Source organism: Argopecten irradians, unplaced genomic scaffold (genome assembly GCF_041381155.1).
Source record: "Argopecten irradians isolate NY unplaced genomic scaffold, Ai_NY scaffold_0382, whole genome shotgun sequence".
Lineage (NCBI taxonomy): Eukaryota > Metazoa > Mollusca > Bivalvia > Pectinida > Pectinidae > Argopecten > Argopecten irradians.
In genome coordinates this window covers 1-60011 of record NW_027187849.1, presented here as the reverse complement: position 1 = coordinate 60011, position 60011 = coordinate 1, and the positions used below count along the sequence as shown (strand labels likewise).

The window sequence follows — 60011 nt, the reverse complement described above, 5'->3', positions numbered from 1 at the left end:
GATCAATTTTAAGAATAGTTTAGCATTTTTAGCTCACCTGGCCCAAAGGGCCGGTGAGCTTATGTCATGGCGCGGCGTCCGTCGTCCGTCCGTCCGTCCGTCCGTCCGTCCGTCGTCCGTCTGTCCGTCAACAATTTCTTTAAATGGCTACTAGTCATAGAGTTCTGCATGGATTGTAACCAAATTTGGCCACAAACATCCTTGGGGGAGGGGGAACAGAACTTGTATAAATTTTGGCTCTGACCCCCCTGGGGCAGGAGGGGCGGGGCCCAATAGGGGAAATAGAGGTAAATCCTTTAAATCGCTACTAGTCATTGAGTTCTGCATGGATTGTAACCAAATTTGGCCACAAACATCCTTGGGGAAGGGGGAACAGAACTTGTATAAATTTTGGCTCTGACCCCCCGGGGGCAGGAGGGGCGGGGCCCAATAGGGGAAATAGAGGTAAATCCTTTAAATCGCTACTAGTCATAGAGTTCTGCATGGATTGTAACCAAATTTGGCCACAAATATCCTTGGGGGAGGGGGAACAGAACTTGTATAAATTTTGGCTCTGACCCCCCCGGGGGCAGGAGGGGCGGGGCCCAATAGGGGAAATAGAGGTAAATCCTATAAATCGCTACTTGTCCTAGAGTTCTGCATGGATTGTAACCAAATTTGGCCACAAACATCCTTGGGGGAAGGGGAACAGAGTTTGTATAAATTTTGGCTCTGACCCCCCGGGGGCAGGAGGGGCGGGGCCCAATAGGGGAAATAGAGGTAAATCCTATAAATCGCTACTTGTCCTAGAGTTTTGCATGAATTGTAACCAAATTTGGCCACAAACATCCTTGGGGAAAGGGGAACAGAACTTGTATAAATTTTGGCTCTGACCCCCTGGGGGCAGGAGGGGCAGGGCCCAATAGGGGAAATAGAGGTTAAATCCTATAAATCGCTACTTGTCCTAGAGTTCTGCATGGATTGTAACCAAATTTGGCCACAAACATCCTTTTTGGAAGGGAAACAGAACTTGTATAAATTTTGGCTCTTAACCCCACAGGGGCAGGAGAGGTTGTGGCCCAAGTATGGGAAATCGGAAGGTAAATATTCAAAATTCCTTCAGAAAAGAAAAACAATGAACCCTGTATTCTAGAACTTGACTTGGCAATACAAACCAGGTTGAGCGATAAGAGTGCCCCTCTGGGCCTTCTTGTTAGTGGAAATTATCACACTTACTAAAACCCAGTATTTTCGTGACCTCTTGAACTCTTGATTGTGGTATTAGTACGCCAGAGCCTAACTGCCAATGTTAATTTTGTAAAAAAAAAAAATACATTGGGTAAGTAGCAACATATTAAGTATCTGTAGCAGTGGCAATGTAAACTATTTCAATATATCAATGACATTTGACTTCTAACAGGCCTGGTATAATATCATATAAGACATGCAAAGTTTGTGTAGGAATTCCTCTACCTACCCAAGGAAGGATTCAGATGCTGAAATATTTTGGGTTTGAAAAAGCACTATATACAGGGGACAAGTCTAAATGTTGCTCCAATTGTCGGGACCAAATTTGAGGCAGTATGCAACAGAATCAATAGTCTTAGTACAGCGATTTAAAGAAAATGAGGTGTTCGTGTAATAGTTACAGTCATTAGCTATAGCTTCATAAACTTGAACTGATGTTGTACCTGCTGACCCTAAGTTGATACAATTTTTATGTTGCGAAAATATAAGTGATCTACGTAAATTAGCAAAATTTATATTCGAGGCCATAAAAATACGATCCCGTCTCCAATAATTTCAGTACAGTTATATTAATGTTGTATACTTAACATGTAAGTTATGTAGCCTTTATATAATACACATTTTGATTTCAATGTATAGTTCATTTGTAACTTGTCTATGATATTGTACTAATTACTATGTGATTGTTTATATTTGTATATGTGCGTATTTTGCACAATTCCAATAAGTTGTAAACTTAAGGAAAATAAAGAATTGAATTGAATTGACCCTATTGCATGATCGTAAGAGGCGACTAAATTTAGGATATTATCTTTCTGTTTTCCTAAATAACCTTATGCTTCCTTACGTCTCCCTTGACACCACCTCACTTTTGGCCTTTGGTTGAGCGTTCGCCCCTGTCAGGAAGGCTCTGGGTTCTGTCCCCTAGCCGAGACACACCAACGTCTAAAATGTGGTAATTTCTGCTCCTGATTAGAGCTCGACGACGTACAGGGAGCGGGACGACTGGTTCGCCCGTTGTCAGTATAATGTGACCGGGTGTGTTTCTTGGTGTCTTCGGCGGCATGCTTAAGTGATATAGCACTATACAAAGGACAACAGTTCCACTATACAACTTCCAAAACACGCACCTGCATACATTGGAGGCCGACCTTACATGACCGTGGCTGTTAAAAGGATGTTAAATAATCAGACAATCAAACAAACATGGACTCTTTGATATAAATGTACATTTCATTCATCTGATCTGAAATGTATAATTGCTACGGGAAAACATTCAACATGTTTCTTTAATAAAAGCCTGTAAAGGACAGATATAGTAGTGAGGAAGGCTCTGGGTCCTGTCCCCTGGCCGAGACACACCAAAGTCTATAAAAGTGGTAGTTTCTGCTCCTGCTTGGCGCTCAGCATACAGGGAGTGGGACGACTGGTTCGCCCGTTGTCACTATAATGTGACCGGGTGGGGGTGTATTGCTTGGTGTCTTCGGCGGCATGCTTCAGTGATATAGCACTATAAAAAGGGCAAAAGTTCCACTATACAAGAAGACACAACATGAATATACCGCAGTCTCCCGAAACACGCACCTCCCACAACATACACGCAACACACCGCATACATGGGAGGCCGTCCTTACATGACCATAGCTGTTAATAGGACGTTAATTAATCAAATAAACAAACAAACAAACATCAGTATCAAAAACAGGAGCAGACGATAAATAGTTTTTTTTTTCAGTTACAAAAGTAACTTGCTTTACACTATTACCACCATTGAAAAGTTTGAGCTTCAAATTTTACTTGAAGTTAAAAATATATATATATAAAAAATAATAGTTGCAATAATAATAGTAGACACTATTTCCTATATGTATCGCGCATGCACCAAAGGCAAAATTTTCTTTTAAAGATGCTCCACCGCTGACAAATGGTATTTTTTTCATTATCAAAACAGGAGCAGACGATTTAGTATTTTTATTCAGTAACAAAAGTTACTTACTTTACACCATTATCGCCATTGAAAAGTTTGAGCTTCTAATTTTACTTCAAGTTAAAAATATAAAAATTAATTAATTGCATCCCGAAAAAATTCCGTGGCACTAATCCTATATGGAATGAAGTACTGATTGCTCATGACCCAAAGGCAAAATAAATTATTTTATATTTTTTTGTGTTAATTGGACTTATGTAAACACGATTAAACACTAATTATTGTTCAAATGATGAATGTCATTTATGCTCTGTCGGCGGTGGAGCATCTTAAAAATTTTTTTTATGATAATTAGACATATAATTTATATACACAATTTAACACCAAATATTGTTCAGTCGATGAAAATGAATTTACTCTTTCTGCGATGGAGCAGTTTTGAACAATGCATGTACCAACAAACCATAACCGATGTTATCACACAACTATATATCATGAAAATAAATTGCATTAAAATATGAAACTTGTGTAATTCTATTAACCACACGAAGAAAAATCAGCCTCAACTGCCCCCTTCCATTTCATCCTCTACTTCACTGTCAGTGTTCTCATTATCGTCAACCACTTGACCTCGCATCAAAAGAAGTGCTGTCTTGCACACTGTACTCTTGAATTTCTCCACATTCATTTCACTGACAGGATTGCGGCTACATTTAGCAAATGATAGCATTCGTCCATGCTTCACACGAAAAGGAAGAACTTCTCGGGAGTTTTCTACTCGATAGCTTTGAGATCCACCCCAACAGATTTAGATTTGTGCGTGGTATGTATGATAAATCAAAATGGCAATGCTGATCTCGTTCCTCATTCATACTTCCAAAAAGCACTTGCATTATGTTCTAGAAGATCCAAACGTGGTCTTTTAGACTTTATTAAACAAATATCCAAGTCGTTTAATACTGCAACATCAAATGATGATTAGAACCTTAGGCGTCATATGCAAGTATTAACGACAACGTCGTCAAATTTGCCAAGGCAATGACTCAAGAAGCTCATCAACTTGCATCTTTCATGTCTACAGTGAATGATCGCTTGGACAATGTTGTGAAAGCGGTACAAATCAATCATGATCAGACCATTACTCTGTCAAATCAGTTTACAAATTCTCTTGATAGTATTGGACATGGATTTGTGTTATTAGAGAATAGGATGCTTAGCCGAAGTAATGTCACTACGGTACTAAACAAACATTTAAAACATGTTCTATTAGCTATACATAATCTTGTTAAAGGAAAATTCTCTCCCTTTCTCTTTTCTCCACATGACCTTCAGTAAACCCTAAAACAAGTTCAATGTATTGTGGAAAGGAAACTTACAAGATTAGTATTTATTAGTCCATATTTACCCATGGAAGTCAATTTTTTTTTTTTGAACTCGTGTGTGTTTCCACATTTTTATACTGTTGCACAGTATGGTCAGGATGCAACTTAAATCTGATGGGTAAGCTTCTCAAGGCCCAGAAGCAGGCAGCTAGGCTTATTTTAGGTGTACCTTATGATACACCATCTCATAATATATACTTATACTTATTTTAGATTATGCTATATTAGCATGTAACTATGTCAGTTTGTATTACTTGCTATATTAACATATATGTATACAAGGCATATGCCTTTTAATGACGTATTATAAACTATGCATGAGATTTATGCATCCTGTAATAATTTAAAGTATATTTTCTGTGTTTTGTTTTGTGATTGTTTATAAATTTGCTTAATGTTTGTTTGTTTCTTTGTTTGATTAATTAACGTCCTATTAACAGCTATGGTCATGTAAGGACGGCCTCCCATGTATGTGGTGTGCTGCGTGTGTGTTGTGCGAGGTATGTGTTTTGGGAGACTGCAGTATATTCATGTTGTGTCATCTTGTATAGTGGAACTGTTGCTGGCCCTGCAGGTAGGGCGTTAGAATTATACCTGCTGCCCCTATTGCATGATCGTAAGAGGCTACTAAATTTAGGATTTTATCTTTTCTTTCTTCCTAAATTTCTTTATTCTTCCTAACGTCTCCCTTGACACCACCTCACTTTTGGCCTTAGTTGAGCGCTCGCCCCTGTGAGGAAGGCTCTGGGTTCTGTCCCCTGGTCGAGACACACCCAAGTCTATAAAAGTGGCAATCTGATTGAAATACAGATCCTTATAACCACTCCGTTCAATAGAGGATCTGAGAAAAATCCGATTAAGGGTCATGTTCGGATGACCTTTATACCACGTGTAATTCAGATCAAATGCATTTTCTGCACGTTGCTCTGTCAATTGACAACGCCATTTCGCCCCAACATATAAATACGATTAGCTTTATTATGCTCTGTGGGCGAGATGACTACGTATACGAAAATAATTCTGACAGATTTTCAAACTATTTCGTCCCCTGAAATTCACTGTCAAAATTTTGCCAGCAGCAATTTCATTGGCCATTTACAAAGGTCACCTGGACATGACCCCTAATGGGGTTATCTAACGTAGTGATAATAAGGATCTGTATTTTAATCAGATTGATAAAAGTGGTAGTTTCTGCTCTTGCTTATCGCTCAGCATACATGGAGTGGGACGACTGGTTCGCCCGTTGTCAGTATAAAGTGACCGGGTGGGGTGTGTTGCTTGGTGTCTTCGGCGGCATGCTTCAGTGATATAGCACTATAAAAAGGGCAATAGTTCCACTATACAAGAAGACACAACATGAATATACCGCAGTCTCCCAAAACACGCACCTCGCACAACATACCGCATACATGGGAGGCCGTCCTTACATGACCATAGCTGTTAATAGGACGGTAATAAATCAAACAAACAAACAAACAAATGGAACTGTTGCCCTTTTTATAGTGCTATATCACTGAAGCATGCTGCCGAAGACACCAAGCAACACCATTTCCTATGAAAACTAAGCAAATAATGTTCCTAAATGTGTTTTTCCTATATAAACTATAGTAAATTTGACCCCCTCCCCAGGGGAAAATCAGATCCCAGGGCCATGAAATTCACACATATTTTGTAAAGGGCCTTAAGACCTTCCAATCTAGCAAGAGTATCTAGTTACATCAAATCTGTGAATAAAAAAAAAAAGATTTTTGAAATTACCCTTTTGGCCCCACCCCTCTGGCCCCAGGGGGTCGGCCAGGACCAATATGGATATGATGTTAAAATGCTATTTCAGACTAATAATTCTAACCCAGTTTGACTAATTTTCTATGCAAAATAGGCAAATAATGTTAATAAATGTGTTTTTTCTTTATAAACTAACGTAAACTTGACCCCCTCCCCAGAAACCCCAGGGTTATTCACAATTTTTGTAAAGGACTTTAAAACGTTTCCATCTATGCATAGTATTTGATTCTACCAGTTCCAGAATAAGATTTTTGAAGTTTTAACCTATTTGACCCGTTTTGGCCCCGCCCCTAAGGCCCCTAGGGATCAGTCATGGAAAATTTGGTAATAAGATTCAATGGCCATCACATAGGGATAATTCTGATTACTATTGACTAATTTCCTATTATAATGACTAAATAATGCTCATAAATGTGTTTTCCCTATATAAACTACAGTAAACTTAACCCCTTCCCCAGGGGGAAACGTGAGACCCCAGGGTCATATAATTCACAATTGTCATAAAACGCCTTAAGACCTGTCCATCTATGAAGAGTATTTGATTCTACCATTTCCAATATTTAAGAAGATTTTTAAAGTTTTAGCCTATTTGCCCCTTTTGGCCCCGCCCTTCTGCCCCGAGGGTGTTGACAAGGACCAATATAGATATGATATCAAAATGTTATCTCAGGCTAATAATTCTAAACAAGTTTGACTCATTTCCTCTGATTTTTTTTATATTTGCTGGGTAACGAACACAAATGTGAATTATATAGCGAAGCGTGGGTTATTAATTTTGTGTTCATTGATTTCTAAGACTTAATGTAACTCAAGGTGCTTCCCTTACTCCAGGAGTAAGGGAAGTACCTCGAGTTACCTTAAGTCTTAAACCGTTGAACAATATAGAGTAGCTTCCCCTGAGCAAAACTGCAACCTGATTTAGATTGGTGATAAAAATTATAGGAACTGTGTAACTGCTTAAGTTTTGTGACGTTACGGTAAAAATAATTTTGGAGCGCAACAATAATAATATTTGTTTTGAGTAAAGAATAAATATGATTTGATTGTAGCAGCTTATGTACTGATACGTTGAATGACGTGTTTGTATGTTTTAACATAAGACTTGAGAAAATATAACGCATCTATTCTTTCTTCTCACAAAATAATTTTACAAACAGCAGATAAGAGGAAAATAGAATATGTAAATAGTATTGCATTGTAAATGAAGTAGCTTTGATTATGATTCCAGTGCAAACAGTTTGTTTGTGTTTTACGGCCCATCGACAACTAAGGTAATTTAGGGCCAAACTGCAAGTCGTGCAACAGTTTTAAAGAGCAGACAACACGTAATGCTTGTATTTAAAAGATTAGGATAAGTCATAGGCAAGTCAGAACTAGAACTAAAAAACACAAGATTTTTTATTTAAATTGTATGGGATAACATAACTTTGGCTAAAATACATGAGAAAACTTGTGCTTAATGTTGATGTAATGATAAACATAGAGGAGTCATGCAACGTCAATTCTTTGCATATATGCTCAAGAATTCCTTCGCTGGATATTGATCAAAACGAAGAAGTTTTGGAAGGGGAAAACCACACAAATATTTATTGGGAGAAATTATCTTTTCAAGGGCGCGTTATTAGACATCAACAATGCAACAAACTAAAGAAATGTTCGACAAGTAACCTTTTATGGGAAACTTGTCTTGAGTTCTTGCGAATCATAAGAAAGTTTTCCCGGTTTCCCCCAAAATACATGTCGAAGTTATCGTTCATGGCGTACTATGTGATCAAGGATCGAGCATAAATGGGAAACATAGCGGCGCATCCCTCATCGAGAGAAAAACGGTGGGAAATGTGCACAATGACCAAATTGTGAATTGGTTTAGGTCAGTCGTTGATCAACACCTTATTCTGTAAACACAAATCACACTTCGCCTCAAAATAAGTATTTGTAGAGTCTAGTGTAAAATATGCCCAAAGAATAAGGTAAACATTCTGAACAATTGAAATTTAAATAATTAAATTAATAATAAATATAAATTTATATACGTCCCTGCCACCCCCATGATAAAGCATACAAGTTTCATTCCAACACAGGATTTTTTTATCCTACACATTTAATTAATTAACATAGGCCTACTGTACTGTTGCAGTAAAAGTATTGATAAGAAACCGTAGATCTCCCAATGCTGGACATATTTACATGTATATTTTACAATGGGGTATTATTAGCATTATGGACCTAGTTGATACATGTAATGCGAAGTACATTTAAATTTTAAAATATTGCTTGTAACATGATACGAATATGATGCGTACATGTAGCTATATAGATCAACGTCTGATATTAAAACTATTATAAATACACATAACTTGTCTATCCCTTTGAGACCCCCAGGCTTTTGTTGGCTATACCGATATACCAATGGGCTATTTTTAACTTAAAGCTGACAATGCAAGTTAAAAACATGCAGTTGAAATTAAAAAATATATTAACGAAATATTTTTTTTCAAAAATTGTTTCTGAGACATCCCCTAGTTATGACAGTGTGGTATCTAAGGAAGTGGCAGCCATTTTTCTTTTGCTCTGCTTAGTAACATTCACTGGCCAACCCCCTATATAAAGCACGGGACACTTGACACACGTGTATCATTCTAAACATGTCTTGTCTCAGATACACCCCGATGTCCCGATATTGCAAATAACAATGTCAAATTGAAAATAAACACTGCACTCACCTGACAATATTTCATTGAAGTAATAGATGAATGTGTTGTCAGCTATATCCCAACATATGTCCAATATGAACTAATAAAACACTTCAATATACACTAAGTTTTACACGTACATATACAACGACACGTGTGTGTCCTTGATAGTTGTCGCTCGTTCGGGTCAGGTACGTAGTCACGTGTATATGTTCAGTTGAGTGCATCGGGTACGATGATATACGTGGAGATATGTGGACGGATTATTGTTTGGATTTCTATTCACTTGCGTTGGAATTTTATTTTGAGAAACATCTAAATGACAACTTAGAGGAGTTGACATGTTTTCTTGCTAAAAAAAGTCCCATATAGTTTTACAGGTGAGGTTTTTTTTTACCTATTTGTAGGTGATATAACCTGTGTACTGCTAGGTGTATAGGTACATGAATGAGCGCACGTGTGTCGATTCACGCGATTTATATAGGGGTCGGTGAGTCGTTGGAATGTAAAACAAAAATGGCTGTCCTCAACCGGGGAATGTCTCATAAACGATTCTTGAAAAAACGAGTATACTTATTTAAAAAAAATCATTTTAATAATTTTAACTTGCATTGTCAGCTTTAAGAACTTGTAAAAGTTAGGTGACACATGGTATGAAATTTTGTATCTTATATGTATATCAAAATTATATTCCAGATGGACTCTACGAGAAATTGGACATGTTACATTTACCATAAATGTCTGAGTGATTACAATCTGATTAAAATACAGATCCTTTTTATCACTACGTTAGATAAGAACGCAGTGGTTATAAGGATCTGTATTTGGAGTGATTACAGCATTCCATCACTAAATGCTCAGGAAAATTCAAAGAAAACCTTGATATTTGTTGACGGAGATTACAAGTTTGTTAATTATTATTTTTTATAGGTACCAACCCTATATTTTGTGCCTAGTGTGCATGCCTAGCTTGAAATTTTCCTGCATGGTCATTTAAAAAAAACCTATTGAAGTCAAGATTCTGTGTGTAGTAAAAAGTACTAAAAATTACTTTGAAAAGATAAAAAATACCTACCTACCTTATTTTCTCTGATATTGTTTAATTTGCATAAGTATTATTTTAGGCCAAAATTTACACATGAATCAAAGGAATAGAAGGTTCCATGTTTTATCAATCGTCATATCCATATCCATTCATGTACATCTTTAAGAATAAGCAGTTCTCAAATTTTGTTTTGTCATAATTTACTCTTCACACATCACATAAAAACCAAAATTTTCTAAAATTTCACTTGTTACATGTTCTCTATACTGTGATGAACATTTCTAAGGGGTTTATATACCGAGAAAATTATGGCTTCTATCCAAAATAGACTTGTTTGTTAACCAAGATCCTTGCTGACCTTACAGTGCTTATTTTGAAGGGTTAAGCATAAATCAAAGTACTGAACGTACTGAGACTTAAGCCTCACAAAAGTTAATTTTCTATTTCTTTCTACCCAATACAAAGAACATGCGTTATGCGATACAATAATGTAATTGAAAGACATTGCAATTCCTTAGATAAATAAATTTGATATCAGTGAACAGCATATCATACACATCATGTAAATTCCAAGTTGAACAACTATGAATTCCAGGTAAAAGTGTTGTTTTATAAATGCAAGCACTCTATTATAAGATGACAATTTATTTCAATATTCATTAACACATATATTAGTAGCAAATCACAAAATAGGATCATTACAGAAGATCACTGAACCATGAGTCAATGATACATAAATATCCCTTCTCTCTTTCTTTTGAGAAAATGGCAACAAAATGTCATTTGTCGCTCTAAGATTTTGTTATTATGTGTACCTTGTATTTATCATAACCTTTAAATCCTTTTATGGCAATCTTCAATTTCCTCTGACAACATCAATTAGGTAGTATCTTATATCTAACTTCTTTGCGGATATATATATTATTTCTTTCATTCCGGCATATTTAATCGAAATTGATTGAAAAGCTTTTTTGTATCATTAGCAATAGATCTCCATGAAGCTAGAGCGCATCATGAAATTTGCCTCCCTCCAGTTGGTATTCATATTGACTATGAATGCCAACTGAATGCCAATGCTTAATATTTACAATCGGAACTCACTCGAGGTAATCTGTATTTTACACAAAATCATAAGCCACCTACATATTTCAAGTTATTTTGTAAATTTTCATGTATACTTTTCAAACCATCATTAGGGAATAAGAGCTTTTTTAGGCATTTTATTTCAAATTAAGTATGGTAATTTAACACTGTATGTGTCTGTTTTTATCATAATGATGGAATTCAGTCTGATTTATGAAAAATAGATTGTGGTATTAATCTAAGAAGCATGCATTATGGGGAATAAACACAAAGAGTAAATTCTTTAATCATATTTTGAATAATAATAAGGTATCAAACATGAAGCATTGTCGCATTAAATTCAGTGTATTCAGTGATTTCATTCTTATGTGCTGAAAATTGTTGTTTTATTCGCATATGATTTTTTTATATATATTTGAGGAAAAGGAAAAAAAAGATGATTTCAAGGCCATTACATTAATTAGAAATGATCATGCCGCACATATATATGGTATATGGATTTCATAATTTTAGTGAGACCCCCAAATTTGCATCTTTGTTAGGCTAGTGAGATGCAAACAAAATATTTCACTTTGATCATTAGTTTACATAAATGTGATTATTTTGTATGTTTATTGGAACTAAGCGATGAAAAATAATTATTATACCCAAAAATATATAGCATTTATTCATATCAGTTTATAGGACATGATTTGTTGCATTATAACTGCAAGGACAGTATATCCATATAGCTCTGATACAGTATAGGTCAACTGCATTGCAATTAGCAAGTCGTAGGTCAACATCATTTAAATTAGAGTTGAAATGTTACTGGATGTAATCCCTTCGACTCAAACCATACAAAGTACAGACAATCTGATTGAAATACAGATCCTTATAACCACTCCGTTAAATAGAGGATCTGAGAATATCTCATAGGGGGTCACGTCCAGATGACCTTTATACCACGTGGTCTTCATATCGGATACATTTTCTACACTTGTCACATCAATTAAACACGATATTTCGTCCCAGTATACGTATACAATTAGCTTTGTTGTGCTCTTTGGGCGAGATGACTACGTAAACCAAAATAAGTCTGACAGCTTTTTCAAAATATTTCGTCCCCAGAAATTCACTGTCAAAATTTTGCAAGTAGCAATTTGATTGGCCATTTCCAAAGGTCACCTGGACATGACCCCAAATGGGATTTTCTCAGATCCTCTTATCAAACGTAGTGATAATAAGGATCTGTATTTTAATCAGATTGAAAGTACAGATTAATTAAATCAAACATAAGAAATGAAATTGTAGACCACAATTTGACTTCATGGTCTGACTGTATGTACTTATTTCACTTCACCATAGATGTAAATATAATAATTTTTGCAGTACTGCCACAAATAATAATGCAATTCAAAATGATTTTTAGTTTCAAATTATGCTGATTATATGACATTATGATACACAATTCTGTTTTTACAATTATTGTCATTATAGTGAAAAAAACTAATAATTTCCTAATGATATGACTAATTCATTATAAAAAACATTAACCTGGTAGGCAGAAACAGATACTGTGTGTATAGAAACTTAATTAAAAGCTTTGTGTATCTATCAGCAGTCAAATGTCTTAAATTGTGACCGACTTTGATATAGATTATTTCAAGAATATTCAACTGATCACAGAAAAACCATACTGGGTGTATGTTTTGTTTGACATTCTTTTTAATCAAAATTCTTATAAATAAAAGAAAAGATTTTAAAACTAGATTTGATCGCGATCAAAACACGGGATTTCCACCTATGCAATGATATAAATAACGTTAGCGAACAGACGATTGCTTGAACGAACGAAAAATCTCACTCAATATTAATCAGAAAGCGTTTCTTACGAAAGTAGTCTGGTCCAACCGAAAAACAGATTTAGGGGAATCCCCTTTTGGGCACGAATCCCCTTTTGGGCACAAAATTTCATAGAGAGGTGAATATATCGGAGCCTGCTGATTGGATATATTTAGGGTACATTAGTGAATGGTTAATGTGTGGGTCGGGCAATAGATGTAGATGTAAAATTTGTAAAGAATTTTGATGTGAATTTGTTTGGTTCTGTGGTTGCAAAACTGCCGTGTATTTCCCCAACATAGCACCGGTTTTGCTTAAACAGCCGGTGTCACATGTGACAGCTCTGCCACACACATAAAAGGTTTTAAAACTGTCAGTTATTGGGTTTGTGCATTACCTTTCTTTGATTAAATGTACATCCTATTAATAGTTAGGTTCATAGTTAGGTTCACCGGGTCTCCCATACATGCGGTGTATCTACACATGTACATGTACGTGTATTAACGCAAACATGGCGATTGTGTACATAGTTCATGCAGAACTTAAAACATCTCGAAATTAAAGTATTCAAGTTGGGTATAGGTAATGACCAGCCAAATGAAAAAAAAGACCTCCGAAACGGCCCGTGTGTAACGAAGGTTGAGCCCAGGACAGAATTTTAACCCGGCCGCTGATTGGCTGGCTAATTATGAATTTCAAAATTAAAAATGTTTTCTGACAGGTAATTATTCCTTGATAACCATGATATGAATTTGGAAATTCAGATTGAGATTTAGGTTCAAAATATCAATTTTGATAATGAATAGGTAAAAACATTAGAATTTCAGGTTTTTTAAAAGTGCAAAAATTCTCCTTTTCTTATGAAGATCTTGGACCAATGCGGAATAACACGTACGATTAGAGTTTTAGTATTAGATATGGATTATCTCCCTTTGGCCACAGGCCACATCATGTAATCACAACTCAAAATCGCTGAAAGTTCTATACCTCCGCCATTTTGAATCATATAACATTGAAATTGGTCATTTTATGTGTCTGAAAGCATGATCTTTCACATCCAATTCGAAACATTTCACCTTTAAATTTTCATGAATTACGCTAAAATTTACGTTAAAAAATGAACGAAACGCCATATTCGGAGGGCTATATTTCCGCCATTTTCAAATTCATGTCTTTGAAATTAAAAACCTGTACAGACAATAGGCTAAAGCTAACATTTACAAAATATCAACACTCTACATGAGACGATAAAGGCCCTACGAGCTCACAAATAACGGAAAAAAAATAAGAAAATGAAACAAATTGCCATATTTGGAGAGCTATATTTCCGCCATTTTTCTATATAACCCCTTAAAAATAAATAACTTTTGAAGACAAAAGTTCATACAACACAAGTATGAAAAATCAACACTGTACATACAGGTTTAAAGGCGCTGAAACGTCTCGTGCAAGGACAAATAAAAACTAAAATTTCGATTTTCGATGTCCTATATCTCCGCCATTTTGAATCTTATGACTTGAACTTGGTCATTTTATGTGTCTGAAAGCATGATCTTTCACATCCAATTCAAAACATTTCACCTTTGAATTTCTTGAATTACGCTAAAATTTACGTTAAAAAATGAACGAAACGCCATATTCGGAGGTCTATATTTCCGCCATTTTCAAATTCATGTCTTTGAAATTAAAAACCTGTACAGACAATAGGCTAAAGCTAACATGTACAAAAATTCAACACTCTACATGAGATGATAAAGGCCCTACGAGCTCACAAAATAACGGACAAAAATAAGAAAATGAAACAAATTGCCATATTTGGAGAGCTATATTTCCGCCATTTTTCTATATAACCCCTTAAAAATAAATAACTTTTGAAGACAAGAGTTCATACAACATAGGTATGAAAAATCAACACTGTACATACAGGTTTAAAGGCGCTGAAACGTCTCGTGCAAGGATGAATATAAACTAAAATTTCGATTTTCGATGTCCTATATCTCCGCCATTTTTGATCATATGACCTTGAACTTGGTCATTTTATGTGTCTGAAAGCATGATCTTTCACATCCAATTCAAAACATTTCACCTTGGAATTTTAATGAATTACGCTAAAATTTACGTTAAAAAATGAACGAAACGCCATATTCGGAGGTCTATATTTCCGCCATTTTCAAATTCATGTCTTTGAAATTAAAAACCTGTACAGACAATAGGCTAAAGCTAACATTTACAAAAAATCAACACCCTACATGAGACGATATAGGCCCTACGAGCTCACAAATAACGGACAAAAATAAGAAAATGAAACAAATTGCCATATATGGAGAGCTATATTTTCGCCATTTTTCTATATAACCCCTTAAAAATAAATAACTTTTGAAGACAAAAGTTCATACAACATAGGTATGAAAAATCAACACTGTACATACAGGTTTAAAGGCGCTGAAACGTCTCGGGCAAGGACAAATATAAACTAAAAATTCGATTTTTGATGTCCTATATCTCCGCCATTTTGAATCTTATGACCTTGAACTTGGTCATTCTATGTGTCTGAAAGCACGCTCTTTCACATCCAATTCAAAACGTTTCTCTTTGAATTTTCATGAATGACGCTAAAATTTACGTTAAAAAATGAAACGAAACGCCATATTCGGAGGGCTATATTTCCGCCATTTTCAAATTCATGTCTTTGAAATTAAAACCCTGCACAGACAATAGGTTAAAGTTTACATTTACAAAAAATCATAAAAATATAAACTAAAAATTCGATTTTCGATGTCCTATATCTCCGCCATTTTTGATCATATGACCTTGAAATTAGTAATTTTATGTTCCTGAGAGCATGATCTGTCATATGCGCTATTCAAAACTTTTCTGTGACAAATTTCGTTTTTGACCTTTGTTTGACCCCGTAGCGAACTCTTGACCTTGACATAATCTCTGATAACATGGCATGGGAAAAGCACGCGCAATGTCAAGATCTGTCTGAATAATTCAACGTGAACCATGTACAGCGTACAGTAATATAGTAATGAGCGTTTAAACTTCGTTCCAAAAAATTTGTTTTTTACGTCTGTGACCTTGACCTTGAACCTTATCGTACAAAATCGAACTTGCGTTTCAAGCTCTCATGTACATACATAACGTGTCCAAATTTGAGCGTCGTACCTTGTTCCGTTCGTGAGAAAAAGTGTTAAGATGGTTTCGTGGAAATAATAAGAATAATAATAATAATAAGAAGAAGAAAAAACAGAACAATAACAATAGGGATTTCCATCCTGAATGGAAATCCCTAATAAAGAAATCAAAAGTCTTAAATCCATTAAAAAAACTTTTGTCGTACACTCTTGTATTGCTCACTTAGTTATATATGTAAGTAAAACCATGGACACAATAGGGCAGCCTTTAATCTCAGATCTGTTTTAAAAAAAAAACATTATTTAATGTACACGGAAAGAAACTTTGATTAGTTTACTTTATAACTTTTAGGTCTATAAGACTTAGATATGTAAGTTAGATGGTGGTGTCACCAGTGTGTATAACTTGTGTGGTACACGGCAGGTAGGGCGTTAGAATTGTACCTGCTGCCCCTATTGCATGATCGTAAAAGGCGACTAAATTTAGGATCTTATCTTTTCTATTCTTCCTAACTGACTTTATGTTTCCTAATGCCTCCCTTGGCACCGCCTCACTTTTGGCCTTGAGTTGAGCGTTCGCCCCTGTGAGGAAGGCTCTGGGTTCTGTCCCCTGGCCGAGACAGACCAAAGTCTATAAAAGTGGTAGTTTCTACTCCTGCTTAGCGCTCAGCATACAGGGAGTGGGACGACTGGTTCGCCCGTTGTCAGTATAATGTGACCGGGTGGGGTGTGTTGCTTGGTGTCTTCGGCGGTATGCTTCAGTGATATAGCACTATAAAAAGGGCAACAGTTCCACTATACAAGAAGACACAACATGAATATACCGCAGTCTCCCAAAACACGCACCTCGCACAACATACACGCAACACACCGCATACATGGGAGGCCGTCCTTGCATGACCATAGCTGTTAATAGGACGTTAATTAATCAAACAAAAAACACACGGAAAGAAACTTTGATTAGTTTACTTTATAACTTTTAGGTCTATAAGACTTAGATATGTAAGTTAGATGGTGGTGTCACCAGTGTGTATAACTTGTGTGGTACACGGCAGGTAGGGCGTTAGAATTGTACCTGCTGCCCCTATTGCATGATCGTAAAAGGCGACTAAATTTAGGATCTTATCTTTTCTATTCTTCCTAACTGACTTTATGTTTCCTAATGCCTCCCTTGGCACCGCCTCACTTTTGGCCTTGAGTTGAGCGTTCGCCCCTGTGAGGAAGGCTCTGGGTTCTGTCCCCTGGCCGAGACAGACCAAAGTCTATAAAAGTGGTAGTTTCTACTCCTGCTTAGCGCTCAGCATACAGGGAGTGGGACGACTGGTTCGCCCGTTGTCAGTATAATGTGACCGGGTGGGGTGTGTTGCTTGGTGTCTTCGGCGGCATGCTTCAGTGATATAGCACTATAAAAAGGGCAACAGTTCCACTATACAAGAAGACACAACATGAATATACCGCAGTCTCCCAAAACACGCACCTCGCACAACATACACGCAACACACCGCATACATGGGAGGCCGTCCTTGCATGACCATAGCTGTTAATAGGACGTTAATTAATCAAACAAAAAACACACGGAAAGAAACTTTGATTAGTTTACTTTATAACTTTTAGGTCTATAAGACTTAGATATGTAAGTTAGATGGGGGTGTCACCAGTGTGTATAACTTGTGTGGTACACGGAAAGAAACTTTGATTAGTTTACCTTATACCTTTTAGGTCTGTAACACTTAGATATGTAGATATTTTAGATGGGGGTGTCACCAGTGTGTATAACTTGTGGGTACTAGCTGCTGTGTATTAGGTGCCATTATATACACATGCAGGCACAGGGGGGGGGGGGGGGGGTAGGGGGAGGGGGGGGGGTAGGGGGGGGGAGGGGGTGAGGGGTACAGGGGGAGAGGGGCTGAGATGTAGTACACAGTATATGTCAATCGGCATTTAAATTAGCGTGTCATGAGGTCAACGGACGCATTTAAATTACTGAGTTGAAAGGTTACTGGAAGTAGTGCCTTAGACTCAAACCGTACGGCTTAAGTCAAAAAAACAAATTGTATGTTAAATATTTTCATAATCATCTTGCGCTGCCAAAGCTGTGAGTTGGCATTTCATGCCAGTTTCAGTTTATTTGAAGTGGAACCAGTCCTCACTCAGGAAGATACCACAGTATTCTGTGACCATTGTGCAAACACTCCATAATGGCAGAGAAACAGAGGTATTTTTTATTTATTTTTTTGAGCCTGGGGAAGATTTTTTTTATTTATTTTTTAATAAACTTGTCAACTGGACAGCTGCCCTGGAATGTTGAAAGAGTGATCATGCTGATAATGTACGACAGTGTGTTTGGTGATACAGTTGCGGAAAATGAGCCCTGTCTTACATCGATTTCACGTAACTGCCTCTAAGTACTAGTATGTAATACTGACTGACACTGTTCAGAATATCTTAGGCTAACAAGTTATTCAAAGTGGCAAGATCTTCCAACTGACGGCAGTAAACAGGTACATTCTAAATGTAAGTACATTTACATTTTTATTACATTATCTATAAACGCAATTATCAAATGCAGTATATTAACAATGTGTAAAACACTTATTCTATAGCTAAAATATTGTACATTGCACACGGGTAATATTCCCATCAGCCCCTCCACACATACAGTTCAAGTACATGTACAATGTGCACACATTCATTTATCAGATTTAGGTCGTCTATAATTTATAAATGATAATAGGTTAGGGTATTAAGAAAAGAATGAAAACTTGTTCATCCCTTGTTAATTTATAAAAGTAACAAATCATATTTCTTTGGCCCATGAAAGGCCTTCATGATATACATCTGTACATGTATGTTCTCATATTTTTTTACAGAATGGCTCCAGGCACATCACAGTATTATTCGACTAGGAACCACTCCAGGAGCACATTTGTGTTCAACATGTGTGTACAAGAGGAAATGAAAAGCATGAAGAGGTGTAAAAGGCGATTCGAAAGAACATCCCAGAAATACTGAGAAGGTTGTGAGAGAATTCCTCATGACAACCTTGAAAATGGAGGAATCCTTTTCTAAAACCGTTCTCCTGACAACCAGGGATACACATAGTATACTCGAAAGAATATTTCTTCCCCCAGATACGAGATGCAACCCACGGCAAACAGGTTGGCTCAAATAGAAGCTACTGGGAAAGCCTTAAGCTACACTGATATCACGCTGACGCACATCACACTCCCAAAAGTGGTGTGCATCTGCAAAAGACCAGTGCACCCAGCTTTCATGGAGACCCTACCGAGACTAAGAAAATATACAGGGACGGAGTAGTTTAAAACGGCCTGATGTGTCAGAGCCAACAAGTGACGAAATCAGTGGCTTGATGCAAGCATTATTTATTAGAAAGTCAAAAGCGTCAATACTAACTGTCACCTCCAAATTCAAAGAACCTTTTATCCCAGATGTAATGAAGGAAGGATATTTGCCACAATCATTTCCAAGTTTGAGAGAAGATAAGTATCTTCTGTTAAATACTACATTATATGTGTGCTGATTTGCTATAAGCTCATCAGAGTTATTCCCCTTTACTTATCGTTCCAATTATATAAATACCAATCTAGTTTATTTGTTAATCCTAAGAATGTCGGCAGTTCCAATGTTAGACGTTTTGAACAGTTTGTGTGTCAGCTAGGAGTACGTGTCAGTATGTGATTTCAAGATAGACCATTGTCCACTAGTGCATTTTTAGGTATAAGCGGTCGACGAGTCGACCAACAACAACACCTCTCTCGCTTTTGGCACGAAGTAGACACTGCGACCCAGGCACCTGATAGTGCATATAGGGGGAAATGACTTGACAACAGCTGTAGAGGAAACGATTCTAAAACTATTGACAATTTTAACAATGTGTCGTAATACCTTTGAGATTGCACACATAACTGCGCTTCAGCTACTGCCTCGCGACAATACAAGAGCAATACCTGTTCCTGAGTATGTAACCAAGGTGCGCTCTGCCAACATATTCTTGAAAGACCAGGTGAAATCCATGGAAGTTATAGATTATTGGAAGCTTCGGGGAATGAAAGGTCTTGACACTTTGTGTGCTGATGGGGTGCATTTTTCTGAGAAGGGACAGTGGAAATATTTCAAAAACATTCGTGCTGCTATTTTGAAACACAAGTGGTCCTATTTTAGTACATTGAGATTGTGCTATATCATTATACCTTCTTAACTATGCAACATATAGCCCAGTATACTATTAATAAATGTATCTAGACATGAGAGATGTATATAAATTCTTCTATTTTATTTTCTATTTTATATATAAATATAATATGATTCCTGTTCAGATATTATAGTTTTTCGGTTTATTTGTATCAGTCATGTGTGGATATGTGAACTGTTTACCCGTCCTAGTTCTCGTGGCATGGCCTCACATGTCTACGAGAGCAGACGGCAGGATGTAAACAAAGCGTTGTCGGTTAGTTGTGAGACACGATCATGTCAACCTGTGGCGTCATGAACGGATATTTCAAAGCCCTATGCGTTTGTTTCTGAGTAATGGTTGTCATTTGAATAGTGCAGGAATAAACATTTTTTCCCGTCTATTGCTTTTCAATAGACGGCAAAATCTTAAAAAGTAGAGTTGCCTCCCTTTGGAGGTCCCCAGAGTACTTTCTGGCGTACGTGACTAATCGTGGTAATATAAGTGTCGTACGTGACAAGTTGGTTAAATTTTGTATGTTTAGAGTGTTCTCCCCGCTTGTTCTGCTTCATTCTGAGCACTTCCTTTATAATTGCAAGATCACGACCACAAATGCTGTTATGAGTTATCCCGTTATTATCAGGACTAGTGTCGTTTTTTGTTAGACTAGCAATACTGTTTAGCAGCGTAAGGCTGTATATTACATTTACATGTTTACTGGTCATGCATGTCCAGCATAACCGGATTTTTTTGACAGCACCAACTGACAGGTAACATGTTTGATAAATTAGCATTTAAAAACGAATTACAGGATGCCTTAGGGCATTTCTGTTTTAGTCCTAATAATGATATCAGCTGTGTTTGTTATTAATAATAAATTCTTATTGTTGACTAACAATTTTGTTTATTTTTCCAGATCATGTTTGTCAGCATTAATTATATTTCATAGCTAATTATTTAGATTTGATATATACATATACATGTACAAGACTTAGATACAATGGGTATAATTGTGTTTATATTTGTTCTAATATTGGCTACTCAGACATTGGTCTTATTCAGTTTATTGAGTATGTAAACTTACAGACAATAGTGAATAGTTAGTAATAACAGCGATATTATGATTACGTTCCATATAATTACTACTAATTAAGTTAGAAATATTCGTGAATTTGGGGATTCCTAAGGGAAAGTCAAACTCGCCAGACGTCGACGTCAACAGATCTAGAGCCGGTTCATGACCCTATAGCTACTCAGCAAGATTTTACCCCTCACTCTCAGGAAGAAGCTGCAGGTATAGAAAACACAATCAGGCCGATTCAGAGCATTCACACTATTATAGGGGCCAATCTCTCTTAAGCAAAAAATTATATCTGGCCATTTTATTGAGCTGGCTGCCTTGCTGCACAATAATATTAACTCCATACAGGAGCACAAAGTAACCACTAATACAAATGGGGAGCTCTGTATGAAACCAAAACTGGAGGAGAAAATATATACAATTGAGAGATTTTCTAGTGCATTTTTGGTTTTCATGTCAATTTATGGATCAGCTCATCCATCAAAAGTATTAGATCTCATAAAATACTTGCACACTATCCACCTCGGGGCAGCTAGATCGGTTAGGAAACTTCCCATTTCTGTAAAACCTAAAGTAAAGGAAGAGTTTGAACGTCTTATCAGTAAGGATGTAATAGAAGCGGTGAAAAATCCAACGGACTTGATCTCTTCAATGGTAGTTGTGACCAAGCCATCTGGGAAGATCAGGCTATGTATAGATCCCAAATCCCTGAATAAGGCTTTGAAGAGAAACAACTACACTATGCCAACCCTTGATGACGTATTGCCAGACCTCAGTAAGGCCAAAATATGTACTGTAGCGGATGCTACAAATGGATTCTGGCACGTGTCTTTGGACGAGGAGAGTAGCATACTCACAACATTTACTCATTTACAGGAAAGCATCAGGCTTAATAGCTATCATTATACAATATCATCTAGAAAGAGGTACAAATTGGTGATAATAGTTTGAAAGTGTTTAAATTTAAAACCTTGTCAATGGTCAGGTTGATGACGTCTAATTTTGATTAATAGTTATAATGGTGTATAAACCTAGTTATCAATGGTTAGGTGGAGGAATTCATGGGTCAGTAATTGCCAGAAAGGGCAATTACTTTTTTTTATATAAATGAGCCTGCTCCGACTTCTAGTACCTGAGGGATGGGGCCCCAAAAGGGGAAATTTTCTTAATTTTAGCTTTAAAATCCTTCATCCTTTAATGGATGTCATCGTGACATATCTCTAGGGATTGTAGATCGAAATAACAAAAAACAGATAAATGAAGTTTCACGAAACGTACAATGATGGCTCTGTGGAGGGCCACACATGAGGAGAAATTGTCCTCAGCTTAAACGTTCCGGAAACTAACCGTGCGTTCCATTTGTTGATTCGTACCAGTTGTGATAAATTAATACGGCACAGCCAAATGGAACGCGTTTGGGTTTTTTCATGATGGCGTCATCCATATGAAAGATATTCGAATATAAAAGTATTTTTGGTGTTAATAAAATGGATATAAAACCTAAATAGTTTCGGCATATATTGAAATAAATAATCCATGTAATTTCATCTGGTATGGATACTATCTGTCTTGGTTTCAACAAAGAAAACATTTCTATCACAAAATGGAAAATCTCGGGTCCGCCATCTTGGATCCAAGTGGTGCGCTTCTGAAAACGAACCACTTGTACCAGTACAGTTCTGCTGGTACGGCGCATTCCATTTGATATATAAAGCATATTTGTATCGATACAACTGGTACAAATACAGTAATATATACTGTATACATAGCACCTGTTCAGCCATTCAGGCCCATTTGATAATATATGGCAATGTTTAACTTGAATTGGCTAACAAATGATTAATGTTACAGATGGTCAAAAAGAGCAAGTACAGTGGACAGGTAGAAAAGACAGTAATAAGTCAACCTTGGCCCAAAAACGAATGACAGCAGCACAACCTGCCAGGTCCCGTGTACAAGTCACAGGTATGCCAACTCTAGTTAGTGCTGGATAGGGGCCTGCAAGAAAGAGGGCTGTACCGGCAGGATCGGACTTCCAAGAAAGGCTGGAGGTGCCCTCAAGATCTGGTCATCATGATGGTGACCATGAGGCGGCTCAACTAATGGACCAGCTGGTACCATTAACCAATGAGGAGCAGCAGGCTGCGATGGCACAGAATATCACGCAGCAAGTTCTATCAAGGTTGGATGCCAGAGGCAGATCACGGTCTCGGTACCAAAAACGAAAGCGAACTCGTAGAGATTCACCATCAGTTTGTTTGTTTGTTTGATTAATTAACGTCCTATTAACAGCTATGGTCATGAAAGGACGGTCTCCCATGTATGAGGCGTGTTGCGTGTATGTTGTGGGAGGTGCGTGTTTTGGGAGACTGCGAAATTGAAATTCATCATGTACATAGCTATCATCTTCAAATCATTTTCAATGGATACAGCGAACAATATGGGTGGTCAGTTGCCTAGCTTGACCAGGAAAATACTCCTCTAAAATAAGCCAAGTACCGTCTCAGAGCTGCATTTCTACAAGATCTTTTGATAGTAAATCATTTGAGAGAAGGAACTTTGTAGGTTTTGGTACGGTTTTTGGTAGCGATAAAAGTGAGCGCTTCTTTGAAAATTTTAATGGGGTAATCAAGGTTAAAAAAATGATGGATTTATTAAATTTTTGAAGGTGTGTTCAGCATCTAGCCAATTGCTTTTGGAAAAGGTGGAAAGCTGAATACTTGTCTTCATTGCAAGAGAGAAGGAAGTGGCAGCAAGACGAAAAGAATCTACAGGAAGGAGACGCAGTTCTCTTGAGGGACAAGTCATTGTATCGTAATGAGTCCATGGTTGTGATTGTGATTTGATAGCGCTGACGGTCGAGTAAGAAAAATCGAAGTGTGCATTGGGACAGACCAAAAGGTATACTCCATACCTGCCAGCGAAGGTGTGCTTCTTGTATCAAGGAACTGAAAATTATACTCTTGATTCGGACCTATATATTCCGGAGTGAAGAGATTTTTTTGAACACATTTTTTCTGTAACGTGCGCAAATAGCGAACTTTCAAATTAAAAGGAACATTGAATCAGGGCTGCTTTCACCCTGAAGTATTTGCATCATTGGTATATGAACGAACTATGTTCCACTTCCATTTGATAGATATATCAGACTTGGAGTGTTCTGTCTCCGATAGTAATTATACCTGTACGAAATTTAGAATCGGATTCTGATAGGAAAACAGGAATTCCGATTTGAATCAATCGGATTCTTTAAAATTAACCAAAAATCTTATCGGACACGGATTCTGTTGGAATATCTGATCGAATTCTAAGAAGCAAAAATCCCAGTCTGTAAAATTCTATTCCATATCCAGTTGGATTTAAGAGAACTGGAATAATATTCCGACTGTGACACAGATTCTGAACTTTGTAATATTGACAGTCAGATTTTCTGACTTAGAGTTTTCACTGACATACAGATTGATACGCATGATCATCGGTTCAACACAACTTAAGATTTCTTTTATTTCTTCCGCTTCCTGTAATAAGTATTCTAGAAACGTTTTGGTAACGTCATTACCTCTGTAAATCACGGGAGGTTTTGTGTATTTATCGTCTATACAGACGACCTGATACCCGAATCCGCAAGGTTCGAATTGTGCAGTCTGCGTGGTACTCGATCTGTCTGGATCATTTTCGCATGAATCCATGGGTCGTACAAACGCCTCGAAATCGCAAAACATGACAAATTGGCGCCTTTAACTGCTTCCGGAAGTCTTCAAAATTTAACAAGTCATTATTCACGTCAGGAAATTCCACGCACTGAGGATCGTATCGATAACACATTTCTACATGTTTATCCAACAAATCACGCCGTGTAAAACCCTGAAGGCAGTAATGACAGAAATATGTTCTGTTTCTGCATTTCTTTGTTCTCGACAAGAACGCGTCCAGGTCGCGAATCAGACTGTAATGGGATTGTTCATCCTCTCGTAAATATAGAAGATTCACGTGGTGTTGCGTTTCGCGCATCTGCGTCACGTGCATGGGAAATATATCCTTACCTTCGCACCCGAATACGTTCACGCTAATCTGATTTTGTTTTTCAAATTCGAAATGGAGAGATTTTATGTATCAAAATATCTTAGCAAATGTGACGAAAATGTGAAAATAACAGGGAAATTTACCTCGTCATATCGTCAAAATGAAGGAGAATGCAGAATAAATGTACAAGTTCAATTATATGAGCGAAAGCTCGTGCTTGGTGACTTTGTATATGCAAAATCCTCCGAAGTGAAAAAGGCAGACAAAGTCATGGTGGAAATGGACTGTATTAGAAGGGAAAGAGAGGTGGTATCAGAATGTAAAAAGTTTGTTTTACACGTAATTATCATGTATACAAAAAACAGACAAAAAATGAAAGTGGATACATGGGTTGAGAGACAAACCATTTGCCTGGATCCTACAGACGAATGGGAGGAGTACGATGTCATTTGTCACACGGAGAGGAAATGGACAATTGTCTAAATGTAAGTAACGTTATTGATAATACCTAATGGTCACTCAAATAAACCTATACACCGGATGTAGCTACTAGATAACCAAAGGCTGATCTGAGGTGCTACCGGATGTAGCTACTAGACAATCAAACAGCAATCTAACCATTGTAGATCAGTGTCGAAAGGTACGCTAGGAATTTGATACAGGCGTCTAGATGTTTGAACGCGTATAAAAATAGAAACTCCCATTGTGGATCGTGTTGAAAGGTACGTTAGGAATTTGTTACGGGCGTCTACATGTCTGGACGCGTATAAAAATAGAAAAATCCATTGTGGATCGTGTCGAAAGGCACGCTAGGAATTTGTTAAGGCATCTACATGTCTGAACGCGTATAAAAATAGAAAAATCCATTGTGGATCGTGTCGAAAGGTACGCTAGGAATTTTTCAAGAAGGTACAAGAGTTTTAATAATTCTCCCGTATGGGCGTGGTGTGGATTAAGGTAATGTATTAAAATAGACGGGTATTAAATACATGTTGAGGTTTGGTTCACATCTGATTGGTTGTTTAGTACCTCTCACTGAGCAATTAGCCAGTTCTCAAATTTTTCATTGGTTGTGTATATTGTATAAAGTGTGCGGTAAGTCTCATAGGACATGATTATACTTCTTTTACGCCTTCCTCTAAACATTAGTTATGGATCAACATTCAGTATATGGTACCGTTAAGACCTCCGAATTCCAGAGGAGGGATGGATCGACTGATAGGAGATTGAACTTACAGCTCAATCCGCAACTAAATGTGTCTGCAAGTTTATTTAGAGCGAACGGTGTCATATACATACATCTAACCAGATGTTATTCTGTCCTTTGGCCGACAGATAGAAAACGGCGAACGCAGTCAGATGCTTAAGACTTTATTCAAATCCGTAAGAAACTACAACACAAAAACAAATAACGAAATATAAAACCTGTCTAACTCTACAATATCACATAAATGGTACAAATCAACATAATAACAGTGTAAATTATACACAACCTTAATCATACCTGATAAACCATTGGAATGACATATGGATATTTACGGTAATACTGGAGAGGTAGTTAAAACGAAGTACCGTAGTACTTATATGGACAACAAAGCTGAATACCAGTTATATGATTGAAAAATAAACTTCTTAAACAAAATAGATGACTAGTATTAAAGTTCAGATATTATGCAAAAATGCTAACAATAAACAATAGAATGTACATATGTAGTTACAGAATTATTGACATGTAAAAAACTTACTCGTTGCTAGCTCGGGGAGAACTATCTACCAACCATGGCGTGAGTTTGTGTGTAGGTAGGTTAACGTTACATCTGATATTTTGACACTGTAAACAATGGTAATAAACAATAATAAAACGCCTGCCGAATAACAATTGTTCACGACATTACTACTTCTATATAAACATTTCAAGAATCCATGCATATTTGATTAGCACCATACAGTTTATATATAATCACTATATGCTAATAACAATCTGCTACCAATAGCATTATGTAATGGTATGGAAACATAAGTGTTAAATCTCACAAATTGAGTAAACATAGATCGACTAGATAAGCCAATAAAACAACAAAGAGAAAATGTCATTAATAACAGTACTGACATGTTCATATAACAGCAAATGCATTTATCCCTATCATTTGGCACAGCTATAAACACTGGATTTGCTCGTATAAAAATAGAACAAAGGACTAGATAATAACAATCATCAAAACATACGATAGACTGTATTTAAACTAATATTTCAACATGTTTCTAACCTATATGTCTAATCTAACAATTAATACACATTTTTCAAGACTAATTAACATTGACAACTTACTATTCAAAGGATAGAAGGGCGCTTCATTGTGTGGAATAGATGAACACGTGCTTCTCATAGCATGGTTTGCAAATAGATAACTAAAGAGTTCCCGGCAAGGGCCGTAACTCTGGGGAGATCAATATGTGTGGTCTCAGCACACCAAACTCACCGGTGTTCCGGTACACTCCCCGCCTAATGTCTCTGACATTTCCTATCCTCAACAAAAAACTAAATTATTTACAAACTAACTCGCAATGTCTCTGATGATTGTCTAATCGACAAGAACCACCATGTCGGTTATCGGTCGCGTGTAGGTTGCGTATTTCCCTTCCCGGTAGGTACGTACTTCTGCCTTCCTCACTTTGTCGTCCGACTGACTTTTAATGCTGTTCACTACCACACCCATAGACCACTCATTGCGTGCGAGACATTTGTCCTTCAACAGAACAACATCGCCGTTCTTGATGGATGGGTATTCGCACCTCCACTTACGGCGAGTTTGGAGCGACTGAAGGTAGCTCAGCTGCCAGCGTTTCCAGAAAGTGTCCGACAGTACCTGAACCATTCTCCACTGTTTCTTATGCATGTCCTTCACACTTAAGTCCACACTGATAGAAGGACTGTGCTGCACATTCAACAGCATGGCTGGTGTGAGAACTAAGGGGTCCTCAGGATCACTTGATATTGATGTTAATGGCCTGGAATTCATAATCGCAGAAATTTCAGCCATGAGGGTGACCAACACTTCATGCGTAAGATCCCGGTGTCCTACGTCCAACAACATCGAATTCAAAATATTTCTGGCTATTCCGATCATTCGCTCCCACACACCGCCCATATGGGAGGAATGGGGAGCGTTGAACCTCCAGGTGATATTGGCATCCTTAAGACATGAGTGGATAGTCTTGTCTTCAACGTTGATTATATTCATTCCCAGCTCATCAGCTGCTCCGACAAAATTGGTTCCTCTATCGGACCTAATTTCTTTGACATTTCCCCGAAGTGCAATTAACCGGCGAAGAGCGTTGATGAATGAGGAGCTTGACATGTCCTCGATGACTTCTATATGGACCCCTCGGGTGGTCAGGCAGGTAAACATAATTGCCCACCGTTTCGATTGTGCCATGCCTCCTCTTGTTCTTCTGGAGACCACTGGCCATGGTCCAAAGGTGTCAATACCAACCGATGTGAATGGAGGGCCGGGAGTTAACCGATCGCTTGGCAAGTCGGCCATGATTTGTTGGTTCGTGTTTCCTCGAAGTTTCCTGCACGTGACGCATTGGTGTAATATTCTGGAAACTAATCTTTTAGCCCCAATGATCCAGTATCCGTTCTTTCTGACTGAACCCTCCGTGAAAATCCTTCCTTGGTGTTTGGTCTTTTGATGAAAATGGCGTACAATAAGCGTAGCTATATGGCTTTTACCCGGTAAGATAACTGGGTTAGTTTCACAGTATGGTAAGTATCCCTGATTCAAGCGTCCTCCAACGCGTAATATGCCATTATTGTCAAGGATTGGGTTCAACGAAGAGATTGGTGATGATCGTGATACCGGTTTCCCATTCCTCAAATGATCAATTTCTTCGGGAAATTGATTTTTCTGGCATTGAGCAATCAGGAAGTTTTCCGAATCTTTCCTCAGGTCTTGGGTTTCCAAGATGTGCTTCTCAGACTCTGTCGTCTTGAATTTTCGTATTGCACGCTTTAAGACACATAAAGCATCAAGCAGCCTGGACCAATCAGAAAACCTTTCAGTTCTGTCGTTCATAATAGTATTAACCTCGGTTTTGTGAGATGTTACCCTTATCTCTTTATCCTCTTCTGGATCAACAAGAGGATATTCCTCGTCTACTAACGACGTGTCCACTTTAACATGGTTAGGTCCACAAATCCATTTTTCTTGGACTTCCTTCGCTGTTAGTAAACCTCTTGTTCCAAAATCTGCAGGGTTTTCTTTGGTTGGAACGAAAACCCATTGGCCGCTATCTGACACCTCAAGAATTCTTTGAACTCTGTTCGCGACGTAGTGATGGAACCTCTTCTTCTTATTGTGTATATAGCCTAATACGACTTTGCTATCTGTATGGAAGGTGGCAGACGCTATGCTTATGCTGAGACTTCGTTGCACAGTCTGTGCAAGTTCTGCTCCCATAACCGCAGCGCAAAGTTCGAGCCTAGGGATGGTGTGACCATTAGATGGCGCAACCTTTGCCTTTCCTAGGACGAATCCTGTATGTTGGCTATCTTTCTCAGAATGTATGGTGAGGTAGGCTACTGCACATATCGCTTGTTCAGAAGCGTCGCTAAAAATGTGAAGTTTTGCTGTCTCGATATTCCTCAGGGACATTGGTACAATCATTCGAGGGATAGATAACTCATGAAGTGTTACAAGCGACTCCTCAAATGCCTTCCACCTTTTGACGGCGTCATCGTCGAGTGGATCGTCCCATCCATATCCCTTTGTGATGTCCCTCATCAAAATTTTTCCACGAATCGTAATAGGAGACGCGAAACCCAGTGGATCGAAAATGCTATTCAAAACAGACAGTACTCCACGACGAGTATGCCTGCTGTCTTTTAGTTGGATGTTGAATAGGAAGCTGTCCACATTCAGCTCCCAGAGAAGACCTAGACTCCTGTGAGTAGGGAGGTCATCCTTATCTAGTTGAAGTGTCTTAACTTCTTTGCTCAGATCGTTCGTGGGAAAGGCGCTCATTACAGTGGGGCTGTTTGAGATCAATTTGTGAAGCCTCAGGTTTCCTCCACTGAGAAGAGCTGTCTGAGTTCTTTGGAGAAGACTGATCACCTCTGTTTCCGAGGGTAGGGATATCAATCCATCATCCACGTAGAAGTTGTTGTTCACGAAGTCTTTCACGTCCTTGTCGACATCATCAACTTCCACAGTCCTTTTGAGACCATAGGCGGCAACAGCTGGGGAAGGACTATTACCAAAGACATGAGCCTTCATCCTGTATTCTACCAGCTCTTGATTGGGGTCATTGTCCCTATACCATAGGAAACGTAAGAAGTCTCTATGGTCCACTTCAACATGAAATGAATAGAACATCTGCTCAATGTCCGCTGCTGCAGCAAAGGCGTTCTCTCTGAAGCGAATCAATATCCCCAGCAAGTCATTGGTCAGGTTTGGGCCTGACAGAAGTGTGTCGTTGAGGGATAATCCTTCATATTTGGCCGACGAATCAAATACACCCCTGATCTGATTTGGTTTCTGAGGATTGTATACGCCAAATATAGGTAGGTACCACGCCTCACCCTTGACTGTTGGAGCTAATTCAGCTGCTCCGGATGAAAGTACCTTCTCCATAAAGGTTACAAAATGATCCCGCTTCACCGGATTCTTCTGCAGGCTGTTATGAAGTACCATGGCCCTCTGTAATGCCATCCGTCGGTTGTTTGGCATTTTGGGTCTAGGAACGCGGAATGGTAGAGGCGCTGTCCAGTAGCCTTCCTCATTTCGATGGCATTCCTTATCCATCAGCTCTACAAATTGTCTGTCTTCTATCGACCATCCAACCTCTTCATCTTTCTTTGTTTTCACGAAGAGGTTGTGAGTGTTTATATCTTCTTTAATAGACAGATTCAATTCACACTGTGGAAATATTGAGTGACGGCCATTTACTACGTGAGTCTTCATGTTTCTGACGTCTACATTCTCGAGGTCTGGAGTGTGGATCTTCCCGAGACATACGTCACCAATTATGACCCAACCTAGACCAAGTTTCTGTCCATAAGGCGTGCCAGTGGGTCCAATCCGCTGGTCAATAACATGGTGGATATCTACCACATCCCTGCCAAGTAACATATGAATGCCTATCTCCTTGTCGAGCGGTGGTATGTCGGCAGCAATGTCTCGGAGATGCGGATGCATAGCCGCTGCATCTGACGTCGGTATTTCCTCCCTGTTGCCTGGTATGTCTGGACACTCGATCAAAGGTGGGAGTTCATATGTTCTTTCGCTATCAATCGACTCAACCATAAAGCCTGGTGCTCTGCGTCCTGTGGTTCTCACAGTACCGGCGCATGATGTAAGGGAGTACTGAACAGTTTCAAAGGATTTGTTATTCCTGAAACTGTCTAACAGTGTTGGAGTCGCTAAGGACCTGTTACTCTGATCATCTATGAGGGCATAGACCGTCATTCTTTCGTCAGTGTCCTTTTGGAACACATTTACTTTCACAATCTTCGCACAAGATTTGCTAACAGATGGGCTGCCACAAACCTGCGTACATTTGCTGTTAATGTTTCCTTCCTCCCCGCCGTCCGAGGGTGCGTTACTTTGATCTTCTTTGACTGATTTGTCCGTTCTTTTCGAAGGTTTTTTAATGTGCAAGGCCGTTACGTGTTTAGGACTATTACATTCGTCGCAACGGATGTCCGCCTTACAGTCTCTAATTTGGTGTTGCGTGCTTTTGCAGCACCGAAAACAGAAATGGTTTTCCTTTATGATCTGTCTCCTTTCCTCTATGGGTCTTCTCATGAACTCCTTGCAGACATTCAAGGCATGGGTGTTCGAGTTTGGATGGAGTGGACACTTCTTATCCTCTGTTATGGTATCAGATGGGTCTGCTATAGCAGTTTTGTGCGTAGAAATATGGCGTACGTTTTTTGTTACACGCTCCTCCTTCAAATTTTGGTTCTTACTGCTCGGTGCCTCAAAGATGAAGCTTGGGTCGTTCAACATGACCGCCTGTTCCCTGATGAATTTTACGAAGAATGTAAAGGGAGGAAACACAGCATTATGCTCCAGTTTGTGTTTCATGGCCTTTCCCATCCATTTGTTCTGGAGGTGGTATGGTAACTTGACTACAATCGGATTAATCCCTACAGAACTGTCGTAGGATGCAAGCAGTGATGAGTGCTTGGGTGTTTCTTTGAGGGATTCAACTTCCATGAGTAGATCGAGTAGGTCATATAACTTTTTGTTATCCCTTGTACCGAGTTTCGGGAAATTGTTGATCTTTTTCCTCAATGTTGACTCCACAAGTTCTGGGGCTCCATAGCGCTCATCGAGTCTCTGCCAGATACGAACTAATCCCCGAGTTGGATTGTGGGTATTTGCTGCTCGCAGGTTCAGAGCCTGTCTAGAGGACTCTGGGCCAAGCCATTTTACCAACAGGTCAGTCTCTTCTTGTGGTGTCACTCCAAGATCTTCTGTAATGTTTTTAAAGGTGTCCTTCCATACTGTATAAGTTACAGGATCATCTTGAAATTTGGTAAACCTTGACATTAAAAGATCCTTTTTCACAAGGAACCTCCCAAATTCAATTCCAAGAGATGACTCCGTATGATAGAGGTTAGGTGGTGCTGATTGCCGAGACTGAGCTGATATAGATTGCGTGTCATGTGGCTCCTCACTTGTAAAGTGTGGCTCCTGTCTTGTGTACTGTTGCTCCTTTTCACGTGGTGCATAGGCAGGAGTGTTCGGTGAAAGCTCGGTTGATATGCCAGGTGGAGGCGAGGAAATATATGGTGCCTGTCGCCTGGTATACTGCTCCGTCCGTTCCATCGGGTCGAGCATTAGTTCATCTCCTAAAGAGTTAGGTGGATCAGGACTTTCTTGCCACTCATCTATGATTTCATAATAATCAGCCTCAGCTTTTGCCTCAGCATACTCCTTTTTCTCTTTCAGGAGGCTGAGATCAGCATCTATTTCCTCCTGTTCTCTTGCTGTTTTGGCAATCATAAGTGCTTGTTCTTCTTTCAATATAGCTTGCTTCTTCTTAAGCAACAGCTCCTTCTCTGCAAAGGCAAGGCGTGCCTTTGCTGCGTCTGCTTTAGCCCTAGCCTTGGACGAAGTTGAAGAGTTACTTGATATGGACCTTGCAGGTCTCTGTTCAGTTTCAACTTGTTTTCTGATGTCTTTCTCCTGAAGTTTTATTTTGAGGTCTATCTGATCCAGGACACTATTAACTGCTCTCTCACATCTGGAGTTGTTGTCCATATGTATCGCTAAGAGCTTGGCGCTTTCTTGAGTGCGGGTGGCTCTGAGGTAGGCCTCATATTCCCGTTCTAGTGTCCTATGCTCATCAAAACGCAGAGTTATGGAATGTTCCAGCTGCTTTAGGAAGTTAGCATCTTGTTCTGGTTTTATCGCCTCGTCTAAGTCCTTTGTAACCAAAGCCCAAGTTCCTTGGAGTTTCCCTGAGTATTGAGATACTCTTGCCTGGAAATCTTCCATTGCTTTATAAGATAACTCTCTTACCTCTCTCAACTGTATCCTTGCCATTAGGTTGGGGAAGCCCTCTAGCCTCGATTTCTTACTATTCTGTCCTTTGGCCGACAGATAGAAAACGGCGAACGCAGTCAGATGCTTAAGACTTTATTCAAATCCGTAAGAAACTACAACACAAAAACAAATAACGAAATATAAAACCTGTCTAACTCTACAATATCATAAATGGTACAAATCAACATAATAACAGTGTAAATTATACACAACCTTAATCATACCTGATAAACCATTGGAATGACATATGGATATTTACGGTAATACTGGAGAGGTAGTTAAAACGAAGTACCGTAGTACTTATATGGACAACAAAGCTGAATACCAGTTATATGATTGAAAAATAAACTTCTTAAACAAAATAGATGACTAGTATTAAAGTTCAGATATTATGCAAAAATGCTAACAATAAACAATAGAATGTACATATGTAGTTACAGAATTATTGACATGTAAAAAACTTACTCGTTGCTAGCTCGGGGAGAACTATCTACCAACCATGGCGTGAGTTTGTGTGTAGGTAGGTTAACGTTACATCTGATATTTTGACACTGTAAACAATGGTAATAAACAATAATAAAACGCCTGCCGAATAACAATTGTTCACGACATTACTACTTCTATATAAACATTTCAAGAATCCATGCATATTTGATTAGCACCATACAGTTTATATATAATCACTATATGCTAATAACAATCTGCTACCAATAGCATTATGTAATGGTATGGAAACATAAGTGTTAAATCTCACAAATTGAGTAAACATAGATCGACTAGATAAGCCAATAAAACAACAAAGAGAAAATGTCATTAATAACAGTACTGACATGTTCATATAACAGCAAATGCATTTATCCCTATCATTTGGCACAGCTATAAACACTGGATTTGCTCGTATAAAAATAGAACAAAGGACTAGATAATAACAATCATCAAAACATACGATAGACTGTATTTAAACTAATATTTCAACATGTTTCTAACCTATATGTCTAATCTAACAATTAATACACATTTTTCAAGACTAATTAACATTGACAACTTACTATTCAAAGGATAGAAGGGCGCTTCATTGTGTGGAATAGATGAACACGTGCTTCTCATAGCATGGTTTGCAAATAGATAACTAAAGAGTTCCCGGCAAGGGCCGTAACTCTGGGGAGATCAATATGTGTGGTCTCAGCACACCAAACTCACCGGTGTTCCGGTACAAAGATATAGGACAAAATTTGAAGCCGAACAAACATGGCGCGAATTACTGATAGGATCGTGTGTGCCATCCTCACTTCTACATTTATTTTCGGATGATATCAATTTTAGAGACGAATCCTACATCAAAAATGTGATGCAAGAAAAGATAAGGAAGTATACACACAAACTCGCTAACACTAATTTACTTTAATGTGCTAATGTTATAGATGAAGCTGTAGGAATTTTATCTTATGATAGAGTATTTATTTTCCATCCATTTTCGGCATGTATTTACATTTTTGGCGAGGGTTACCTCGCCATTGTGATCGTGGTTGCAAAAATTCTCTCACAGTCAATTTCCTCAATATGATTGGCTAAGAACTTGCTCGCAGATACTAGCGCTCCTAGCGGCAGTGTATTCAACAACTTTGATTTTACCGGGAATTTTAAATAGCAAATTTTGAGTATGAAAGTTACTGAAATAAGCGTATCTGTAATGTTGAAATAGGAATAGTAGATAATTGCTTTCATATCCTTACCATATACATCGTCCAAATGATCTTAGATTGGAAAATTTTCACTTGAATTGTGTACAATGTATCTAGACTTTTCGTCCTGAAAATGTTGTTTTCAATACATGAAGACGTTTCGTCCCGAAAATGCTTCGCTTCGCCCCACGCGTTTAGTCCCACTAGTGACAATTATCCCGCAACGGAAAAAATGAAATCTATATTTCACCTCAAACATTAAAATTGTTACAATAATGATTTTTGCACTTTGAATCACATTAGTTCGGGAGCAAATATATTTCAGGACGATATGGAGATTTGTTTATCACGGCTGCGTTATGCCACATGTACGTGTAAATCCACAATGGAAGAAAGACAACTCTAACAAAATTTTGGACAAACTTGGACTACCGATAAAATAGCACGTGACAGACGATGAACATTTTGTAAATGTCCAAGGTGGCGTAATCTTAAAACTAACGGCAGTTAATAAGGTATGAATATTTACCACATCCATTATTATCGATAATTTTATAAGCACATGTATAAATATCAGATTATATCTATATACTAAAGCACGTTCAGAGATTACCACTAAACCATACTTTTAAAACACTTTAGTTATTTTCACCACAGGAGCTTGACGTTCTGATCATATACATACAGCATATTCATTAAACTAGGTAATACGAAGTATAAATTTTTGGCCGAATGACATAAATCATATGTGGAATGTTCATATAACTCGAAGTGATATTTTTTGGACTACTAGATCGACGAAAATGCCGATTTCTTCTTCATAATTCTTCCGTAAAACGGCACTTAAAAAGCTGTTTCAATCTGTAACAAATGTAGAGAAAACTGTTAATTGTTTAGCAATTATCCTGAGTTACATTTTACCCACAAGCATCAGAGATTAGCAATTAAAACTTACATAAACATATTCCCGACTCTCACTTGCATTGTGTGATCACTCGAGCGGAACTAATCTCTACCACCCGGCACAGTCTTACAAATGCCCACATGATCACTGTTTTTTTTAGTGCGATTACATCTTAGGGTGTGAACAATGTTAGTTTTTTAACTTTTTACTCAACAAAATAGACTTTACGCACCATCATTTTCTGTATAACTTATTAATTTACCACTGTACCCATGCATACGTGTGTATTTATACTTCTTTGTGCACATTATATAACAACGGCTATAGACTGTATATTACAATCAATTTATGAAGGACAAAACTCTTACATGTAAGAACAGGAGGACTGAAGAACAGCGGGAATTAAACTTCAATAATATTTCCTCTATGCTGGTATTGCTATTTATGATTAAAATGTTTAATTATATGATATTAGCCTTTTCAGTAATTACTCTGTTAATACATTTATTGTTTCCTTATGTTTTACAGAATGTCAGCATGCATGTATCATTTCAACTGGAAACAGCCTAGGAGAAGAATTGTGTGAACAAAAAGAAGTAATTTTCAACTGTGGAAGCTTAATATTGTAATGATTTTCAATCCGAAAATAATTACTATCATCATCTTCAAATTCCTTATTCTGAATTTAACTGTAATATGATTTAAGCATATACCTGATATTTGTTAATATTCTATGACATGTACATGCTTGAAATGAAATGAATAAATAAAAGATTATTTAAATTTAAAACACAATATGACATTAGCTGTTAATACTTTTTGTCAAAAACATATTAAGCTTATCGTTCATAACACACTAATCATCACCTTCGAGACAATTTAATGAAAATCAATTAAACATTATTTGTATAACACAGGTCGTCTTATGTTTTCCCCGCCTTGACTATCAATGTTCCCTGATCACTCTGAAAGTATTGATTTTACCTTTTTTTTGGTCACCACATGAACTGCCTTTAAATCAATCACACCAATGAAACATACATTTACTGCATTCATTATAACACTGTAAGGCAATTCTGCAAGATCAGCGAACATTATTGATTTACCTTGAATATCTACATGCATGGTACCATATGTAACAGGAGAGGAGAAAATGTAGCGGCAAGACCGGGATTCGATCCCGGGACTCTCCGAACACTAGCTGAGTGCTCTACCGACTGAACTACCTGATCATCGATAATCGACCCAGTCCAGTCCCGCTACACTCCTCCCTCTTTTTTTGAATACATACGAGACCCTTTCAAACACCACAACCGTTGGTTATTTAGTTGGGTGCCAATTCTGTAACAGGAGAGAAGAAAATGTAGCTCTTCTGACTGATCTACCTGATCGCCGATAATCAACCCAGTCTGATCCCGCAACAAATATTTATCTGGTTATTTTATCTCCCTTCCTTTTTTCAATCTACCTTTATGACTTAGAATCTTACCTGGTGGAAAAGAATATTTTGTCTTACAAATCTTGACAAATTATGCACACTGTGATTGTTGCAAGCTAAACTACGTATCCGCTAGCTGGTTGCTGTTGATTGTTAATGATCTCAAACACACTAATTACTTATTGTGCCAATTTAAGTAAATATATTCTACTCTTTTCAAATATTCCTGATTACTATTCATGTGTAATATCTCAAAAAATTGACATGTGCACGGAGTACGGCGGACCAGACCGCCAATGTTTTGGACATCTGCTAGATATTTCAGTTTCAGGTTACGGTGACCAATAAAAGAAAACAAACACAATGCGGTTTTCATATGTTATTTCTTCTAAATACAACACTTTTTGTGCAAGTTGTCAAGCATTTATGGGGAATATTTTGCATTGAAATTGTCACCTTCATACATCGGTTTTGGGACTCCCTGGACATTGTTTTCCCCATTTTTTGATGCGCAAAATATACTGATAGTAGATTTTTTAAGCATTTTCAGCCCTAAAAATTACCTGCGCAAAATTATACCAGTTTTTACGGTATATGATATTGGAATGTATCCAAACTTTTTATCATATTATTTGCCAATAACACTGTTATGATATCAGAAATATCTGATGGTCTACAACAAGTGTTACATGAATTTTAACAATATTGCATAACATGGAAATTAGAACTTAATATCAGAAAGATAAAAATTGTGATATTCTCAAGACGTAAATCGGTACCACAACACCAGTTGATGTTATGGAATACAGAATTAGATTTATAAGAATTGTTTACATATCTAGGTACAGACAATAATGTTAGTGGTATCGTTTTTAAAGAAAGGGGAAAAAACCTGCTGAACAAACAATTAAATCGGTGTTTGCTGTTTATAAGAAATAAAGGAATGTATCTCTTCCTGTTCATCTTAAACTGAAAATATTTGATTCACTTGTAATGACAGTTTTATTTTACTCATCAGAAGTATGGGGATTTGAAAATAAAAAAATGTTGTAGAAAAATTCATTTGTAATTTTGTAAAACGATCCTGAAGTTAAGAAAGTGTACAAACAATTTCATGGTCTATGGTGAGCTAACAAGTTATCCGGTTTGAATTGAAGTTCGGATACAATGTATATCAATCAACTTGCTGTTTTACAAAAGAATAATTACAAAACTTAAAAGTATACCAATTGACCAATTTATTCAAAAATCACATGGTGATATTGATAAGTCTTCTAGAGGACAGACATATTCTATATTTAAGACATTTTGGCATAGAAAAGTATGCCCCTTGTCTTTCTCTGCTGCAAAACAATACTTGTTAACTGATACTGTGGTCCCAGGAACTTGATGGTAATAGTCATTAAGAATGGATATTTTCATTAACATCAAATTAACAAGGAAAATGCTAAAGATGTTATAAAAACATTTGACATATAACATCATAGGAAATATTAGAATGGGCTTCCAAGATTTTAGTATGTGTCTCTTATTTTACACCTTGGTGTCCAAGGAATCCTCAAAAGTCCAAACTGGAAGGAACACCAGCCAAATTTATTTCTTATTGTACAAAACTACAGTAGTATTGACCTTAGAAATATATTCCTCCTAATATCGAGACCGAGCCATTTAGTACTTTCAGTACTCTGATTTGTCTTGTAAAATTAATCAATGATTTATATTGATATAAGGATATGCATTGGATGTGTAATTTGTTTTTCTCCTTAAAATACTACTTAGTGTAAATAATTAGTTTAAATATTTAGTTTAATTATGAGTTTGTTTGTTTGTTTGTTTGTTTGAGTTTTACGGCCCATCGACAACTAAGGTCATTTAGGGCCAAACTACAAGTCATGCATTAATATCAGGATAAAAGTTCAGGGTAAGAAAAAGCAAGTAAGGACTAAAACACAGATTGTAAACGTTAATTTGATAAAAAAAAGGTTTGCATGGGATAAAATAAATTTGGCTAAAACACATGAGAAAACTCATGCACAATGTTGATGAAACGATGAAATGTTGAGTTGATACGATGTATGATGAGAAAACGTTCATATTTTGCTTAAAATACCGATCTCTTTGAGATAATTAAAAATACGATTATGTCTCACGGCATGAAACAAAGTGTACATGTCGGAGACATCGTAGTATTTAACTCGTATGTGTTTAAAATCAATACAATGCAATAAAATATGCTCCACTGTGAGAGGAGAATCACATGCATGGCATGTAGGAGGATCCTCCCCTCTCAATAGATAGGAATGGGTAAAATATGTGTGTCCAGTTCGGAGCCGAGAGAGAACAACTTCCTCTCTGCGGTCTCTCCGACTGGACAGTTTAGGATTAAGTGTAGGTTGAATTTTTAAACAGTTTATTGTTTGTTTCGGTAGACCACCTTTGTTGCCAATGGTGTTTGATGGCTGACTGAATTGAAGGTTTGATGTCGGTGTATGGTAGTTTCAAATCTGTTTGTGCTAGGCGAAGAGCAGTCTTAGCTGCTTCATCAGCCTGTTCATTCCCCTTTATACCCACATGACTGGGAATCCAGAGATAAGTAATTTGAGTTTTAGAAGATAATCGAAATGTTCGATTTAAAAGATTTCGGATTAGAGTATTTCTAGGGCTTCTTGATTTCAAAGCCTGAAGAACCGAAAGAGAGTCTGAACAGATGATTGCCTTTTCAATGCGGTGTTCTTCGATATGGTCAAGAGCCAGACCGATAGCACATGCTTCCGCAGAGAAAATGGAGGCAATATCCGGGAGTCGGATAGAGGAGCAGTGATTAGATGTACAGCATGCTGCCGCAACTTTATCACCATCTTTTGATCCGTCAGTGTAGATCTGAACATGGTCAGGGAAAGCCCTAATGCACTCCCGAAAGGAGGATTTGTGTTCTTCCGGTAATGCACTGGATTTTGCCCTCTCATATAGAGATAAATTGATATCAGGTGTTTGAATGAGCCATGGTGGTACATCCGATACGGTGTACTCGTCAATGGTGTCGAAAGTTATATTAAGTTCCAGCAACAATTTTGAAATTCTGATGCCAAATGTTGGTATGAGCTTTTGATTTTGTGTAAATATTTGTTGGTGTTGTGAATTGAATACAAGGTTAAATGCAGGATTTTTGGGGTTGGATTTCAGTTGAGCAGCATACTGTAAGGATAATTTCTTCCGTCGATCGTCTAGAGATGGCTCATTAGCTTCCACATGGAGACTCTTCACACGTGTTGTTCGAAAAGCTCCAAGTGCCAGACGCAGTCCCTGATTCTGTATAGGGTCAAGCATCTGTAGATAGGAGCTGCGAGCCGATCCATAGACAATAGAGCCGTAGTCAAGTTTTGATCTAATAAGTGCCCGATAGATACGTAGAAGCATTTCACGGTCTGCACCCCAATCAGAATGGGAAAGAACTCGTAGAATGTTCAGCGCCTTCGAGCATTTATCCTTCAGATGTTTGATATGTGGAACAAAGGACAGTTTCGAATCAAATATTAGTCCAAGAAATTTAGTTTGTTCAACTACTGGAATTTTAATTCCATTGAGTGTGAGGTCAGGATCATTGTGTGGTTTTCGTTTTTGACAGAAGTGCATACAGACAGTTTTTGATCTTGAAAATCTGAAGCCATTTTCGTCAGCCCAATTTTGTAATTTGCCTAAACATTGTTGTAGTTGTCGTTCTATAGTGTGCATGTTTTTTGATCTGTAACAGATCAAGAAATCATCCACAAATAGAGACCCTTCCGTAGATTGGCCAAGACATTTGGTTATGCTGTTAATTTTTAGCTCACCTGGCCCAAAGGGCCGGTGAGCTTATGTCATGGCGCGGCGTCCGTCGTCCGTCGTCCGTCGTCCGTCCGTCCGTCCGTCCGTCCGTCGTCCGTCTGTCCGTCAACATTTCCTTTAAATCGCTACTAGTCATAGAGTTCTGCATGGATTGTAACCAAATTTGGCCACAAACATCCTTGGGGGAGGGGGAACAGAACTTGTATAAATTTTGGGCTCTGACCCCTGGGGGCAGGAGGGGCGGGGCCCAATAGGGGAAATAGAGGTAAATCCTTTAAATTGCTACTAGTCATAGAGTTTTGAATGGAATGTAACCAAATTTGGTCACAAACATCCTTGGGGGAGGGGGAGTAGAACTTGTATAAATTTTGGCTCTGATCCCCCGGGGGCAGGAGGGGCGGGGCCCAATAGGGGAAATAGAGGTAAATCCTTTAAATTGCTACTAGTCATAGAGTTCTGAATGGAATGTAACCAAATTTGGCCACAAACATCCTTGGTGGAAGGGGAACAGAACTTGTATAAATTTTGGCTCTGACCCCCCGGGGCAGGAGAGGTGGGGCCCAATAGAGGAAATAGAGGTAAATCCTTTAAATCGCTACTAGTAATAGAGTTCTGTATGGAATGTAACCAAATTTGGCCACAAACATCCTTTTTGGAAGGGAAACAGAACTTGTATAAATTTTTCGTCTGGCCCCCGGGGGACAGGACGTGTGGGGTCCAATAGGGGAAATAGAGGTAAATCCTATAAATCGCTACTTGTCCTAGAGTTTTGCTTGGATTGTGACCAAATTTTGCCATAAACACCCTTGGGGGAAAAGGAACAGAACTTGTATAAATTTTGGCTCTGACCCCCTGGGGGCAGGAGGGGTGGGGGCCCAATAGGGGATTTAGAGGTTTATATTAAATTTTCTTCAGAAAAGAAACAATGAACCTGTATTCTGAACATTACTTGGCATTACAAAACCAGGTGAGCGATACAGGCCCTCTGGGCCTCTTGTTAGTCCAAAAAGTGTGACGGACAAGATACCACCCTGAGGGACGCCCATCTCCTGTGTTTCTGTTTCTGAATAAGTTGAACCCGTTCGAACTTTGAAATGCCTGTCAGATATAAAAATTTGATATAAACTTTGGCAAATTACCACGTATACCGATATCATGGAGATCGTTCATGATTCCATATTGCCAAGTTGTGTCGTATGCCTTTTCAAGGTCAAAGAATACGGCCACAAGATGTTCTTTCTTGGCAAATGCTTCTCGTATAAATGTTTCTAGTCTAACTAAGTGGTCTACCGTTCCCCTGCGGTTTCTAAAGCCGCTTTGCAAAGGACTTAAAATATTGTTTGATTCCAGGAACCAAACTAATCTGGTATTTATCATACGTTCTAGAGTTTTACAAATACAACTCGTCAATGAAATAGGACGATAGTTATTGGCATCAGTAGCATCTTTCCCGGGCTTCGGAAGGGGTATAATAGTAGATTCCTTCCAAGACTCAGGAATTTTGCCAGAAGAGTAAATTTGATTAAATATAGTTAAAAGACATTTTAGTGAAGAGTCTGGTAATTGTTTTAAAAACATATATGGAATTTCGTCTGGTCCAGCTGCCGAGTCCTTTGATTTCTCAAGGGACTCGAGCAATTCTGGTATCTCGAAAGGCCTATTGTAACTTTCACTATTGGAGGATTTAAAATTAAGACGTCTCTTTTCCTTTTCCTTTTTAAATTTTTGAAATTTTTTGGAATGATTTTTGATGGATGAATTTTTAGCAAAATTTTTGGCAAAGGCGTCAGCTATTTCGGATTTTGAAGAAAATATTTTATTGTTGTTAATGAGGTGGGAGGATGGTGTTGCTTTTCTTTTCCCACTGATTTTTCCAATCATTTCCCCAAACTTTCTTCGAAGATGTATTGGAATTAATTTTTGAGACGTACTCTTTCCAAGTACTTTTTCTTGTCGGATTTGATAGACCTTCGAGCTTTTGCTCTCCAAATTTTAAAATTATTATAGTTTGAGACAGTTGGCGAAGCCAAGTACCGCCTCAGAGCGGAATTTCTACCAGATCTATTGATAAATGAATCATTTGAGAGACGAAACTTTGTAGGTTTTGGCACGGATTTTGGTATGGTTTTTGTAGCGATAGAAGTGAGCGCCTCTGTGAAAATTTTAATGGGGTCATCGAGGTTCAAAAATTTATCCTCAATGAGCTCCTCTGCGCACAAATTTTTAAATTGAACCCAGTCCGCCTTATGTAGATTCCAACGAGGAATAGGCTCCTCAAGTTTTGGTGACCCTATGTTTTTAAGTATAATTGGAAAGTGATCGCTCCCACAGAGATCACCGTTGACCATCCAATCATAATCCAGAAGAATTGATGGATGGCACAACGATAAATCAATGTGGGTAAGCGAGCCAGAGGCAGGGTGTAAATATGTTGGGGCATTGGTGTTATAAAGACATAAGCTGTTTTTATTAATAAAATCTTCGATACGTCTACCTCTATCGTCAGTGCCTGGGGAGCCCCAGAGGCTATTATGACCGTTAAAGTCACCCATGATAATATATGGCACTGGTAGTTGTGATACGATGTTACTCAGTTCATCACAACTAAATGGAGTATTTGGAGGTAAATATATAGAACAGACTGTTATTTTTCGGTGAAGAGTTGCGCTTATAGCAACAGCTTGTAAGGTGGTATTTAGCTGAATGTGTCTGTGAGGAACGTTTTTTATGCACCGCCACCGCCACACCACCTGATGGGCGGCCACCTGAGTTTTTTGGTGTATAGTGTAAATTGTCGGAGATTGATGGTGTCTTTCAGCATTATTTCTTGAAGGCAGAATATGGATGGGTTTTTTGTTTGTATAAGATGTTTTAATTCTTCTATGTTCGCTTTAAATCCGCGTATGTTCCATTGTATGATAGTGTTTGTCTCTATATTGGTCCCTGAGGATAGTTTGTCGGACCGACAGGACTACTTGAAGTAGGTTGTTTGGTGGCGATAAATGTGTTGTCACCAAACTCGCTGTCGTCCGATAGAACATCATAGATGTTCCGTCCAAGGATAGGGTCATCTGATCCCTTACTGGGTTTGTTGTTTAGTGCAGGGAGCCTCGCCAGCTTTACCTTGGTGGTTTTTGTCTGGCGTTGCTCCTGCGGTGGTGTATTTGCTGGTCGCTTGGCTTTCTCAGGGAGTTTTTTTACGTCAATAGACGGTGAAGATGTAGCACGTCTATGACGAGCGGCGGTAACTTTTTTCCTAATGTTCGGTGTTTGGTGTTGTGTAAGTTCTGGAGACGCCGGTGGGATTGGCGTTTTAGCTCCAGGTGGTTTTTGTTGTGGTTTTTGTTGTGTGGTTTGTGTTGGGGCTTATATGGACCAGACTTGAACCTGTTCGGGTCCCCCATGATTATTGTGCAGGTCTTAGCATCAGCCATATCTGGGACATCATTGTCCCAGTTAGGCTTGTCAACCAAGGCCTGGACCGACGCATGTTTGACGGTGACACTGTCAACAGGCGTCTTTGCGCGGGTGATCTGAGCATAGGTTGCCACATTCAGGTCTGAACGCTCGACTATCCTCCTAGCATCGGGGAAAGAGACACCTTGGGTATATTTGACCCGTAATATCTCCCTCTCCCGAGTCCAGGCGGGACAGGTGCGAGCAGACGCAAGCATGGTCACCCCCGCAATTGACGCAGTGTGACGGTTGACAATGTCACATTCGTTTTTTTCGTCGTGACCTTCACGGCCACAGTACTGACATACCATTTTCCGTCTACAATTGTTCTCATGATGGCCGTACCTCTGGCAGTTACGGCACCTCAATGGATTAGGGATGTAGACAGTGACATTGTAACGTTGGTATCCAACAGTTACGCTCTGTGGTAATGTTGGTGTAGCGAATGTTAAGATAAAAGTGTGTGTTGGGACCAAGCTCCCACTTTTTTCTCGTCATGATGCGTTTAACATGAGAGACCGGAATGTTCTCCTCTTGGAAGTATGACAGTATGTCAGCCTCATTGTCATTGCGCAAGGCTGGGCACCTGATTACCCCCTTGCTGCAATTTAATGATGAGTGTGGTTTTACACACACACACTGAGGCCGGCAAAACTGTTGGTTCCAAGGAGGTTCTCCGCTTGTTGCTTGCGGAAAACCTCTATTAGGAGATCACCCGATCCCAAAGGCTTCACAGATTTGACATCTCCAGCAATGCCTTTGATGCCCTTTCGCAATATTAAGGGTGATAAACCTGCAGTGGTCTTGCCACTCTGTGTAGAGAACATGACCAGAAACTGTGGGAATGTGTTTGTTGTACCGCTTTTTGTTTGTTGATTTGTGGTTGATTCCTTTTGGGGAGATTTTGGTTGTAGTTCATTTTGTTTGTTTTTGGAAGCCATCTTTTAGAGTTAATTACAATTCGCTAGCTGTGCCCCCACCCACCTCGGAGCCCAACAGGGGGACACTCATGATGACATGGATATCCAATGTCAAAGTGTCAGGGTTACACAGATAGTATACTCGGAAGAATATTTCGAACAAACATAATTCAAATCAAGCTTGCGACAGCACGCTCGCAAGATTGTACACACCATGCAAGATCGATCAGAATCAAGACAATCCAAATTAAACTCACGATTGACCCTAAGCCACCGCCTTCTTGGAGATCTACGAACCAAGGGCTCGGGGCATATGACCACTAGCCGAGATTGATAATACAGGGCCCATATTACCTCTCGTCTAACCGGAGTCTGAAGCCAAAGTAGGTGTGTAGCAGTAAAAACAAGGAAGAAAAAAGAGCAAAACCTATTCAACCACCAGGACCTTCTTCCCCCGGATACGAGATGCAACCCACGGCAAACAGGTTGGCTCAAAATTGGAGCTACTCGTGAAAGCCTCCAGCTACACTGATATCACGCGGATGCACATCACACCCCCAAAAGTGGTGCGCATCCGCATGAGAACAAGTGCACCCAGTCTCGGAACGTGGACCCAGCTTTCATGGAGGACCACGTAGCAATGTGTAAGAAAGTACACGTGGTAAAAGGTCATCCGGACACATAACCCCTCATGTAATGTTGTCAGATCCTCTACAATCTGAGTATGTGAATTCAAGATAGACCATTGTCCCCTAGTACATTTTAGAATAAGATAAGGGTCTACGAGTATGACCAACTAACAACACCTCTTTCGCTTTTGCGCACAAAGTACAGACTACTGGCGAGCCCATGGGCTACACATGATAGAGTGCATATAGGGATAGGAGAAAATGATTTGGATCCTCGTCAATCAGCCTGTAAAAGGAAACGATTCTACACAACTATTGACAAATTTAATACAACAATGTTGTCGTAATACCTTTGAATATCTACACACATCAAAAAAACTGTGCTCTTCAGCTTTCCTGCTCGCGATCAAGACATTTCTTGAGTTTGTTTCGTTGTCTTGAGTTAATTAAACGTCCCTAATAGAACAGCTCACTAGTCATGTATCAGGCACGGCCTCCCATCGGTATGCGGTGTGTTTGCGTGTATGTTGTGCGGGTGAGTGTACTGGGAGACTGTGGTAGGTTCGGTGTTGTGTCTATCTTTTATAGTAGTGGAGACGTGTTCGCCCTTATTTATCAGTGCTATATTCGTTACTGAGCTATGCCGCCGACGACCAACAAGCAACACACCCCTACCCGGTCACATTATACTTGAATAATGCTGGCAAACCATAGTCGCTAACACTATACCTTTTCCAGGCGTAAGTACCAAGGTAGGTTCGCTCTGCCAAACAAATTCTATGAAAGACTCTGTGTAAAAAACCAAGGAAAAGTTATATAGATTTATTGGAAGCTCATATAGGGGAAAGAAAGAAGGTCTAATTGACCACTTTGTATGATGCTGAAGGAGTGCTTTTTTATGAGAAGGGACATTGGATAGTTATTTCAAGAGAAATCCATTCGCTCCTGCGTGCTGTTTTGTAAACACATAGTGATCTTATATTATAGTCAATTGTAGCATAGTGCTTATATCATTAAACCTTACTTAACTATACAACGTTATAGCCCCAGTATATAATTAATTAATGATATGATAAACATGAGAGATGTATAATAAATTTTTTCTATTTTCATTTCTCTATTTTATATAAAATATAATTTATGATTCCGTTGCACGGTCAGGTATTATAGTTTTTTGGTTTATTTGTATTCTGTCATGTGGTGGATATGTGAACTGTTTACCCGTCTTCGGTCCCCGTGGCACTGGGCTCGTCCTCACATGTCTACGGTGAGCAGACGGCAGGATGTAAACAAAGCGTTGTCGTTGTGGGACACGAAACATGTCAACCTGTGCGCGTCATGAACGGATATTTCAAAGGCCCTATGCGTGTTTGTTTCTGAGTAATGGTTGTCGTTTGAATAGTTGCAGGAATAAAACAGTTATTCCCGTCTATTGCTTATTCAATAGACGGAGAAATTCTAAAAAGAAGTAGCGTTGCCTCCCTTTGGAGGTCCCCAGAGTACTTTCTGGCTAACGTGACTAATTCGTGGGAATGAAGTTCGTACTGGACAAGTAGGTACATTATTGTTAATGTTTAGAGTGCTCCCCCATGACAGTTAATCGATGCTGAAACATTATCTGAATGCCACTTCAATTGAATAATTGGCAAGATCACGAATTCAATGACAAATGCTGTTATGAATTTGTTCCCTTGACGATTAATTAGATGACTAGTGTCCAAAAATTTTTGATTTTGTATGAGCAATTGCTACTTCATATAAAAATACCATGGTTAATTCTAGTATGGAACTACAATTTCCATGAACCAAACATTGACCCTGTAAACTACGAAGACACAGCTAGTGTATATTGTCAGATTACTTGTTGCATGCCCTTATGTCATATCATTGGCTCAACAGCATCAATTTCCAAGGCTACCAATCTCTCAGATTCAGCGCAACTGAGCCTATAGTTAACACTGTATCGATAAATTAAAGAACATTATAAAAGTGAGTTACGCAGCATTCCCATTCACGTACTACAGTGCGTTTTTTAAGTACAGTTTGAAATAAAAACGTAGAATTTAAAAAATTCATGCGTTTAAAAAAAACGTACTGGCAATAGCCTTTGCTTTTATCCGATCGTCGATACGCAAACGGGAACGGTCAATACAAAAGGTCGAATTAGATATCAAAAGTGAAAGTAGAAAATGGTTTGATGCTTCTGATTGGCTGACCAATCAGCGTTCTTCTTTCATCACTGTATCAGCATGGCACAGAAAAGTATTGCCGATTTTTTTCGTCGCTGGACCGTCCACAGCAAAAACGATCTGGTGACACAGAAAATTGTTCAACAACAACAAAAAAGCCCAAAAAGGATACTGAAAGTAACAGTAAACTACAGAAACACTTCAAAGAAAAATGGTTGCAAGATTTTGACTGGCTGCGAAACGAGAATGATCGCATGCACTGTATTACATTGTGAACGTGCCTCAAGCACTCGAAAAACTTTAAAAAAACAATGCGTTTGTAACAGGCTCCAAGAATTATCAGCGTTCTGCTCTTGTCAGGCATATGAGATCGGACGATCATACACTTGCAAAGAAAATTGTTACACAACAACGTTATTTTGAAGCGGCAACAAGTTGCGTAAAAGGAAAATTCATGCCAGTCTTAGAAGCCCAGATTCGAACGGCAACACATATGGCTGAACGAAATATACCAAACCGACAATATCTTGGTTAAATTGATTTACAGGTATGTAAAGAAGTAAGAAAATCAATATTTGTCGGATGTTGTTTTCATAAATTTTGTTTGTATAATATTTATGTGCAGATTTTCCTTGTAAATGTAGTTATTATAACGTTTCCATGTTTTTTTTTTCAGATATCAAATCAATCATCTGTCCTGACTGAGGCCAATAGTCGTGTGTTTTTGTCTAACCATCAAGCAGCTCAAAAAATGCAAGAGTATAGTGCAAATGTTTTAAGAGAATTGACAATAACACGAATCATTCAAAGTCCCTTTATTGGCATAATGGTTGATGAAAGCTTGGACATAGCAACTAACAAAAAGTTAGTGATGTTCTGCAAAATTGTTCATGGAGGAAAAGTCAAAATAGAGTTTGTAGCCAACATACCTATTCAAGATGGGAAAGCAGAAACTGTATTATAACTGTATTGTTAAAGTAAGTGGTTTTGGCAGCGACGGTGCTTCAGTGATGTTTGGAAAGATCAGCGGTGTTGGTGTGAGACTTCAGAGAAAAAATCCGCGAATAGTTCATATTTGGTGTTCTGCACATAGACTATCTCTAGTGTCTTATTGGGCAGCGAAAGAACATCCCTTTTCTTAAATCTGTGAATGAAATGTTGATAGCTATCTTTAATTTTTATCATTTTTCAGCTCCTAGATATAATAAACTCAAAGAACTGACTTCTTTGATGGGCAAAAAGGTAAAAAGGTTTAAAAAGCCCACACAAGTACGCTGGCTATCTATGTCTGATGCTGTAAGTACATGTTTTGATTGCTACTCTGTCCTCATTCTTGGTCTTGAGCATGAAGTGGCTAGTAGCCCGCATTCAGAAGGTGGGAATAAGGCAAGGGGGATCCTGAAGAAAATTAAAAACATTAAGTTTCTGATGACATTAGCATTATTAAAGGATATTTTAGGACATTTTGGACCTTGTAAGCAAAGTTTTCCAGAAAGATAATTTAGATATTAATCAGTTGAAAACAATAGTAGCATCTACATCACTAGTTATTTCTAGTTATTTGAATGAAAATACTCCAACGGTACAGGAAGTAGTAGATCAGACACATGAACATTCAGAGTGGCAAGGTATTCCCATATGTTGTTCTCTAAGAGACAGAATTGCTCACAGGAATTTTAGAAAAAAGTATGTAAACAACTTACTCGGAGAGTTTTCAAAAAAGGTTTCCTGATAGTTCCTTGGGGGTCCTTCATGACTTAAAACATAGTCTTAAATCCTTCTAAACTTCCAGAGTCTGTCAGTGGTATTAAGGAACACGGGCTGGGTAGTTTAGAAAATATCATTGACTTTTACAATACATGTAGTGATGAAAATGAAACCCAGCCACTAGTCGACTCTGGCAGAATGAAAAAGACTTTTTTACAATTCAAACATGTGGTAAATATGAACAGAGAAATGGATGTTACAGAGTTCTGTCTTTTGTTAATCAAAGATTACAATGAATTGTTCCCTGACTTTGCAACAATTGCATCTATTTTGTTAACATGCCCACTGACCAGTGTTCCATGTGAACGTGGGTTTTTATTACAAAACAGACATGTAAATGCTGTTACAAGCAGGAGGTCTGTGTCCTCAGTTGAGGATAGAATGGTAATTGAATATTGTTCCAAGCAAAAGGGTTATAATCAGAATGAGGTTGTACAGAAAGCAGCAGAGAAATACTATGCACAGAACCGTTAAGTTCAGCTCTATACTCTGTACAATTTCATGATTGTTTGTACAATCTGTTGATAGAAATGAAAAAATAAAACGAAAACAAGTTATTTTTACGGTTGGGTTATGTTTGTTTTTATTATCTTTTTCATTTTGTTGTAATGTGATAAGCAAATAGGGATTGTAAATAGCCTTTCCCGGGCTCTTCGGAGATAGAAGATCAGTAACAAAATCTAGAATAAAATCGAAGATTAATCAACAAACTATATGAAGAGTCTACTTTAATGTTCCGTTAAACCCAACAGAACCCTATATGGAAGTTTCGATATGGTCATGTCTGCCGTAGTCTTTTGTGATACAAGGTATACTCGAGCAAATTGGTATCATCGAAACAATTGTAACTTGAGAATGGTATTGGAGTAATTTAAATATGAAACACGACAGATGTTATGTTTTAAAAGTCTAAGAGTTGCTTTTTAAACGGCAACAGACATGTACGGTAGGTCATTGAACATGAAGTGTCTAAGGTGGGACCTGTTTTAGATGCACCGCCCCCGTGTTTACACGTCAGTCGTCGAATTAGATGCCGTGCGCGCCGCCGTCTGTTGAATATGCGAGATTTATCGTGCGTAAGATATTTAGTTACAAAATGCTCTAGATTTATAGAGTCCTTTGATGGATTTCATTGAACTGGTGCTAAATAATATGGCATGGATTAGTTGGTATAAGGCAATCAAATTTTATATAACTGAAATGTCCGACCCATAGGTTCGTTAAATCCGCGTATGTTCACAAATTGGCAAATGCATTTATTAATTTGATATGTTAAAATCCTAGAGCGCAGTTTCATCCTTGGACCGATGGACAACAAGTAGGTTGTTTGGTGTGATAAATTGTAGATAGGTACCAAACTCATATTCCGCTATAAAAATCTATTGGTCCGACATATGGTCATGATCCAAGGATAGGGTCATAATGAGGGCAAATTTGGGTCTTGGTTGTTTGATTGCCAGTTGTAGCCTACTCCTCCAGCTTCATGGAACCTTGGATGGATTTCATTACAAAAAATTGCGTTGAAACTCCTGCAGTAGGTAAAAATTTGCTGAGGTATCATATGGCTTTCACGAGGTATCGAGTTTTTTATGAGCTGCGTCATATACGGTCAAAGATCTAAGCCAATAACACTATGACGGGCGGCGGCCAACTAGTCTCGCAAATTTCTCTATTAATGTGTTAGCGGTGTACCATATCCTAAGTCTCTGAGAGGCCCGTGACACTGATCCCTAAGAACATTTTAGCATCCATATTTTAGTTGTAATCATCATTGGGAAGGAGCAACGTTATTGTATTGATGAGCTAGTCAGGACCATACTATGAACCTGAGGTTCGGTCCCTCCAGAGTAACACGGGCAAATTTGCACGATCGTTTTAGCAACCAAGCCACCTATTGTCATCTGGGACATCAGTTGTCTTTATCCTTGGATGGATTGTCATCCAAGGCCTGGACTGACGCATGTGACGGTCATGACCACTGTCAAACGGACCATCTATCTGCGCATAATGATCTATATAAATGAGGTTGGTCCAGACCCCTATGAGGTCTGAATGCTCGAACGAACGTCCTCCAAGCCCCAAAGGGCAAATCAGACACCATGTCCTTAAGACTTTGTCAGGGCCCATAGTAAAATCGGTTCTCGACTCTATCCTTTCGAGTCCATGGGACTTCATCAATACTGGTGTCATCATGTCAGACGCTAGTCATGGTGAGACCGGGCCATTGTACAGATGACGGGGTAACATATCATCTTTTATATCACAAGTTCGGCTGAATTCATCGTGACCCCTCCAGGGCTGAGGGCTGTAGGCTGACATTAAACCAGCAGAATCGTCTACTTTATTTGAGCTCATTACATGGCTACGTATCTCCTTCATCCTTGGATGGACTCTCAACCGATATTTGGAATGTGAATAACAAGTTAACAGCATTCCTTTCTGCTTACGTAAATCATTACGCTTCTGCGGTAATTAATTGTAAGAACGTGACATATCCATCCTAGAGTGTGTGTTAGGATAATTAGGTATGGGGGCACTCTTAACTGGTCAAATTCCGTTCAAATACAGATGCGTTTAAATCCTACTCCTCCCTCTTGTGGACATTCATGAAACAAATTTAGCGGTATAAACATGCGCATTGCATGGGCCACCTGATTAGACATATGCTGCATTTTATAAATTAGCTGTGGTTTACTAGGGCGATAACACAGGTGAGCCGGCCCCATTAAAATGCGGCATTTTCTTAATTTACACAGCTTTAAATAGTGTCTAACGCTCTCCATGCTTGCGGAATTACGTTGTTTTTATACCTTGGAGAAAATGAAGCAGGTCATTGGGCTTAACAGATTTGATATCGCTCATATAAAATGAGTTTGTTAAAAAACCCTAGGAGTAGAGGGAGTGGGGCACAAAAGAAACAACAAAATAAATCATGGGGCTCTTGCTTGACCACATCTGTGTAGAGGTTTCATTACCCGATCTCAATGAATGTTATTTTAGTACGCTTTTTAAATTGATGCTTTAAACACACATGCATAACAAGGCCCGAATTTTGTATAGATTTTGGACTGTATTCTTAGATGGTCGCTGTCCCAGTTTGTGTTTGGGGTGAAAAGGCCTTCTTTAAGTTTCCAAACCTTATACATGAGCTCGCAAGCCTGTGGTCTACCCACCTCGGGTCTTCTAACAGGATGGGAACATCATTGCAAACATGGATAGTTCAGAGTCAAAGATGCCAGGGGTACACAGCAAGATGGCAAGCTACTCGGAAGCCCTATATCTCGAAAACGTTAACAGGTTTCAAGTCTCGATAACTCAAGCCTGCGACAGCTGCGCTCGTAGGGGATTCCTTGGATTCCAGACTCGACTCAGACATGCAGACAATCCAAATTTCTTCCCTGATTGATGGTATTCTAAGCCAGAACCGCCTTCTAGTAAATCTACGAGATCAGGTCGGCATTACCAGCCGATTAAGGCCCATATTCACCTAAACGATCGTTAATACGAACTGAATCAAAGTAGTTAGTAGCAGTTTTTAATAGGTGAATTAGAAAAAGGAACTTTAGGTAAACCTATTCAACTCGTATAGACAGGAGAGGGTAATCTACCCATGGGATACGAGTATGACCGAGGTCCAAACCGAAGAGCAAACAGGTTGGTCTCAAATTGCGAAGCTACCGTAAAAGACTCCTAGCACACTTATATTATCACTAGATTGGGTTCGCACCTTATTTGGATACTGAAGGGACTACATGTGGTGTGCATCCGCAAAATGACTAGTGCACCCAGTTTCGGAAACGTTTACATATTAAGCTTATCATGGAGACCCTTGAAGATTGTTTATACTTAATCGTAAAAGCTCGGTGCTACTTTATACTGTGACTCCGATGTCAATTCTGCCGCAATGAGCTCAGATGACGTTAAGTACCATTGAGATAAACAACCACTGGACCCGATTTCATCGACATGGATGAATTTTTAGCAAAATTTTTGCAAATAGGCGTAAGCTAGGGTCGAGAGTTTGAAGAATCGCCATTTATTGTTGTCAATGACGGTGGGTGGATGTTGTTGCTGTTCTTTTCCCACTGATCGCTCAACTGTATTTCCCTCACGGAGCTTACGGGCGAAGATGTATTGGAATTTAAATTGCTCCGAGACGTACTCTTTCCAAGTAAGGATCATGTCGGATTTGATAGTTACTTCGAGCTAGTGCTCTCCAATTTGAAAATAATTACTAGTTTTGAGGACGGTTGCGAAGCCAGAGTACTGATCTGGAGCGGACAATACTACGGGACCTCTAGCTGATAATTGAATCATTTGAGAGCATTCGCAAATCATTTGTAGGTTTTGAGCAACGGATTTTGGTATTATGGTTCTATTGTGTAGCGATAGACCGTGAGCAGCCCTGTGTTTAATTTTAATGGGAGTTGCCGGCATCTGATGGTTCAAAAATGTTATCCTCAAGTTTATTTCCTCTGCGCATTAATTAACGTCCTAATAACAGCTGTGGACCCATGTCCGCCGTATGGCCCTCCCAACGAGGAATAGTGTCCTGCGGTATGTTGGTGGACCCCGAGTGCGTGATTCGGAGACAGCGGTATAATTGGAAAGTTGATCGTCCCCATCTTGGTACACGTGGAACTTGACCGTTCAATCATAATCCAGAAGGAATTATCACTGAAGCATTCCGCACAACGAAAGACACCATGTGGGTAACACGAGCCAGAGGCAGCGTAGTGCGTTGTCACATTATACTGACAACGGCGAACCATTGGTATTATTCCAGACATAAGCTGTTTAGGCTGAGCGCTAAGCATCTTCGAGCACGTCTACCTCTATCGGTCAGTGTCCTCGGGGAGCCAGAGGTTTTTTGGACCGTTAAAAGTCACCTCATGATAATATATGGCACTGGTAGTTTATGATAACGATGTTTTACCCAGTTCATGCACAAGTAAATTGGCGTGTATGTTTGGGAGGTAAATAGTATCGGGAGACAGACTGTTAGTATTCATGGTGTGAAGAGTTGCTTGTATAGCTAGCAACTTTGCCTTTCTTGTTATAGTGGGTATTTCAGCTGATGCATGCGCCGAGGACACGTTTTTATGCAACACACGCCACCCGTTCACACCACCTGACAATGGGCGAACCAGTCGATCACTCGCCGTTGTGGAGTGAGCGTGTAAGTAGAGCAGTAAACTTGTCGGAGTGTCTACGGTTTGTACTTGTCTCAGCATTAATTAACGTCCAATTAAGGCAGACTATGGTCATGTAAGGACGGCCTCCCAGTATGCGGTGTGTTGCGTGTATGTTGTGCCGAGGTGCGTGGTTAATTAGTCTAGAGCTGCGCTTTAATACATGTTGTGGTCAGTTCCTTTGTATAGTGAACAGTGTTTGCCCTTCTTATAGTGCTTTGATCACTTGAAGCATGCCGCCCGAAGACAGTTTGTCGCGGACAACGACAGGACTGCTCGACCCGTTCACATTGTTATAACTTTGGAACAACGGGCGAATGTAGTCGTCACCAAACTCCGCTCGTCGTCTGAGCGATAGAACATCATAGTTGTTCGCACCGTCTAGGATACTAGGGTATCTGATCCTAATATACTGGGTTGTGTTGTCTCAGTGCCAGGAGCTCAGAACCAGAGCTTTATCCTCACAAGGTTTTCTTGAACTGCGTCAACTCCTGCGGCCATGTAATGAGGCGGTGCCAAGGGCGGCATATCAGGGAGTTTTTTAAAGTTAATTTAGGAAGGTGAAGAAAAAGGACGTCTAGCTGACGAGCGGCGGTAACTGTTTTTCTGATGTTCGTGTCAATGCATTTGGTGCATGACCTGGAGTACCATTCGGAACGCCCTACGCGATATCACAGAAGAATTGCCGCGTTTGAAGACACCAGGTGGCAACAGTACCCCACCTCGTCACATGTAAAACGGATGGACCCACAGACTTGTAACCTGTTCGGGTCCCCAATGATTTCTGTTACAGGCCTTAGGCATCAGCAAGGTAGTAATGGGGACAATCGATTGTCCAGAACCAGGCTTGTCCCACTCCCTGATTGCTTGAGGGACCGACGCATGTTTGCAGAACTTGACACTTTTATCAGACTAGGCGTTCCTCGGCCGCGGAGTGAACCTGGCATTGGTTGCACATTCAGGTCTGACGCTGGGGCTATCCTCCTCAGCTCGAGGCAAGATCAAACGGTGCCAACTTGGGTCTATTTGACCAGATAGTAAAGTCCCTCTCCCGAGTCATAGAGCAGGACAGGTAAGACAGACTAAAGCGGATGGTCACCCCCGCATAGGACGCAGTGCACGGTTAGGGACAGCAGGTACAACACACTTACGCCTACTTTTTCAGGCCAAAGTGACACATTCAACGTGCCACAGTGTACCACTGACATTTTCACTCATTTTTTTTGGTGTCTACAATATGCTCTATGACATTATTCTTACCTTGGTACCAGTTTACGGCACTTAATGGATTTAGGGATGTAGATCTTCCAAATTTGGACATTGTTAACGGTGGCTATTGTATGACAGTTAAACGCTCCTGTGGTAATTGCTTTGGTGTAGCGAATGTTAAGATAAAAGTGTGGTGTTGGGACCAAGCTCCACTTTTTCTCGTCTGATGAGTTTTTATACAGGGAGAGACCGGAATGTTCTCCTCGTGGAAGATATGACTAGTATGTCAGCCTCATTGGTCATTGCGCAAGGCTGGGCACCTGATTACCCCTTGCTGACAATTCAATGATGGAGTGTGGTTGTACACAACAGTGAGGCGGAAAACTGGTGGTTCCAAGGAGGTCTCGCTTGTTGCTTGCGGAAAAACCTCTTTAGGAAGTCACCCGATACCAATGGCTTGACAGATTTGACATCTCCCAGCAATGCCTTATTTACCTGTAGATGGAGATAAGTTGACAACAGTTGTATTAAACCTGAAACAATTGTCCAAATGATGTGAGCTATGGCACCTTTTATGCCATGCCAACGCAATAAAATAATCTTAAATTGACCAAAAGTTTATGGCCGAATTGCTTGAGTCGAAATTATGCACGAATATGAGGTCAGTAATTATTTTGAGAAGTGATTAACTTATAAAGTGTAAGTATAATTCATTTTGGACATAAAAACCTTATGATTTTCCATTGGAACAGTAAAGATTTACAACCCATAAAGGAAAAATGGGCGTGCCTAAAAGGAATTTGGCTGTTTAACTTGATTTGATTTCAAAACAAAGAAATTCTAAAATGATGTTACAGTTTTCCATATGACGATTTCAAGTTATTGAAGTTTATGTTTCCTATTCTTGACCATTATGAAGTTAACAAATACTTGAAACCGCATGTACGGTTGTTATTGAATAAGCTCATTTTTTGGTTATATAATTTTTGCAAGGAACGAAAAGGACTAGATTTTATGTTTCAATTTATTTTGTAAGTAAACTAGATGTTTTCCTAGTGTTATAATCCGCTTTACTTTTGATTTCCGTTAAAGAACAAAGAGGTACAATTGACACACCATTTGGTTATTTGTAGTTTTCTAAGGCTTCCACCTAAGTTCCTACCCGTTGTAAATTAACATAAAAGACGATTATTATTAGATGTCAAATAAGAACCTGCCACTGTTGGGTCGATTACGCTTTTAATGCTATCTTGAAAATACCGTTGTACTTTTTGCATGAGTTAAAAGGTTCGACCACTTAGACTTTTATCAACTGATGTGTTAATTTTTCACCTTTTTCTTCACCATGATGAATCCTAAAATGGTTTTAAGCCGTGAGTAGATTTGGCTGAACTTGCAAAACAGTTTGTTTTTTGTAAATTTGAGTAGCTTAAATAAGATTCTTTAACGCGGACAGAAGTATAAAAGATTTAACAAAATGTCAATATTTTCTATGGTGTCAGCGCCTGGAATCCTTATTATACCCATGAAGATTTTGTTTATAAGGGTCAACAATGATGTAACCAGGGGTTTTTGCAATGTTGGACAACTAAAGGCTCAATGTGTGAGTATGCATTATCAAATTATACGCAAGTCATCAATATTAGTAAACCATATGGAACAGGTAATGTTGCAAATATGAGTTGATATCGGCTTGAATGATTGTACATAAACGTTATAATTGTAAAATCCCTAAAATGACTTTGCCATTGGTATAGGCCGCGATTGGCTGTTCTGACAATGTACATAAGTACTTGCAGAAGTTGAGTACCATTTATTTGAACCATTTTGAGGTGTTTTTTAGAGTTTGAAGAAAAATCATGTTTAGATAGCGCTGGTATTCCCGCCATTTAGGCTAATACACTTTGTTTGATTTAACTTAAAAATAACAAACATTTGGATGTTAAGTTTCAACCAAAATGTAACTTTATTTAACTTTGTTGTATGTGCGCAAAATCTCGTACCCCGGCCGCTGAGTCCTGAATCAAAGATAAAATTGTGTATTATATGTCAATGTTCTGATATATAATTCATTGCATTTTTACATCTTTTCAAATGTTTTTTTGCATCATCTCTGGGAAAATTTTTTTTTTTTAAAATTATGACTGTTTGCAAGTAAAGTATTCCTCGTTGCTCCTGATCATGATGGTAAGGTTTTGACCGTTAATTTCTATTGTCAGATGATTCTCCGAAGGAAAAATTTGTTAGGGAAATATTTAGTTAATAGGAAAAAAGTTTGTGTAAACGTTCAGATTGTGTGTAACAATCAGGACCAATTTTACTTTGAGTAATCTAAAAATACCGATTCATGTCTCACAGGCATGAAACAAAGTGTAAATGTCTTGATGACATCATGAGTTACTTATCTCGTATGTGCTTACTATCGGAACTACAGTGCACTAATAATAAGGTTCCCACTGTGAGAGGATAATCACATGCATGGCATGTTGGGAGGATCCTCCCATTAATACTAGATAGGAATGTGTAAAATATGTGTGTCCATGTTCGGAAGCCGGGAGAGAACATCTTCTCTCTGCGGTCTTCTCCGACCTGGACAGTTTAGGATTAATTCTTGAGTAGGTTGAATTTTAAACAGTTTTATTGTTTGTTTCAAGTATCACCTAGTTGCCAATGGCTGGTAAAAGGGTTTGAGATTTTAACGGAGACAATGGGCAGAGTTTGCTATCTGTATTGTGCTAGGCGATAGAGCAGTAGATAGCTGCCTATATCAGCTGTTCGTTCCCTTTATGCCATCAACCACAGAATTGGAAGTCCAGTGATACGTAATTGGGAGGGGTGTTCAG

The 60011-nt window shown here is 38.7% G+C and overlaps 1 protein-coding gene and 1 long non-coding RNA gene across 6 annotated transcripts; one reads left to right on the top strand and one right to left on the bottom strand.

The window, feature by feature from the left end:
• Positions 1-26708: 26708 nt before the first annotated feature.
• Positions 26709-35166, bottom strand: LOC138312593 (uncharacterized). Of its 5 annotated transcripts, XR_011206990.1 has the most exons (5): positions 35007-35166; positions 34423-34508; positions 27729-34070; positions 27145-27230; positions 26709-26790 (listed from the first exon to the last, which is right to left on the bottom strand). XR_011206990.1 is itself a non-coding variant. In XM_069253400.1 (3 exons), the coding sequence occupies exon 3, from the start codon at positions 33955-33957 to the stop codon at positions 27982-27984; it is 5976 nt and encodes a 1991-aa protein (XP_069109501.1). In that variant the 5' UTR covers positions 33958-34070; positions 34423-34508; positions 35007-35166; the 3' UTR covers positions 26855-27981. The 5 variants fall into 5 exon arrangements, 2 of the variants coding, with proteins under 2 accessions (XP_069109501.1, XP_069109502.1); XR_011206989.1 differs by having other exon boundaries at positions 27145-34070; XR_011206988.1 differs by lacking the exon at positions 26709-26790 and having other exon boundaries at positions 26855-27230.
• Positions 35167-35452: 286 nt separating this feature from the next.
• On the top strand, positions 35453-37338 carry LOC138312594 (uncharacterized). The gene is made up of 2 exons (XR_011206991.1): positions 35453-36154; positions 37072-37338. It is a non-coding gene; the product is annotated as an uncharacterized lncRNA (long non-coding RNA).
• Positions 37339-60011: the final 22673 nt, after the last annotated feature.

What these genes read in the sequence shown, in the direction of transcription:
- LOC138312593 (XM_069253400.1), bottom strand. Translation starts at nt 33,957, where the DNA reads ATGGCAAGGATACAGTTGAGAGAGGTAAGAGAGTTATCTTATAAAGCA.